At 39.5% G+C, this 72,089-nt stretch overlaps 4 protein-coding genes and 4 long non-coding RNA genes across 8 annotated transcripts; 7 read left to right on the top strand and 1 right to left on the bottom strand.

Moving 5' to 3' along the window:
* The first annotated feature begins 1,131 nt into the window (after positions 1–1,131).
* On the top strand, positions 1,132–2,079 carry LOC122991113. The gene is made up of 4 exons (XR_006405536.1): positions 1,132–1,388; positions 1,569–1,709; positions 1,808–1,863; positions 1,991–2,079. It is a non-coding gene; the product is annotated as an uncharacterized LOC122991113 (long non-coding RNA).
* A 9,506-nt stretch (positions 2,080–11,585) lies between these two features.
* Positions 11,586–12,345, top strand: LOC122989959. The gene is made up of 4 exons (XR_006405226.1): positions 11,586–11,703; positions 11,885–12,025; positions 12,124–12,179; positions 12,307–12,345. It is a non-coding gene; the product is annotated as an uncharacterized LOC122989959 (long non-coding RNA).
* Positions 12,346–16,163: 3,818 nt separating this feature from the next.
* On the top strand, positions 16,164–20,234 carry LOC122990106 (signal-regulatory protein beta-2-like). Its single transcript, XM_044363228.1, has 6 exons — positions 16,164–16,263; positions 17,908–18,234; positions 18,391–18,759; positions 18,949–19,056; positions 19,265–19,314; positions 19,414–20,234. Exons 1-6 carry the CDS (start codon positions 16,164–16,166, stop codon positions 19,546–19,548), a joined length of 1,089 nt encoding a protein of 362 aa, XP_044219163.1. The 3' UTR covers positions 19,549–20,234.
* Positions 20,235–23,886: 3,652 nt separating this feature from the next.
* LOC122990105 lies at positions 23,887–26,120 on the bottom strand. Its single transcript, XM_044363227.1, has 4 exons — positions 26,088–26,120; positions 24,478–24,856; positions 24,005–24,355; positions 23,887–23,891 (listed from the first exon to the last, which is right to left on the bottom strand). The coding sequence occupies exons 1-4, from the start codon at positions 26,118–26,120 to the stop codon at positions 23,887–23,889; spliced, it is 768 nt and encodes a 255-aa protein (XP_044219162.1).
* A 4,166-nt stretch (positions 26,121–30,286) lies between these two features.
* Positions 30,287–32,245, top strand: LOC122989904. Its single transcript, XM_044362933.1, has 6 exons — positions 30,287–30,329; positions 30,429–30,755; positions 31,118–31,474; positions 31,579–31,704; positions 31,904–31,965; positions 32,055–32,245. The coding sequence occupies exons 1-6, from the start codon at positions 30,287–30,289 to the stop codon at positions 32,172–32,174; spliced, it is 1,035 nt and encodes a 344-aa protein (XP_044218868.1). The 3' UTR covers positions 32,175–32,245.
* Positions 32,246–39,597: 7,352 nt separating this feature from the next.
* Positions 39,598–47,259, top strand: LOC122990104 (the record flags this gene model as incomplete). Its single annotated transcript, XM_044363225.1, has 4 exons — positions 39,598–39,946; positions 40,128–40,268; positions 40,367–40,422; positions 47,191–47,259. Coding segments are annotated over 4 exons (615 nt in total), but the record flags the coding sequence as incomplete, so codon positions are not given.
* Positions 47,260–47,437: 178 nt separating this feature from the next.
* On the top strand, positions 47,438–48,335 carry LOC122991069. The gene is made up of 4 exons (XR_006405523.1): positions 47,438–47,541; positions 47,718–47,858; positions 47,957–48,012; positions 48,140–48,335. It is a non-coding gene; the product is annotated as an uncharacterized LOC122991069 (long non-coding RNA).
* Positions 48,336–55,627: 7,292 nt separating this feature from the next.
* LOC122990729 lies at positions 55,628–70,317 on the top strand. Its single transcript, XR_006405466.1, has 4 exons — positions 55,628–55,745; positions 55,926–56,066; positions 69,600–69,655; positions 69,783–70,317. It is a non-coding gene; the product is annotated as an uncharacterized LOC122990729 (long non-coding RNA).
* The last annotated feature ends 1,772 nt before the right edge of the window (positions 70,318–72,089 follow it).

The raw sequence follows: 72,089 nt of genomic DNA, 5'->3' as shown, positions 1-72,089 counted from the left end.
GATACATGACCCCACAGGATAAAATGATATTTAAGTTGGGAGATATTTGTGTGTGGCTTCAACAGCTTGGATGGCATTTTCACACAAGCCTATCAGCAGAAAAGTCCATCTATATATTGACAGTGGGAGATTATTTCACATCAAGATCAAGTGAAATAAGAGCCATGATATTTAAAAAAAACGTTTTTTTGTTTTTGTACCTTATATTTACAGCAGAGATATTGTAAACAAAAGATCTGTCATGTTTACTGTAAGTGGCAGTTATAGAAACCCACAATGAGAATCAAATATGAGATGAGAGGGGTTCATGCTGGTTTTGTGTCACGTGTTTTGAAAGCTAGTCAAGATTATTTCCACTGTGGTACAGTGAAACACCAACGAGTGAGAGGCCAATCAGGTTGCTCTGAAATTGTTCCCTCCCACTTGATATGATTACATTAAGGCGAATCATCTTCTAATACAGTATGATTTAACTGCAGTCTCAAGTGGATTAACAGGAAAATGCTGATCATACTTTATTTACTGCTGATGCACAGAGTTGGGCGTAAGTATATGTAGAAAGGTCAGATTTACTCCAGATATACAGTATATTTAAAGTATTGTCATCCTCTTACAGTAACTTAGGAGACAGTGTATATGATTCTTGTTTAATGTCTTCTCAGGATGTGCAGACGATCGGATCTATGAGAAAAAGACTTTTCGTGTTGGAAATGATGTGACAATGACATGTCCCCGCAAGTCATCTGGAACCATATTTTGGTTCAAACTTGTTTCTGAAAATGTGCCTCAGGTCTTAGCAAGAACATATAGCTTTAAGGATGATCGTCGCATTCTGCATATTACAAAAGCAAAGCTTAGTGATACTGGAGTTTACTATTGTGTGACAACATCACAACAACAGTTGATATTTTTGAGAAGAACATATCTAAAAGTTGAAGGTAAATACATCAAAGCGTCTATCGTAATTTACATAAAATTTCCAGACTTGAACATATAAATTAATCTTTGAAGTTTTTATCCTTTTTTCAATTTCCAAGGATCAGGACCACATGCAGATATCACTACAGTCCCTCCATCTGATCCAGTGCGTCCAGGAGACTCTGTGACTCTCCAATGTTCAGTCCTCTCGGCAAACAAAACATGTCTAGAAGAACACAGTGTTTACTGGTTCAGTGCCAGTTTGGATAAATTTAACGCCAGTTTTATTTATACTCATGAAAACAGTAATGATCGAAGTGAGAAGAGTCTTGACATTCAGTCTTTACAGAAATGCGTCTACGACTTCTCCAGGAACAATGTCAGCAGCTCTGATACTGGGACTCACTACTGTGCTGTGACCACATGTGGGGAGACACTGAGTAGAAATGGAACAAAACTCAACACTGAAGGTAACTGCATCAAACAATATTTCTATCTAATGTGGTAATTACCCTATTTATGTCTAGTTTGTATCCTCAATGTACTTTAACATCTTATTATATGACATAAATAATAATTTTAAAAAATAATTAATTACACTTTTATTCATTCTAAACTTTCATTATTTGCACCTTTTCATACTGTTTCAGCAGTCAACATCTGTGATTTGCAGAAGGACAATACAGTTCTCTTTCTGCTGTGTGCTGCTCTGGCTCTCAGTCTGATTGTTATAGTCGTTCTCATTTATTCAATCAAGAAAATCAAGAAAAAATCTTGTGACTGTTGTAACGGTAAGAGAAGTCACTCATACATTGATTAATCAAACATATTTGGCAAAATTAGATTCAAATGATTCATATGAGTGTTGTGTTTTTATTTTATAATACAGCTGCAGTTGATCTGCACACAAATACTGCAGCCAGTGGTGTTCAGCAAAGTTGGCAGGTAAGGTATACAAGCATAAAATGTAGCTGGAAAGCTTATCAGTATGTTTTTCTCTCTAAATAAATTTTGACATCTTCTATTTCATTTTTGACACATATATTTCTTATATGTTTTATATTATACTCAGAGAGACGAGGACTCATTGGTTTATTCTGCACCAGTCTTCATAAGAAAATCTTGCAAATCCAGGACAAGGGATAGAAAAACTGCAGAGGAAGATATCATCTACACTGATGCCAGTGCTCTCAAGTTGAATTAACAGTCTAAACACAAATTTGATGCTGATATAATGTTTATATGGCACATTGTGTGGGAGATATACTGATGTACACATTTCAGCTCTTGAGTTGGTGAATTTTTTTTTTTTTTGAATAACCTGCAACATGTATTATATTTACTTTTGCCATTTCATTTATACATGTATATACTGTATATGTTTAAGGAAATGAGTTCTTGGTGATAGACCTATGGAGTAGGTGTCCCACATCTATGAATGTTTGTTTTATTGTGTGAGTTTTTATCAGAGTGTATATTTTGTATTTTTAAGTCTATTCATTTCCTCCATGACCCACATCTGTTTCAATGCCATGCCAAAGTATTGCATTAAAATGAATTGGTGGTTGTGTAGATGTGCTCTCTTCTTAATTAAGAAATATACATTATGACAACAGATACCAAACTAATGATTAAATTAAGAACACAACGTTTAACCTTTACTGCACTATTCTTTCCCAAACACTTTTTTACATCTTTTTTACATTCTCATCTATCTTAATTTTAGCCATGATGTGTTTATTTTAAAAATCACAATCAGTGTAGTTTGCCTCTAGTTTAATAAAGTTTGACTGACTGACTGAATGTCTTGTTTAATGATGAACTAGCGCAGTGTCTGTTCAGAACGGGCTGATTGCTTGGCTTCCAGCCACTAATTCAAAGCATAGAAAAATGAACACAGTTGACGTGAGGTGTGAATGAGTATATACACCAACAACATGAAAGAACTAACATTATATTATATACCGATGTTATAAATAATTAATACTCTGACAGTAAATAAATATTCTTTTTTCATTTCAAGTAAAATAAGGGCTGCATTTAAAAAATAAAACAATGTGCATCCGAAAATGAAGTGGATCAATCGTATTGGTCTCTTAAAATGTTTCTATTTTCTGTCTGGAAGGCATAGTGGGTATGTTTGCTCCAAAGATTTGTGCTTTGTCTGTCGGGGCGCTCCACAATCGCCACATTCTCGGATCATATGAGACAAACTGGTTTTGAACTGCCCGTTGGAAGTATTTACTTTGTTTTAGGCGCATAACTACAGTCATTATGTATTGTGTTCTGAGCGGTGACCTATACTCCACCATGTACCTGAACGCCTCCTGTGTAGACACAACAGTTGACTCACTGCTGCTACTGCTGCTAAATGTGCTGCTCACGCTGTGTTTGCTCAAAAGATTTGTACTTTGTCTGTAGAGGCACTTCACAATAGCCACGGTCTCGGAACATATGAGACAAACTGGTTTTGAACCGCCTGTGGAAGTATTTCCTTCGTTTTACGCGTGTAACAGTCATTGTGTATTAAGCAATTTAATGGTAATGATGATAATCCCTGATAATGTGAAGACCGCAAATATTTGGTTTCAATCACTGCTAAGTCTTATGGCTGTACCGGTTACTACCACTCCAAAATACTAAAAGCCTTGATTGCCAACAACAGGATCTGGGCCTCACTCGACTACGTGACCCTCTTCCTGTGTCGCTATTGATGCACTGAGTTCAGAGTTGGTTTCAGTTCATTTAGATTAACAAATAGACGCAGACAGAAACTAAACCAAAAGTTGCTTCAAACAGTAGCATGCTATTCTCATACGTCCATATCTCTACTCTCATCTCCTGGTGTCTGCTCTCTAATATGTGACAGACACATATTAGATAAGACCTGCCCTCTTGAAGCTTAGCAACCTATCACAAATGACAAATGGCAACCTGTGACCATGACATATGAATATGAAAATAGAGCTTATGACTAAATACAGGTAAAAGAAACTGCATTCCTGTAGGCGTTTGTTTGAGTTCAGGTGGTCAGAGTTCGGGGGTTCTTGGTAAATCTGACATTAACTGTACTGAAAAAAACACTGCAGGGTTAATGGTAAACAAGTAATAACCTTCACTAATCTTGTAAGCAGCCTGGATAGTTAGCATATTTTTTCCCTCTCTCTCTCTCTCTCTCTCTCTTTCTCTGTTGTTGCTGCTGCTGTTTTTCCTGCTTTGCCAGATTTGGTGTGAATGCGGCCTAACCCTGTGTCTAGACAGCAAGTGTGTCAGACATGTTTTTCATGCGCATGTAATCTATGAAGCTGTCTGCACCAGCATTCATTTAGGCTTCAAGTCTATTTTCCTCCATTTTACACGCATCACCTGAACGCCTCCAGTGCAGACAAAGATGGAGCACTCGCTGCTGCTGCTGCTCATGCTACGTTTACTGTGTAGACACAGGGTGAAGCTGGACCTCTGGTCTTTGGGGTTTTTGATAGGAACACCTTAGTGGGCTTGTGTCACAGTCCAGACTCAATGAGCTAGACAAAGACAGAGGAACAAAACACAGGATTATAAGTAATTTGACCCATATGTTTTTCATAACTAAAATAAATATAACTCAAAGTCCTCCTCCACTCAAAAATGTATTTTACTTATTGTTACAGTTGGATGTTTGAACTTCACTGTGCAAAATTATTTATGTGCAGAGTTTGATACTAGAAAGTTTGATACTAGAAAGTTTGATACTAGAAAGCTGTCAGAGGGAGAGTTTCTCTGTGATTAATTAAGAGGAAAGTTTCTCTGTGCTCACCGAAAAAAACTTTCCACTTTCAGTTGATGAATGTGAAAACAGCCACCGGTGAGTCAAACCAATCAGCATCCTATGAGGATTCTTGCATGATTTCATGATCTGGCAAATCCAGCTGCCTTGCAAGGTAAGACAGTTATAAGCAGTGATAGACAGATGGTTCATCCTATCAACTGCCAAGTATTTTTTCAAAGTGCCTGCCCTTTTCCAAACAGTTTCCAGGGACGACCTCTCAGATGGTTCTGTGTACAAACCATCTGGCATGCAAGGTTGTGTTCCTGTAGGTAAGGACATGCATGTCTGTTGATAGATTTGTATGTGAGTAACAAGACTTTGTAGTCAACCCTTAAGGAGACAGGGAGCCAGTATATATATATACATAATATATATATATATCTTCACACACGGTGAATTTGTGTGTGAATTTTGATATATACATATATATATATATATATATATATATATATATATATATATATATAGAGAGAGAGAGAGAGAGAGAGAGAGAGAGAGAGAGAGAGAGAGAGAGAGAGAGAGAGAGTAGACAGAGAGATTGGTGAATTTATCATGTGTACATATGGATTAACTCAACTCCCTTCCCTCCCCTTTCTGTTCCCTCCTTCCCTCTGCTGTCTATTGATCATGCATCACTTCCTTGTTTTTGGCTTGCACATTTATAGAGAACTATCCTCCCACTCAACTCATTACTGTAATACACTATAGGTGTGTAAGCTACTGCTGACAATGACCCTGATAAAGGTCGACCCTATGTGGGTCACAAAACATATCCCAGACTATATCCCACCCATGTATTTCCCAACTGCCTAACCTTTACCATGTCTTAAACCGTGTTGGGCAAGTTCCTGAAAAATAGTAATTAGTTACAGTTACTTCTCTCAAAAAGTAATTGAATTACTTTACCAATTACTGCATATAAAAAGTAATTAGTCACAAGGGAAGATATCTTTTGTGTTACTTTTAACGCAAAAGTGTAATGCGTCCCAAAATCTCAGATATCAATCCGCTTCGTTTTCACCACAGCCCCAAATCAGTTCAGTTCAATCCTATTTAATTTCACAAATACAAAAGAACGGCAACTCAAAAGTCCACTCTGGGTTTTACCGCAGATCCACAACTCAAATCAGGAATAGCAGCAGCAGTTCAGTGCCAGGTTTTATTTACAATATATAATGTTATAACTCCAGAGACAAGGCTTCTGTTTTATCACAAGTTGGCTACAATGACATGGACTTTACAACGCGGCTCTGAGACAAGGAAAGGTCAGATGATGTCGTGTTTGTGTTGTGTTTGTGTTTGTCTGCATTTGTCCGCAAAGTCTGCCCAGAACTTGGGTGTCATGATTGATGACCAACTAACCTTTAAGGTTCACGTGGCTTCAGTCACTCGATCGTGTCGATTTGCCCTATACAACATCAGGAAGATCAGATCCTACCTGTCTGAGCTTGCAGCACAACTCTTGGTACAGGCTCTTGTAATATCACGTATCGACTACTGAAACTCTTTACTGGCAGGCCTCCCTGCATGTACACTCAAACCTCTACAGATGATCTAGAATGCGGCAAGCTTTAATAGCAGGCTAAGTTTAGTTGAACAAATTGACTGTTTTAGTTGCTCATTAATGGGCTCATGTCTGAAAATGTGTATTTTATGTGTGTTTTCAATGATGCAACCATAGATGAAGTATACACTGAAGTATACTTCAGCAAGACAATCGTGTGATGCAGTCACATGACTGTATCAGTGCTTCAAGATGCTGGAAGAGGCCTTCTTCTAGCCAGAGAGGTGACGAGGTGTATCGTTGCAACACCATGGCAAGGAGGAGAGCACCGTCAGCACCATCAGCCACCTCCCAGACCACCTCAGCAGAGACACCGCAGCACTGGCCCTCCCGTAACCGTGGAGCGGCCCATGCCAGAACCAAAAAAAGCCGGCAGTCCCACGCAGAAGCCCTGCATGTAGGGAGAGCAGCAGCACTGAAGTGACTGTCAGTGGGAGAGAGCATCATATCAGCACAGGTTATGTTCAACAGTGCCCTCCTGAATGTGTCAGTGGAGTTCACTGGCCCCTCCCACCACTATTCATGTTCATGTGTTCTGCTGTGTTGAAAATGTTTTAATAAAACAAATGACATTTTCCATCAAAGAGCAAAATCCTCCACCCTTCCCTCTACCACCTCTCAGGCCCTCCATGTGATGATGGCGGCCCAGCCTGCTTCATTCAGCTGATCACAGAGGCTGTGTAAGAGTGCACAGCCTCTGAACGAGTGCAGAAAGCACTCGTTCAGCTGGCACCCCTGCCTCTCTTCCCACCATTAGGGAAGCAGATGGGGGGCGGCCTCATTCAACTACGTGCTATGCTAGCCGGGAAAAGCTCAGCGCCAAGACCATGCACGAGTGCTATGTTAGGCACGATGTTGTGAGAAAGAAACACATCCCACCCGACACAGTGACACAGAGAAGCAGATCTGTCTCTCACTGTGCTCCCTGGCATCATCTATTAGACCAGCTAGCACAGCTCATCTCTCCAGCTAATGGTGATGAGTCTAATGGTGATGCATCTAATGGTGATGCATCTAGCAATGTTACCTCTTCACTGAGGAATAAAGCTTTGTGCACACACATTGGGCGGGGAGAGGACACTACATGTCTACTTAGTGTCAACACTGTCTCCCGCTGATCTTGTCGTCATCCCTCATGGGACCAGCACACACAGCTTATTTCTCGGGTTAATGATGGCGTGGCCAGCAGCATTATCTCCCCCTTAAGGAGTAAAGCAACAGGCTCGCACACAAACCAAGAAGAGGAGACATCATGTCTGTTTCACTCAGGGGTGCCGACTTCACGTTAAGAGGCAGCCCTCGGGCAAACGAGTGGGGGCTGCACCCCGAGGTGGTGCAGCAGATTTGGAACCGGTTCAGGAGAGTGGATGTAGACCTGTTTTCCAGTCAAAACAACACCCACTGCCCGCTCTGGTTCTCCTCCAAGAGGATCCATCCCTGGGGGGGATGCATTTGCATGTGCGCCTTGGCCGGGAGGCTGCTTTACATCTTTATTCCTATTTGTCTCATTCCCCTCTGTTGGAAAGAGTGAGACAAGAGCAGCTGTCAGTCATCCTGATAGCCCTGGACTGCCATTCAGTGCTGTGGAAAGCAGAGATGACCCAGATGTTGGCAGCCCAGCCCTGGCCCATCCCTCAAGTTTGGGGGGCTCTGTCGCAGGAGGCCGGCTTGATAGGTGCGCTGCCCACATTGGGCCAATCTCTCGAGACTTGGCTCCTGAGAGGGACAGACAGATGGTGAAGACCAGTCCAGGCAGCGAGAGCAGGATCCACCATTGCTTGCTACAAGCAAAGTGATTGGGATTCAAATGCTGGTATGAGTAAAGGAGATTAGACCTCCTGACATGTGCAGTGAGAAAGGTTTTCTACAATATCTGGTTGAAAAGGGGCTGATTCATGCCACTGTTAAAGTATATGCAACAGCTGTTTCCTCCTGTCATGAGGGTTTTTGGGAGTTAGGAGACAACACTTGGTGATGACAGCCTTGCTGATTACGCTGACTTCGGCTCAGAGAGTTATTATGACCGTGTATTTTACCTTTTGGTTCCATGGTTTTATGAAGGGTAGGTGAAGTGGGGGTGCTTGATATTGAAAATGTGCCAGTAAGTGGGCATTCATACCGAAAACAGCCTTGCATTAAAAAAAGCAGGGGGTTAGTGCAGGTGTGTTGCTTTAGATAACAGAGAGATGATGAAATACAATCCTGGAGCTCATTTCACAAAGTGTGCGATATGCAAGCTGAAATTTGCAACATTCCCTCTCTTTTATTTGGACACATTTCACTTATCAAAACAGCGTCATACTTGCGACCCATGCGTGATAACTAAATGTATCTTCAATTTTGTAAGCAACAAGAATTTGTGTAATGTGATGCAATGATGAAGGATTTTACAGCCCTGGAAGGTTGAGCCAGGTTCAGCTTTTTTGCCAGACCACTTGCGTCAGCACCTTCACAATGGTCTCATTCAGAAGAATGATGGTCTCAGCCAGATCCTTGTGGCATCTTCTCACAGCAACTATCATTAAAAAGCAAAAACCCCTGTCTACTCCTGTAAATGGTTGTGATGATACAATCATGTAATGTTATTGCATTTGCCTTGATGAACAGGTCAAACAGTTGTGCTCAGTTGTGCTCAGACTTCAGACTGAGAGTGGGACAGGAAGAAGAGCCCCTTTTGAATTCACAACTTATTTTAACCACAATAATACTAAACTCCCCATACATTGTTCCAGTAAACAAACTGTAACTAAGTGTGTGTGTGTGTGTGTGTGTGTGTTTGTGTGTGTGCGCGTGCGCAAGGGTAAAGTATAAAGTACAAAGCAGGACACAAAGCACATAAAAGTATTCATCACAGGACTTTTGAATTGTGTGACTGTTACTTCTCCTCTGTGCACTCTCTCTGTATTTCACTGTGTATTTGTCTTATGCAGTGTCAGGGTGACTGTAAGGTCAAAGAGAGAGCAATGTGTGTTCCTGTTCTGACTAGGGTGTTCACCAGTGGGGTGGCCAAGGTTTTCTTTATGTTAATTAAGTTGGTATTTTTACTGTAAGTGAAAAGCTTTTAGTCTAGTCTCTCTGTCATAAACATGCTGCCTCACAGCAGCGAGGTCTTGAGTTCACATTTCGGCCCTGATTCTTTATTCACTGAATTGAATTGGGTTTTCTCTCAGGTTCACCTCCTTCTCTCAGATCAAAACATGCAGTTGCTTCACCTTAAGCATGTTGTAACCATGCTGTAAAAAATGGCATCGAAAATTTGAAATCATCATCATTAATCATAATCTTGGGTGTTTGTGAAAAGACTCAAAATCAAGACAATAAATTCAGACAATCTATTTCAGGGATTTTAGAAACCAGGTCACATCCCCCCATAAATATGGTAGTGCTACAGTGAATGACAGTGAGACAGAGCAAGATGTACAAAACAGTACAATGTACTGTATTGTGCTAAAAGAGTAATCCACTGATTTAGTATTGCACTCATAACATTATCAGACTCTCGACGGATAGTTAAAAGAAAGGATGACAATTGATGCAGTACAACCAGAGATATCGTATTTTTTATTCCATACATTTGTCGTCCTTGTCAAAACCTCATGCCTACATTACCCACAATGCAAATTGACTTGATTCACTTGACTGTGCAGATCAGGGTGCATTATGCAAGTAGTGGTTAATGTAGCCTTTAGCCACTAGGCTCAAGCAGAGATGAGCAGCTGGCTACAGAGGCCTGGTAAACTCACTTCTTTCTAACTCCACAGCCTGAGAATTTTATCATTTTCAAACCTAGTAGTCTTCAGCCCCAACTGATGCTGACTCAAGTGACATTACTTGAGGTAATTTATGAAACTCTGTGAAGCATCCCCTGCAGCCACAAAATGCTTTTTATACAAACTTTTTTCACTCATGAAGTAGTACTCCCCAACACATGTAAACAGACTTTGATGTGTAAAATTGGTGGAGTTCCCCTTTAAGGGAAATGGGGCACATATACTTGATACATGACCCTACAGGATAAAATCATATTTAACTTGGAGATATTTGTGTGTGGCTTCAACAGCTTGGATGGCATTTTCACACAAGCCTATCAGCAGAAAAGTCCATCTATATATTGACAGTGGGAGATTATTTCATATCAAGATCAAGTGAAATAAGAGCCATGATATTTAAAACAACTTTTCTTTGTTTTTGTACCTTATATTTACAGCAAAGATATTGTAAACAAAAGATCTGTCATGTTTACTGTAAGTGGCAGTTATAGAAACCCACAATGAGAATCAAATATGAGATGAGAGGGGTTCATGCTGGTTTTGTGTCACGTGTTTTGAAAGCTAGTCAAGATTATTTCCACTGTGGTACAGTGAAACATCAACGTAGTTAGAGGCCAATCAGGTTGCTCTGAAATTGTTCCCTCCCACTTGATATGATTACATTAAGGCGAATCCTCTTCTAATACAGTATGATTTAACTGCAGTCTCAAGTGGATTAACAGGAAAATGCTGATCATACTTTGTTTACTGCTGATGCACAGAGTTGGGCGTAAGTATATGTAGAAAGGTCAGATTTACTCCAGATATACAGTATATTTAAAGTATTGTCATCCTCTTACAGTAACTTAGGAGACAGTGTATATGATTCTTGTTTAATGTCTTCTCAGGATGTGCAGACGATTGGATCTATGAGACAAAGACTTTTCGTGTTGGAACTTATGTGACAATGACATGTCCCCGCAAGACAGCTGGAACCATATTTTGGTTCAAACTTGTGTCTGAAAATGTGCCTCAGGTCTTCGGAGGACCATATGGCTCTGAGGATGATCCTCGCATTACAGCCAAAGCAGAACCTGGAAAATTTGTTCTGCGTATTACAAAAGCAAAGCTTAGTGATACTGGATTTTACTATTGTGTGACAACATCACAACAACAGTTGATATTTTTGAGAGGAACACATCTAAAACTTCAAGGTAAATACAGCAAAGCGTCTATCGTAATTTACATAAAATTTCCAGACTTGAACATATAAATTAATCTTTGAAGTTTTTATCCTTTTTTCAATTTCCAAGGACGAAGACCACATACAGATATCACTACAGTCTCTCCATCTGATCCAGTGCGTCCAGGAGACTCTGTGACTCTCCAGTGTTCAGTCCTCTCGGCAAACAAAACATGTCTAGAAGAACACAGTGTTTACTGGTTCAGTGCCAGTTTGGATAAATTTAACGCCAGTTTTATTTATACTCATGAAAACAGTGATGATCGAAGTGAGAAGAGTCTTTACACTCAGTTTTTACAGAAATGCGTCTACGACTTCTCCAGGAACAATGTCAGCAGCTCTGATACTGGGACTCACTACTGTGCTGTGACCACATGTGGGGAGACACTGAGTAGAAATGGAACAAAACTCAACACTGAAGGTAACTGCATCAAACAATATTTCTGTCTAATGGGGGAATTACCCTATTTATGTCTAGTTTGTATCCTTAATGTACTTTAACATCTTATTAAATAACATAAATAATAATTTTAAAAAAATAAATAATTACACTTTTATTCATTCTAAACTTTCATTATTTGCACCTTTTCATACTGTTTCAGCAGTCAACATCTGTGATTCGCAGAAGGACAATACAGTTCTCTTTCTGCTGTGTGCTGCTCTGGCTCTCAGTCTGATTGTTATAGTCGTTCTCATTTATTCAATCAAGAAAATCAAGAAAAAATCTTGTGACTGTTGTAACGGTAAGAGAAGTCACTCATACATTGATTAATCAAACATATTTGACAAAATTAGATTCACATGATTCATATGAGTGTTGTGTTTTTATTTTATAATACAGCTGCAGTTGATCTGCACACAAATACTGCAGCCAGTGGTGTTCAGCAAAGTTGGCAGGTAAGGTATACAAGCATAAAATGTAGCTGGAAAGCTTATCAGTATGTTTTTCTCTCTAAATAAATTTTGACATCTTCTATTTCACTTTTGACACATATATTTCTTATATGTTTTATATTATACTCAGAGAGACGAGGACTCATTGGTTTATTCTGCAGCAACCTTCAAAAGCAAGAAATGGAAATCCAGGACAAGGCATAGAAAAACTGCAGAGGAAGATATCACCTACACTGATGCCAGTGCTCTCAGGTTGAATTAACAGTCTAAACACAAATTTGATGCTGATATAATGTTTATATGGCACATTGTGTGGGAGATATACTGATGTACACATTCAGCTCTTGAGTTGGTGAATTTTTTTTTTGTTGATAATCTGCAACATGTATTATATTTACTTTTGCCATTTCATTTATACATGTATATACTGTATATGTTTAAGGAAATGAGTTCTTGGTGATAGACCTATAGAGTAGGTGTCCCACCATGAATGTTTGTTTTATTGTGTGAGTTTTTATCAGAGTGTATATCATGTATTTTTAAGTCTATTAATTTCCTGCATGACCCACATCTGTTTCAATGCCATGCCAAAGTATTGCATTAAAATGAATTGGTGGTTGTGTAGCTGTGCTTTCTTCTTAATTAAGAAATATACATTATGACAACAGATACCAAACTAATGATTAAATTAAGAACACAACGTTTAACCTTTACTGCACTATTCTTTCCCAAACACTTTTTTACATCTTTTTTACATTCTCATCTATCTTAATTTTAGCCATGATGTGTTTATTTTAAAAATCACAATCAGTGTAGTTTGCCTCTAGTTTAATAAAGTTTGACTGACTGACTGAATGTCTTGTTTAATGATGAACTAGTGCAGTGTCTGTTCAGAACGGGCCGATTGCTTGGCTTCCAGCTGCTAATTCAAAGCATAGAAAAATGAACACAGTTGATGTGAGGTGTGAATGAGTATATACACCAACAACATGAAAGAACTAACATTATATTATATACAGATGTTATAAATAATTAATACTCTGACAGTATCAGAGTATTATATATCGCTACATTCTTGGATCATATGAGACAAACTGGTTTTGAACTGCCCGTTGGAAGTATTTACTTTGTTTTAGGCACATAACTACAGTCATTATGTATTGTGTTCTGAGCGCTTCCAAAATGCAGGTGACCTACACTCCAATTATTATTATTATAATATAACTAACATTATATTATATACAGATGCTATAAATAATTAATACTCTGACAGTAAATAGATATTTTTTTCTCATTTCAAGTAAAATAAGGGCTGCATTTAAAAAATAAAACAATGTGCATCCGAAAATGAAGTGGATCAATCGTATTGGTCTCTTAAAATGTTTCTATTTTCTGTCTGGAAGGCATAGTGGGTATGTTTGCTCCAAAGATTTGTGCTTTGTCTGTCGGGGCGCTCCACAATCGCCACATTCTCGGATCATATGAGACAAACTGGTTTTGAACTGCCCGTTGGAAGTATTTACTTTGTTTTAGGCGCATAACTACAGTCATTATGTATTGTGTTCTGAGCGCTTCCAAAACGCGGGTGACCTACACTCCACCATGTACCTGAACGCCTCCTGTGTTGACTACTGTTTACAACAGTTGACTCACTGCTGCTACTGCTGCTGCTAAATGTGCTGCTCACACTGTGTTTGCGCAAAAGATTTGTACTTTGTCTGTAGAGGCACTTCACAATAGCCACGGTCTTGGAACATATGAGACAAACTGGTTTTGAACTGCCTGTGGAAGTATTTCCTTTGTTTTACGCGTGTAACAGTCATTGTGTATTAAGCAATTTAATGGTAATGATGATAATCCCTGATAATGTGAAGACCGCAAATATTTGGTTTCAATCACTGCTAAGTCTTATGGCTGTACCGGTTACTACCACTCCAAAATACTAAAATTGCCAACAACAGGATCTGGGCCTCACTCGGCTACGTGACCCTCTTCCTGTGTCGCTATTGATGCACTGAGTTCAGTGTTGGTTTCAGTTCATTTAGATTAACAAATAGATGCAGACAGAAACTAAACCAAAAGTTGCTTCAAACAGTAGCATGCTATTCTCATACGTCCATATCTCTACTCTCATCTCCTGGTGTCTGCTCTCTAATATGTGACAGACTTCACTAATCTTTTAAGCAGCCTGGATAGTTAGCATATCTGGATAGATAGCATCACAAACTTCTTTAACACATTATGACAGAATAATTAAAGTTATATGTTAACAGTAACCTGCTACATTGATGGTCAGTTGTACATGTTGAAACATCCCAGCTCATACTGTTGATACTTGTCATAGGCCTATGTAGATTTGGTTGTTGTTCAGGTGTGGGCGTGTTTATTTGTGCTTTAGAACTCACGGCTTTGTTCTTGTTACTGCCGCCCCCCTCTTCTCTAGCTCCCTCGACCACTGCTGCTCTCTCTTGCTCCCTCCCTCACTCTCTCTCTCTCTCTCTCTCTTTCTCTGTTGTTGCTGCTGCTGTTTTTCCTGCTTTGCCAGATTTGGTGTGAATGCGGCCTAACCCCGTGTCTAGACAGCAAGTGTGTCAGACATGTTTTTCATGCGCATGTAATCTATGCAGCTGTCTGCACCAGCATTCATTTATGCTTCAAGTCTATTTTCCTCCATTTTACACGCATCACCTGAACGCCTCCATTGCACTCGCTGCTTCTGCTGCTCATGCTACGTTTACTGTGTAGACACAGGGTGAAGCTGGACCTCTGGTCTTTGGGGTTTTTGATAGGAACACCAGGTTGTGTCACAGTCCAGACTCAATGAGCTAGACAAAGACAGAGGAACAAAACACAGGATTATAAGTAATTTGACCCGTATGTTTTTCATAACTAAAATAGTCCTCCTCCACTCAAAAATGTATTTTACTTATTGTTACAGTTGGATGTTTGAACTTCACTGTGCAAAATTATTTATGTGCAGAATTTGATACTAGAAAGTTTGATACTAGAAAGTTTGATACTAGAAAGCTGTCAGAGGGAGAGTTTCTCTGTGATTAATTAAGAGGAAAGTTTCTCTGTGATTAATTAAGAGGAAAGTTTCTCTATGCTCACCGAAAAAAACTTTCCACTTTCAGTTGATGAATGTGAAAACAGCCACCAGTGAGTCAAACCAATCAGCATCCTATGAGGATTCTTGCATGATTTCATGATCTGGCAAATCCAGCTGCCTTGCAAGGTAAGACAGTTATAAGCAGTGATAGACAGATGGTTCATCCTATCAACTGCCAAGTATTTTTTCAAAGTGCCTGCCCTTTTCCAAACAGTTTCCAGGGACGATGGTTCTGTGTACAAACCATCTGGCACGCAAGGTTATCTTCCTGTAAGTAGGGAGATGCATGTCTGTTGATTTGTATGTGAGTAACAGGACTTTGTAGTCAACCCTTAAGGAGACAGGGAGCCAGTGCGGTGAAAAAAGAATTGGTGTTATATGTTCGTGTATTCGCACTCTCATCTGGCAGCACTGTTCTGAATGTACTGGAGCCTCTGGATGCTCCTGCCAGGGATCCCTGTTAAGAGTGCAATGCTGTAGTGCAGTCTTGAGGAGATAAAGGTCAGGACAAGTTTCTCTGCATCTTACGGGGTTAGAGAGGGGCAGAGTTTAGAGAGATTTCTGAGATGGTAGAAATAAGTTTTGCACAGACGTCTTAAATGGTCATCAAAAGTGAGCTGAGGGTCAGACCTAACACCCAGATTAGTGACTGAGGAGGAAAGGGGGAAGTCCTGGCTGTCAGGTGAGATGATGTATGGGGGATGACTGAATCTGGTGTGGAGAGCCAATAAGGAGAGCTGCAGTTTTGCTGCTTTTTAACTGGAGGAAATTTCTGCTCATCCAGTCTTTATCTCCTTAAGACAGGTGCTGAGGCATTACATGGCTGCAGAAGGACTTGGGGCTGTTTTGATGTACAGCTGGGTATCATCAGCATAGCAATGGAAAGACATCCTGTGTCTGATCATGAGACGTCCAAGGGGGAGCATGTAGAGAGTAAACAGGATGGGGCCGAGAACCGATCTTTGTGGAACACCACAGGTGACAGGGAGCGGTCTAGACCTGCATCCTCCCAGTGAAACATACTCAGTCCTACCAGAAAGGTGACCAAACAAGTGTTGACAAGATATCTATCTTCTCCCTAAATGCCCTTGTTTGAGCGTTGTCTGTAGGTACTCTATTCATTATATGGTGATTTTGTGATTTGGTTTTTCTACGATTAGTTTACTGCTAACCAAGCTACCCATTACACTAGCTGGAATATTTAAATGTGGGAGTTGTAATCATCGTGATAATGTTGTGAAAACCAATCATTTTTAAGATGGGAGTGCATCTTACACATATCAAATGAGACGCTTTGCCAATTGCAACACTACACATGTTGTTTATTGACTGGAGTGCCCCTGTGGTTGTTTCTATGTAGGATGAACATAAAGAGGACTAAAAGACAGAATTGCTGAACAGAAAAATGCAGAAAATAAGCACAAAAAATGTTGATTATGCTATGGCTTCACATTATGTGTGAACGCGACATGGCAACCCCAATACACTGAGAGTCATGGTGTTAGAAGTCATTGAAAAAGACACTATAGGAGGCAACCCACCTAAAATACTACTCCAACACAAGACGTTTTGCACTGTACACCTGAAAGCATCACTGGTCTCAATGATTTTTCTCATTTTTTGTGAATGTTACTTCAGAATATATATATATATATATATATATATATATATATATATATATATATATATATATAAATTCACACTCACACACACACAGTGAATTTGTGTGTGAATTTTACATATATATATATATATATATATATACAGAGAGAGAGAGAGAGAGAGAGAGAGAGAGAGACAGAGAGATTGGTGAATTTATCATGTGTACATATGGATTAAGTCAACTTTGACTTGGTAGCCACGTTATATCTTCTTTTTAACATTTAGGTTTACCCTCCCACCCCACCCCTCTCCTCTCTCTCCCTCCTTCCCTTCCTTTCATCTCCCTTCCCTCCCCTTTCTGTTCCCTCCTTCCCTCTGCTGTCTATTGATCATGCATCACTTCCTTGTTTTTGGCTTGCACATTTATAGAGAACTATCCTCCCACTCAACTCATTACTGTAATACACTATAGGTGTGTAAGCTACTGCTGACAATGACCCTGATAAAGGTCGACCCTATGTGGGTCACAAAACATATCCCAGACTATATCCCACCCATGTAATGAGCTCTTCACAAGATGGAATAAGCACAGTACACCTGAAGTATCCAAAGAGTACCTGTATGTGACCACCACAAAGACCCAGCAGAGCTTCTACTCCATTGTCTTCATGTGACAGGAAGTGCAATTTGAATCTAGATTCTGTGTTAACCAATCACATGCATTTCTCAATGTGACATTCAGTGTCGTGGCCAAGTTACATCACCTCCTTTACTCAGTGAAATACCAGAAAGGTTCCTAACAAGAGACAATGTGAAGATGATCGTGTTATGGGCAACACTGCTTGTTCTTCATCAAGGATGTAAGTGCCATCTAATTCTGTGCATTCTCTATACCATTAAGAATTCGCAGTTTGACAAGATGTTTGGAGGTTCATATATTGTCTTTTTGCATAATACATTGTGCACATTATACAGTAACTGTTATTTACAATGTGTATTCTATATTTTCATTTAATTCAGATACGCTGATTCCGGTGATCACGGTTCAACTTGGTGAACCTGCAAACTTGACATGTGCTATATCTCATGAGGATTTCAGCTTTAAAAATCTCTACTGGTACAAGCAGAGTGCCGGTGATACTCTGAAATTAATTGTGAAAGTGTTTAAATCTACAAAACCTGAGTATGGACCACATTTTTCTCACTCAAGAGTGGAGGTACATAAAGATAAGAATTTTAAAAGCCTGACCATTCTGAAGACAACCCGAGAAGACGAGGGAATGTACCATTGTGCAGTCATGGAGTGGACTAATGTTGAATGGAGTGGGACATATTTGTTAGTAAAAGGTAATAATGTGATTTATCTTATTTTAACTTTAAATTGTCACCAAACTTCACAATTTCATTACAATACTTAAATTTATATTTGAGATATACTTCAATACCAGTTTTCAAAATGTGTGTGGGGGTCTCAAGTTTTTAACATAGTTTTGCATTGCATAGGAAACACTGAAAGGACATCAAACTATACTGTTGTTCAGTGGCCGACAGTATCTGATCCAGTCCGTCCAGGAGACTCTGTGACTCTCCAGTGTTCAGTCCTCCCTGAATACGAGAACAAGACGTGTCCAGGAGTACACAGTGTTTACTGGTTCAGAGCCGGATCAGATGCATCTCATCCAGACCTCATCTACACTGATGGAAGTAGCCGTGATGAATGTAGAAAGAAAACTGGCATTCACTCGTCTCCAAAGAGCTGTGTCTATCGCTTCTCTAAAAACATCAGCTCCTCTGATGCTGGGACTTATTACTGTGCTGTGGCCACATGTGGAGAGATATTATTTGGAAATGGAACTAAACTCATCATTGAAGGTAAATTAATTTCTGTTTAATGATGAAATCATCATATATGTGTGTGTTTTATCAGGAGTCAAGTATAATCCCTTTAGATCAACTAACAAAAACATTTGTTCTTCATGAAACATCATCTTATCATAATACCAACATTATAATTACTACTTCTTAATGTTAAATAATTTCCTTCTTTTCATATTGCTTCAGTTGTCAGCTGGTGGGATTTACAGAAGGCCAACACACTTATCTTTCTGCTGTGTGCTGCTTTGGCTATAAGTCTGGTTGTTAAGAAAAAATCTTGTGATTGTTGCAACGGTAAGTTAAGGAAACTACTCAAATATCAGTCTGTCAAGCAGTATTTGGTAAAAACTGTAAAATCTTTAGATTCATATTAGAGTTGTGTATAAGTCAGATTACTGGACCATTTATCGCTGGTAAAGTAAAACCAATGAAGCCTGTGTTGCTGATCATTATTTATCATTATTTTCCGTTTTTAATTATTATTATTATATTCATAATAAAGCTGCCGCTGCTCTGCAAACACATGCTGAAACAACCAGTGGTGGTCAGCAGGTAAGGAATTTAAACAGAATATGTCACGAGAAAAGTTATCAGCATGTTTTTTTTCTGTTTGCACCTTTTTATATTGACATGCATGATTTATTTCCTCAGATATATGAGGACTATTTGGTTTATTCTGCACTGACCAAGAAGACAACTGGCAAAGCAAGGAAAAGGAATGCAAAAACAAGGGAGGAAAATTGTGTCTACACCAATATCTTTTATTTACTTCAAAAACAGGAATGAATCATCATGAAAGTATCCACATTTAATAGTTAAACATTTTGGGATAATCTTTAACATACCGTATCTTTTACATTTTGTTTAATGTTTGTGGATTTTTTTTTATTCAATTCCTCAAAGAAGCTTGTGATGACACCCAAACTGTAACTTGAAACATTCATCTTAAAATGATTCATGAGGATGATTTCCTATTTGCCTCCTTTATCTGATCTACATTTTTAAGGTTTGAACAATCCCCCTTCACCCACATCTACTATCAATGCCATGTTAAGGTATTATACTAAAAGACATCAGTCTTTGTATATATGTTCTGCTTTTGTTTTACATAAACAAATGTGCATCATGAAATTTGAATTTTGTGAAGAATTTCAAGAAGACTGATGTTCAACTTCCTCCTGTCACTGTCCGTGCACATAATATACTGTACACCCTAAAACGAGCTAAGCTACAGACCTCTGCAGAGAGTTGGGGAGCAGTGTAAAGGTCATACTCTGCCTATAGAGAGGAGTGTTTCTGGGTGTGGTAATCTGATCTAACAACAGAGTAAACACACTGTGTGTTCTCTCTCCTCATTTTACTCCCTCTTTTCACTTTCATCGTGGAGAAATCCAGCGCTGTATAGTTTACTGCCTTTGCTTCACCATCCTGCAAAAAATATATTTGTGTGTTATTAAATAATTAAGAGATCATGACTGTTACATCATTAACTGAACAATGAGGTTACTTTCTTACGTGACTTATTTAGTCAGTGTCATTAGCCTAAATGTCTTATTGATTATTCATTCCTCTATCGTGAAAGCAGCAGATGTGTTGTATTATTGAATAGAACTGCTTTTAAAAAAGCAATTTAACATTCTTTTATGTCATTTCTAATGTCACTATACTATTTTAAAATACTCCTATGATATTTCTCAGTGATCTGTTTTGTATTCATACCACTTGATTTTATTCATGTTTATCATATAGCAAAAACATTATGTTACTTAACAGTGAATTTATTTTATTTTACTTTGTAACTTCTTGATCTGACCAAAGAAAAAAGGAAAAAGTTGGCAAAATATTCATTACACTCCTACATCAAGATCACTAGACCTAGCCAGTGCAAACAGGGCAACACACCGTCACATATTTACCAGAAGCATAATTACCGGGTCATTTGATTGATCCACTGTTGACTTGTCATGTCTAAGATTATGAGAAGCTCCTGTTGTTCCTGTTAATAAAAGCAAATCCTTCAGTGTGTTTACTGCTGTTGTATCAGTGTGATTTGTGTCTCATTAAAAGACAGAAATAAACAAAGCAAATCTTTGTTCACATTAGTTACACAGTTGTCTCTGCAGTTCACTTCAGACCCTTGGCTGCCCCTTGACCAAGTCTACCAGAGGACTGAGCAGTTAGAGGTGAAGTGTTTTGCTCATGGGAAACTACAGTTTGTAATGCCATATAACACCTGAAATTAAATGCTCAATATACAAAAAGGACACAATCATTATTCACATGATGAAAGAACATTCATCGACCAGTAGAAGTTACTTCTACTTAGGGAAATTAAAATAATTAAAAAAAAACAAAAAAACATACAGGATAGTGAAGTCATAAAATTGTTCACTCCTTAAGGTTTACAATATTTTATCACTATAAAAATGTATTTTTTACACTTTTGACACTGAAACAACGAAAAGAAGTGATTGCTGTTAATAGTCTTTGGAACTGTTTCTAAACAAACTACTGTGCCCATACTCTTCATAATGAATAAACATGTTACCCAGTGCAGCGGTGTGGTTCCCTGACAAAAATTTGGATAACTATAGAGGTCTGCATCACAGGGGAATAGGATGTATCTGACTTTGGATACACACAAATAGGATCAATTCATGGTTGGTTTGGCTCTGCACCTGAGATTTGTTGACAATAAGAAAAATATAGAAAATCAACTTAAAACAGCCTTTAAAGATTTAACGTTGGCAGAGAGAAATTTTCCCTGTGCTAATGAAAACAATGTTTGAGAGTCAAACATGTACATACAATACATCATTCTGCACAGTGAAGGTCCAACATCCAAGTGAAGTAACAATACGTTGAGTTGAGGGGACTTTAACTGAAACAGAAAGCAAAATACAGTGAACATACCTTTGCAATGTTCACAAACTCTCCTCATGTTAATGTAGAAAATAAGAACAGCAATCACAGTCACACAGCAGACCAACAGTGCTCCAAGTACAAGGACAACTGGATCCAATCCTGAGCCCGGAACCAGAAAACAATCCAAAGATATTAAATAATTGACTGTCAACATTTGCTACTATAAATACATTTAAAAAACCACAGTAATTACGTTTTGTCAGCAGGCAAAATTGGTACATTGATGTTGGTTTCAGTTTAACATTCTGCTGCTAATAACAACCACTACTGGCCCAACTCTATTGTAGGTGCCGCTTAAAGCCGGGCTCAGTCTACAGGAGTTTTAAAATCCTAACCAATTTTGAAATCGGGTTGCATCACGCACATAAGGAAAAACTTCATAGATGTTCTTCTCTCTAATCTAGATAATGTCAAACATGGACACACTACAAGATTTGAAAGTAATGGTGCATCACACACGACAAGATATTTGTTCACACACTTGAACACTGTCAAGTAAAGCCTGTGCAAGATGGTCAAAAAAACTTCACAGATGTTCTAAATATGCACACACTACAAGATTTGAAAATAATGGTGCATCACACACTACAGGATACATGTTCACACACTCTCACTCTCTCAACCCAACCGGTCAAAGCAGATGGCCGCCCACCAAGAGCCGGGTTCTGCTTGAGGTTTCTACCCGTTACAGGGGAGTTTTTCCTTACCGCTATCACCAAGTGCTTGCTCATGGGGGAATTGTTGGGTCTCTGCAAATTAAAGAGTAGGGTCTAGACCTGCTCTATGTGAAAAGTGCCCTGAGATGACCTTTGTTGTGATTTGGCACTATATAAATAAAAATTGATTGATTGATTGATTGACTTGAACACTGTCAAAGAAAGGCTGTGCAAGATGGTTGAAAAACTTGACTTGACTAACCCTAATCCTACCATCGCTTTCTCTGACCAAATTGATAAAAAAAAAAAGGATACAGCAATTGGATTGAAGCTTACATCCACAATGTTGAAGGTAAGACCGGAGCCTGCCCGGCCCACATTGTAAACACTGTAATGTTAGGATAGCAAACCTGAAGTCTGCAATTAACATTAATGTCAATGTTAGCGCCATTAAAGCAGTCAGATGACAAATGAATCCATTGGCTTATGTAAATGTTAAAAAGTCAATAATATTACAACTGTGGGTCTGTGTAACTCTTATCAGATCAATTTTACATATAAAAAATGAAGTTCACACAACCATCTCGCCATTCTCACACAAGCTTCACATGACAGGTTCCCACCCTGAGTGTGACGTCAGGAAAATGGCCACCGTGTGAATATGATGCATGTGCATCCAGCCTTTTATCAGATTTGTGACTAAGCAAAGACATCTTTTATCTCTTAAATGCCCTTGTTGGAGTAGTGTCCTCAGCTTACTGCTAACAAAGCTAGCCACTTCACTAGTTATCTGGAGCTAATGACTGTGTCCGAAATTACTGCCTGTTTACAATATAGTGCACTACATTTACCTTAGGCCATTTCATTTGAGTGTCCAAATGCAGAGTGTGTTAAATATATATCCGCTATGTAGTGCCCTCAAAAATTCCACAATGGAATTAAAACAGTAGTGTTCATAGCATGTTGGCCTACACTACTTTCTGCAAACAATCCCACAAAGCAATGCTCCACATTTTATAGATGTGAAAATACTGTGGCACAACTTATAGCTGATGTTGATGACACCAAATGACAATGATTAGTGAATATCTCAAATCTTGATATACTGCTCACTATTGAGTAAACTATTAAGTGTCTATTACATAGGGAGTAGTGAATATGGTGAGTGATTTTGAACACAGCCCTTGTTTGTTGCTAATGAAATATAGAATACTGAAACTGTTAAATTACTGTTGGGATGGCCTAACTGTTGAGTATTTTACCTGTTTTACTTTCACTTTTTATGTGTATGTTTACTAGAGTAATTATGATGTTTAAATATAATGTTTAATTGAGTTTTGGGTGAAATATTCCACATAGATGGAGTGAGGCACATATGTTTGTACGCTTCTCCTAAAAAACAATGTATTTATTACCACTGAATTAATTCCTTTTTCAATATTTCTGGATATTAAATGTTTAAGGTATTAAAGTTTACACAATGGGATAAAGATTTTGTTGATAACTATTGGCATCATGTTTTTATCACCACCAAGTTACTGTCTTAAACTTAGAATAAAACAACAGTTTAATAAAAAAAACTATAAGTTTAATATATTTTAAGTTGTCTAAATCCATATGCGAAATCTCTTTATGATTTAAATACAACTGTAAATACATACTTGTGTCCACTTTAGTTCCTTCACCAAACAGGATCTCTCCACATGTAACCACAGCACAGTAGTAAGTCCCAGTATCAGAGGAGTCCTGTATAGTTTTGGACAGACTGTAGACACAGCTCCTCTCCACAGGTTTATCACTCCTGTTTCTGTGAGTGTAAACAACGCCTGGATGAAATCCTCCTGATCCAGGATACCTGAACCAGTACACACTGCGTACACCTGGACACCGATCTGTGTTTTCTGTTGTGTTCTTGGAGAGCAGTGAACATTGGAGAGTCAGTACGTCTCCCAGCTGGACTGATGCTGTCTCCGGACTTTGTTTCACATAGACTGATTTGCGCTGATTGTTGTCTGCGTGATTTAGAAAAATAACATTAAAAATGCAACAAAAAAGAATTCACAATCTACATTATTTGAATGACTTAAAAACTAAAATGATCATTGACATAAGATACATTTAAGATTATTTTTACCGTTCACAGCCAAGAATGTGCCATTGACGAAAGTCTGTGAATATGATGCTCCATTTTGACAGAAATATGTCGCTTCATCCTCTTTGCTTACATTTCTGATGATGAGAGAATACTGAGCATCCTCTCTTGTGAATGTGAAACGTGACTCTCTAAATTGTTCACTGACTGTTATTTTGCCAACAAGTCCAGAGGCGACTGCTTGGCCCATATGTCCAAGAGGCTGCTTATACCAGTGAAAGAATTTGTCCTTCTCAAAGACTGGACAGTGAAAAGTAACATTGTCACCAGGTTCAACCAAAGTCTGTGAGATCAGGTGAGGAACCTCTGCAGTCTGAATCAGAGCTGAAGAAAAACAGAAGAGACTTACTAGAAAACAGCACTAAAATAATGAAAAATGTAGAATTTGTCAAGATTTTTACAGTGCTTTGTCTCATATGCATTGTTATTACAGACTGTTCAGTATAGACAATGGTTTCCTACACATGATAAGAATTGTACTTACACACTGCAGTAAGAAGAATCAAATCAGCCAGTCGTCGGATCATTGTGGTATAGCACTCTTGTCTTCTACAACTGATATCCTCCCACCCAGATGGAAAATTTGGTCGTAAGGTGATAAAGGTTTATGGAGGGGAAATCATAGTGATTGGCTAAAATGTAGAACATGAACTTCCCCCTAGATTTAACAAACCAGTGATCCATTTCCCGTTGATAAGAGATATACATGCACTGTCCACTTCATTAGGTACACCTGTGCAATCTAATGCAATCTGATACAACAGCTCTGCCATAAATTCTACATTTATGAAGCTTATACATTTTCAGTTTTTTGTTGACATTGTCAGAAAGGTGATAATTCTACTTTATGTTTATTATTGAGGTCGTAGTTGGTGGTGGTGGTGTACTGGAGTACATTATATTGAATGGTGTTCCTAATATTTTGTCCACTCTATTAATCTTCATGAGGGGGACAAAATATTAGACACACTTTTCAATATAATGCATTCCAGTACACCAACACCACCCACTACGTTCTCAATAATAAACATAAAGTAGAATTATCATCTTTCTGATAATGTCAACAAAAACTGAAAACATAAAAGCTTTGTATAAGTAGAATTTATTGCAGAGCTGTTGTACTGGATTGCATTAGATTGCACAGGTGTTCCTAATAAAGTGGCCGGTGAGTGTACATGCGTGTGGCAAGAGACATAGCACTGCTACACAAAGAAGATCATAGCTAGCTAGCAAATAAGGCTGTAAACAATGTAGATTTCAATTTTTTAAGTAAAGGAAAGAGTTACAGTATGCCTCAAAGGAGCAAGCAACGTGTTCTGGTGAGAAACAATGAAAATATAACCCACACACAAAGGTGTTTTCAATCCATTTGGCTGGTTAGATGTCTGTTGAGGTTGAATGTGGGCAAAGCTATGGCAGAGTGTAGGCTACATGACGTCACTTGATTATTTGAAATAGTTACAATGATAAAGGTGAAACAGATGCAATAAAGCTTACAATAGAGTCACATAGATTTCAGTCAAACAGCCTGTAGACACCCACACACATCTGAGAATAAACCAGAATAAGTGAAATCACCTGTGTGGGTGTACCATGGGTGTGCAGGGCTTTTCATAGGAAGTCATCCTACGCATTGGAGCTATTTCCTAAACCACGACAACTGGGCCTGCAGACAACAAAAACATCCTGTCCTCACAGTAAAGACAAAACCCCAATGATGTTTCTGGAAGCACTGGTATACAGTTCGCTAGCTAACAAGACACTGTAAACCAGACACTGTTGGAGCTGAAAGGTGTATTTCTTGTCTCTCTGTATACACTATCTGTTTTGCTTTCTGTATTTGTGCTAAGCTAGGCTAAACTCATCCTGGACCTGTAGTTTGTGTTGTTTTGTTTGTGAAATAGCCTGATTAGAACTTCACTATGACAACAACCTAAGAAGAGGAAAAGAGACTTCTGAAATGACATTAACTACAGAGTAGGTGGTAGCCTGCAGTTTTGAGGGGCAGTTGCAGGGGAAAGCCAGAGGAAATGTGGCTAAAACCACACAGGAAGTCAAGTGATGTGGAGAACTTGCTGTTAAGTTGATGTTCCTTTCTTTAAGAACATTACTAAAATATGCGGTATAAAATGTAAGGGGACAGCTGCAAAAAATTAACACCTCCATTTTTCTTGTCTCACAGCACTTTGCAAATGCATACTGCATGTCTGTCTTGAGAACAACTGAGCAAAGCCACATGCAACAGCTACACTGTTAGACAAAAGCTGTGGTGGGCCATTTCTCCACCCTTTGACCAACCACTGAGACTGTTTACTCAGAATAGATGTGACTGTGGGCTTAACAAGTTTAAAGCGGGAGAGAAAAGCTGCATGAGGCTTCAGCAGACCATTTTTTATTGAACAGGTTGAAATGATTGTTTGAAATGCTCATTTTAAGAACAAATAATGTCTCTAAATTGTGTTTTTAAAGGTGCAACCATAGACACCTACAGTCATATCTGCAATACACAGTCTTTATATAAGTTCATATTTTATTATAATTTTATGTAAAGGTATTGATTCATTCACCATTCATTTGGACATACTACAAGTCCATCACTACGCCAAGTGATGCATGTTGGAACACACTTTAGCAAGGTTGTCAAACCTATTTGCAGATAATCGGGCAAACTGAACTTAAGATCATGGTTCAAACAGACTGGAGTGGGACCAGTGAATGAGTAGTACTCCCAATGAAAAGCACTGAATCACAGAAAAGTGTAATAGTCATGATATAGGGTAACTCTAAAGTTGTGTCTCCCCAGCCCTTTTGCACCCTAACACTGTAAGATGTTGTGATGTTAACAATAATCATGACAATAATTTAATGTTATTCAACTAGCCTTTAAAAGAGGTGAAAGAGCAGTGCAAGCCCAGCTTCCTGTTGCTTAAGTAGAAAGGAAGAAAAGCCTCTTTGAATTCACACCTTACATTGAAGGCGCAAACACAATAATGACTAACTTTCCGTGCAACATTTTTTGGCCAGTGTTGACTGTAAATGCGTGTTTATCTGTGTCTGTTTGTGTATCGATTACTAGGAGTGGAAAAAAAGCAGAAAGTACAAAACAGGACAAAAGTACATGAAAGTAACTCCAGAAGAAACTCCATAAACACATAGTGTTTGTGTGCCACAAATATGTACATCTATACATCTTGCAAGTAGGAGAAGAAAGTAGAGCTGTGTCAGAAACTTCTACTTCTTTTTGATATCAGAGCCTATAGTGTTGCACTTGACTGCATTATAGTGTCAGCTGGCTCTGTCTTGTTATTGTGAATGTGTCCACCACTGTTCATGGGGTAGCAAGGTGGTATTTTTACTGTTTTACTGCATGTGAAAAAACTTCCCTTTACTACAAAAAACACCCTTTTGTCTCTCAGTGATTAATATGCTGCCTCACAACAACAAAGCCTTGGGTTCAAATCTCAGCTGGGTTATTTTATTTGTGATTTTCTCCCCTTTTCACACAAGTCCCCTTCCTCAGATCAAAACATGCAGGTTAGTTGAGTTAGAAATTCTAAACTACCTGCAGCTGAATTAGTTTCTGTGATAGCGCTGTGACAGAGTTGTGCTCTGCTCTCCTTTCACCAGCCCCCTGACTAGAGTCATCAGCTCTTCCTGCTGATGTGACTGACAGGCACAGTGGGCGGGTCATCATTGATGATGTGGAACATCTGGATTGGCTGCCTCCCACAATATTCAAGACAGCCCCTCTATCTTTGTGTGTCAGTGTGGCAAATGGCTGGATGCATTTTTTAAAATTGTACACAATTTCTGATGCTACAGACATTGTTGCAGGATTTTACACCAGACCAGGAGACATTATATTTACAATATGTGCAGTATTTTATGTGCTATATATATTTAAAGGCTAAGAGGCATCAGTACCTCCTTAAAAAATGTACATTTAGTTAGTCAGAAGTTTATTGTAAATCTTATCCTCTGTTTGTTGAGTCATCTGACTTTCACTAAAAGACTGCAGTGATGTACAGAAAGAGCAAATTACATATATTTTGATCAAATCCAACCGAACCCCATCCCTTGACATGTTAGTGCCATGCTGTAGCACAAAACTATTGGATCGCCTAATTAAAAGGCAATATTGTCATTTTTATATGAATCCTACCATTCTAAAATGCACATTTTAGTATATAGTCATATAGGTATTATGTAGACATTTCTGCAGTATGTGCTGACATAAATATCCAGTGCTAATGTTCAGTTCCAGTGCAGGAAGTAGTTTGCTGTTCATGAAGTAAAATCTCCACAATTAAACATAATCTTGGGTTTGCAGAATTACTCAACATCAAAATGTTGTTTGGAAAGATGTCTCTGAACATATTTTGGTTTGAGTTTGAGTTTGAAAGGGTTAGTATAGATCAAACAGTGAGCTAAATTGTGATGGAAATGGACAATATATCATCCCATCAATCTCCCCCACTGCACGTCAGGGGGTCCGGTTCTTTCCTCTTCTTTCCTCACACAAGCATAGGAATCACAACTACTTTGCTTTGTAGCAAACAATGGTGGATCCTGCTCTCGCTGCCTGGATGGTCTGTACCACCTGTGCAGACAGTTCAGCCCACATGAGTCTGTCCTTCTCAGGAGACAAGCCTGGAGAGGCTGGCCCAACGTAGGCAGTGCGCCTATCAAGCTCGCCTCCTGGGACAGGGCCCCCCAAACTTGAGGGGTGGACCAGAGCTGGGCCACCAACATGCAGGCCATCTCTGTGTACTACAGCGCTGAGCAGTGGTCCAGGGCTATCAGGATGACCACCTCGTTGTGCAGACCACTCATTTGCCAGAGGGCCTCTTAATGTGACGTCAGCACCCCTGTTATCTGGACCCAGAATGTGGAGGGCTCTCAGAGACAGGAGGTGTTCTGAAGCCCACAACAACAGGTTCTCCGCCATCTTCAACAGGGCTGTGGATCGGACTCCACCCTGCCTGTTGATTTGGTCAACCGTGGTGCAGATGTCTGTTCTTACCGACACATGACTTCCCCGAACCCGCATCAGGCAGTCTTGGAGAACCAAGAGCACAGCCTGAAGTTCGAGGAGGTTGATATGTCAGTTTTACCCTGAAGGCCTCCCACTACCTATCACTCTCTACAGGCAGGTGCCCCTTCACCCTGTCAGGGGTGCATCTGTGAACATTACTATGAAGGAGGTCACATCCGGTGGGGGCTGTTAAACATAGGATGGACTGCCATGACATTTGGTACACACACTCATGTCTCCCTCAGGATGAAATGTAATAACTTAGGTCATCCCCTGACCTTTCCTCTGGGGCCATTATCAGGTCAAAACTTAATTTTGTCCAATACTTTGCTTTGTGACCAATTACCTGCAAAGCTAATGGCATTTCCATCAGCCTCACAGAGCTGATGGCATGGCTGTAGACATGTCTTGTTTTCTTTTTTAAGCCAGTGGAGCTGATGAATGATTTAGGCATAATATCAGTTGGATATATTAGCAAGAACTGAAAATGTTGAATTAAAAAATGAAAACCACTCCAAGTTGAGAATAAATCTTTAAAGAGTTAATGAAATTCAGATAAACATGAATCTTTAGTAAAAACCAGTCACTTAAGTGAATGGATAAGAATGAGAGATACGACCAGTGTGGCAGGAAATGCACTTTGATTGTATATTCTGTGATAACCAATCAGATGTATTTGACGGTCTGACTTATCACGACCATCTCACCTCTTTCACTTAAATACCAACAAGTTTCCTAATAACAGGCAATGTCAAGATGATCCTGTTGTGCGTTACATTGCTTCTCCTTCATCAAGGATGTAAGTGTTATCAAATAACAAATTATCAAGATTTTTTACATCATACACCGATTGTCCTTTATTTTTGTTGCATATATTGTATATTTTCCTTTAATCTAGATACACTGATACCAGTGATCACTGTTCAACTTGGTGAACCTGTGACCTTTACATGTGTTTTGCCTGATGAAGATTATGGCATTAAAGAAATCTACTGGTACAAGCAGAATGTCGGAGATACTCTGAAATTAATTGTGAAACTGTTGAAAAATGTAAAACCTAAATATGCACCAGGGTTTGTTGCCTCTAGATTAGAGTTAAATAATTATAAGAATATTAGCAATCTCACTATTTTAAGGACGATTCAAGAAGACGAGGGAATGTATCACTGTGCAGTCACGGATTGGTTGCAGAATACTTGGAGTGGGACCTATTTGTCATTAAAAGGTAATTATGTGATTTTTTTTGCAATGTTTTGGAATTGCTTTAAATACTTCATACTGCACTATGTAAATGATTTGTCTTACTGTATGTCATCAACCATTTTTTGAAAGAATCTCAATTTCATTATATGGTGTAACTTAAAATATCAAATTGTAATTTTCTTCCACATTGAGGTTTCACCCAGTTCTTATTTTACCTCTGGGACACATGTAATGAATATTACAAATCCTAATTTGACATTATTTCGGAGTACTATGTCAAATCATTCTATGTTATGCTTATTTTACTTTTGAACTTTGAACTACTTTTAAGATATCTAAAAGTGCTTGGAGATTCCAAACTTCTAATAGTTTTGTATTTCATAGGAAACACTGAAAGAACATCAAACTATACTGTTGTTCAGTGGCCGACAGTATCTGATCCAGTCCATTCAGGAGACTCTGTGACTTTGCAGTGTTCAGTCCTCTCTGACTCTGAGAACAAGACGTGTCCTGGAGGACACAGTGTTTACTGGTTCAGAGCCAGATCAGATGGATCTCATCCAGACATCATCTACACTGATGGAAATAGACCTGATGAATGTGACAAGAGACCTGACAGTTTAAAGACCTGTGTTCATCGCTTCTCTAAAAACGTCAGCCCCTCTGACGCTGGGACTTATCACTGTGCTGTGGCCACATGTGGAGTGATATTATTTGGAAATGGAACTAAATTGCAAATCGGTATGATTTTTGTGTTCAATACTGGGGGTAATATGTTAACGTCATGACTGATAAGACTTTTCTTACAGAGGCATTGATATATCTTTTTTTTCTTTCTCATCTAGAGCAAACAACAAGTTATGAATTTACTGGACTGGTGATAGCAATAGTCTGCTTGGCCATTTCTTTGATAGGAAATATTGTTTTCATCTGTTACCGAACTCCAAGAGCAGTGTTTGCACAGTTTAAAGGTAAGTGTTGTTGACTGGATCAAACTGATGAGATATACTAGATATCAGCTGAAGTCTGTAATTTTGCCTTGTGTCAATTAATTAATAGTGTGGCAGCAAATATTTTTTACCAATAATCTGCAGCCAATGTGTATAATTAAACTTTCACTTTACAGTAAACAATGAGGAACATAATATTCATGTTTTTATTCATCATTAGGAATAGAAAGCACCTCTTCACAAGCAAGAAATGACAACTTGAGACAACCAGTACATGAGATTGTAAGTAATGACACCAAGTCACTTGTGCTATTTCATTACTGCACTATATAACAACGTGACTTTATAATGAGCTTTCATTTTCTGCACAGACTGAAGGTGGAGATGATCTGAACTATGCTGGGTTGCATTTCTCTAAAACAAAAGCTACAAGGGGTTGGAAGAAAAAAGAGTTGACTGATGAAAGTGTTTACGCTCAAGTTAAATGCTGACAACTTGAGGTTTGGTTAACAGGACTGACCTTTGACAGTCTATGTAAATAAATGTACTGGATTTCCTTCTAACTTTGTTGAGAGTGAGCATACATATATATGCCTTTATGCATGTATACATATAGGCACATATCTTCATTTAGATGCCTATACATATATGCATATACATATCTAAATGTATACATGCTCACATAATTGCTCTTTATGTTCTATGTTGTGTATTTACATTGTGGGGTGTTGTCCTAGAAATATTTACTCCATGTCCATTGTTTTATGAAAGAATAAATGTACATATTTGTTGATTTTTGAAACTTGTTGAGGCTGATTACAGCCTACAATGTTTTTGTTTCACATTATTGCATTCTACTTTCTATATTAATTATATACATATAATTTGCAGCATATAGGATGCAACACAAAAAACAGACACAATATTTAAGGCAGAGGTTGTCACTTCAGCTTTAAAATGCTTCATCTATGTTGCAAGTTGTTTATTTGTTCAGGTTTGGAGGCAGTAACTACAGTAACTTATAGTGCAATAAAATGGGATATAAAATGGCATAAGTATGTAGAAAGGTCAGATTTACTCCAGATATATATTTAAAGTATTGTCATCCTTTTACAACAGAGGGCGAGACAGAAAGAGAGAGAGAAAGAGAGAGATAGCATTAGAAGGTGTATATGTTTCTTGTTTAATGTCTTCTCAGGGAGCAATCATTTGTGTAACATGATATGATGAAGGATTTTACTGCTCAGGAAGGTTGAGCTAGATTCGTCTTTTTTGCCAGAGCACTTGCATCAGCACCCTCACAATGGTCCCATTCAAAAGAATAATGGTCACTGGTCTCACTCAGATCCACCTTCTCTTAGCAACTATCAATAAAAAGCAAATACCTCTGTCTACTTCTGTAAATGGTTGTGATGATACAATCGTGTATTGTTACTGCACTTGCTTTGGTGAACATGTAAAACAGTTGTGCTCAAGCCCAGCTTCCTGAGACTTCAGACTGAGAGTGACACAGGAAGAAGGGCCCCTTTTGAATTCACACCTTATTTTTAAAGCCCAACCACAACAATGCTAAACTTTCCATACATCATTTCTTTCAGTAAACAGATTGTTACTAAGTGTATGTGTGTGTGCATGTGTGTGCGTGTGTGTCCGTGCGCGAAGAGAAAGTATAAAGTACATAGCAGGACACAAAGCACATAGTACAAGTACAAAGTATTCATCACAGGGCTTTTGAATTTTGTAACTGTTACTTTTCCTCTGTGCACTCTCTGTATATTTCACTGTGTATTTGTCTTATGCAGTGTCCGGGAATCCTTAATTTGACTGTAAGGTCATTTTTTGATGCCAGAGCTCTTTGTGTTGTTGTACTGGAGAACATTGTGTGTTCCTGTTTCTGTTCTAAGTAGGGTGCTATGTTAAGTTATTAAGTTGGTATTTTTACTGCAAGTGAAAAGCTTCTTTTTTGTCGTAGTCTCTCTGTCATAAACATGCTGCCTCACAGCAGCAAGGTCTTGAGTTCACATTTCAGCCCTGATTCTTTATTCGCAGAATTTAATTGTGATTTCTCCCAGGTTCTCTGCCCTCCCTTAGATCAAAACATGCAGTTGCCTAACCTTTACCATGTCTTAAACCGTGTTGGGCAAGTTATAGTTAAAGTAATTAGTTAAAGTTACTTCTCTCAAAAAGTAATTGAATTACTTTACCAATTATTGCATATAAAAAGCAATTAGTTACAAGGGAACATATCTTTTGTGTTATTTTTAACGCAAAAGTGTAATGCGTCCCAAAATCTCAGATTTCAATCCGCTTTGTTTTCACCACAGCCCCAAATCAGTTCAGTCCAATCCTATTTAATTTCACAAATACAAAAGAATGGCAACTCAAAAGTCCACTCTGGGTTTTACCGCAGATCCACAACTCAAATCAGGAATAGCAGCAGCAGTTCAGTGCCAGGTTTTATTTACAGTATATAATGTTATAACTCCAGAGACAAGGCTTCTGTTTTATCACAAGTTGGCTACAATGACATGGACTTTACAACCCAGCTCTGAGACAAGGAAAGGTCAGATGATGTCGTGTTTGTGTTGTGTGTGTGTTTGTCTGCATTTGTCCACAAAGTCTGCCCAGAACTTGGGTGTCATGATTGATGACCAACTAACCTTTAAGGTTCACGTGGCTTCAGTCACTCGATCGTGTCGATTTGCCCTGTACAACATCAGGAAGATCAGACCCTACCTGTCTGAGCTTGCAGCACAACTCTTGTAATATCACGTATCGACTACTGCAACTCCTTACTGGCAGGCCTCCCTGCATGTACACTCAAACCTCTACAGATGATCTAGAATGCGGCAAGCTTTAATAGCAGGCTAAGTTTAGTCGAACAAATTGACTGTTTTAGTTGCTTGTTAATAGGCTCGTGTCTGAAAATGTGTATTTTATGTGTGTTTTCAATGATGCAACCATAGATGAAGTATACACTGAAGTATACTTCAGCAAGACAATCATGTGATGCAGACACATGACTGTATCAGTGCTTCAAGAGGCTGGAAGAGGCCTTCTTCTAGCCAGAGAGGTGACGAGGTGTATCGCCGCAACACCATGGCAAGGAGGAGAGCACCGTCAGCACCAACAGCCACCTCCCAGACCACCTCAACAGAGACACCGCAGCACTGGCTCTCCCGTAACCGTGGAGCGGCCCATGCCAGAACGAAAAACGCCGGCAGTCCCACGCAGAAGCCCTGCATGTAGGGAGAGCAGCAGCACTGAAGTGACTGTTAGTGGGAGAGAGCATCATATCAGCACGGGTTATGTTCAACAGCGCCCCCCTGAATGTGTCAGTGGAGTTCACTGGCCCCTCCCACCAATGAAAATGTTTTAATAAAACAAATGACATTTTCCATCAAAGAGCAAAATCCTCCACCCTTCCCTCTACCACCTCTCAGGCCCTCCATGACACTGTGATGATAGCGGCCCAGCCTGCTTCATCCAGCTGATCAAGGAGGCTGTGTAAGAGTGCACAGCCTCTGAACGAGTGCAGAAAGCATTCGTTCAGCTGGCACCCCTGCCTCTCTTCCCACCGGTAGGAAAGCAGATGGGGGGCGGCCTCATTCAACTACGTGCTATGCTAGCTGGGAAAAGCTCAGCGCCAAGACCATGCACGAGTGCTATGTTAGGCACGATGTTGTGAGAAAGAAACACATCCCACCCAATGCAATGACACAGAGAAGCAGATCTGTCTCTCGCTGTGCTCCCTGGCATCATCTATTAGACCAGCTAGCACAGCTCATCTCTCCAGCTAATGGTGATGAGTCTAACGGTGATGCATCTAATGGTGATGCATCTAGCAATGTTACCTCTTCACTGAGGAATAAAGCTTTGTGCACACACATTGGGCGGGGAGAGGACACTACATGTCTACTTAGTGTCAACACTGTCTCCCGCTGATCTTGTCGTCATCCCTCATGGGACCAGCACACACAGCTTATTTCTCGGGTTAATGATGGCGTGGCCAGCAGCATTATCTCCCCCTGAAGGAGTAAAGCAACAGGCTCGCACACAAACCAAGGAGAGGAGACATCATGTCTGTTTCACTCAAGGGTGCCGACTTCACGTTAAGAGGCAGCCCTCTGGCAAACGAGTGGGGGCTGCACCCCGAGGTGATGCAGAAGATTTGGAACCGGTTCAGGAGAGTGGATGTGGACCTGTTTTCCAGTCCAAACAACACCCACTGCCCGCTCTGTTTCTCCTCCAGGAGGATCCATCCCTGGGGGGGGGATACATTTGCATGTGCGCCTTGGCCGGGAGGCTGCTTTACATCTTTACTCCTCTTTGTCTCATTCCCCCTCTGTTGGAAAGAGTGAGACAAGAGCAGCTGTCAGTCATCCTGATAGCCCTGGACTGCCATTCAGTGCTGTGGTAAGCAGAGCTGACCCAGATGTTGGCAGCCCAGCCCTGGTCCATCCCTCAAGTTTGGGGGGCTCTGTCGCAGGAGGCCGGCTTGATAGGTGCGCTGCCCACATTGGGCCAATCTCTCGAGACTTGGCTCCTGAGAGGGACAGACTGACTGACAGATGGTGAAGACCAGTCCAGGCAGCGAGAGCAGGATCCACCATTGCTTGCTACAAGCAAAGTGATTGGGATTCAAACGCTGGTATGAGCAAAGGAGATTAGACCTCCTGACATGTGCAGTGAGAAAGGTTTTCTACAATATCTGGTTGAAAAGGGGCTGATTCATGCCACTGTTAAAGTATATGCAACAGCTGTTTCCTCCTGTCATGAGGGTTTTTGGGAGTTAGGAGACAACACTTGGTGATGACAGCTTTGCTGATTACGCTGACTTCAGCTCAGAGAGTTATTATGACCGTGTATTTTACCTTTTGGTTCCATGGTTTTATGAAGGGTAGGTGAAGTGGAGGTGCTTGATATTGAAGATGTGCCAGTAAGTGGGCATTCATACCGAAAACAGCCTTGCATTAAAAAAAGCAGGGGGTTAGTGCAGGTGTGTTGCTTTAGATAACAGAGAGATGATGAAATACAGTCCTGGAGCTCATTTCACAAAGTGTGCAATATGCAAGCTGAAATTTGCAACATTCCCTCTCTTTTATTTGGACACATTTCACTTATCAAAACAGCGTCATACTTGCAACCCATGCGTGATAACTAAATGTATCTCAAATTTTGTAAGCAACAAGAATTTTTGTAATGTGATGCAATGATGAAGGATTTTACAGCCCTGGAAGGTTGAGCCAGGTTCAGCTTTTTTGCCAGACCACTTGCGTCAGCACCTTCACAATGATCTCATTCAGAAGAATGATGGTCTCACCCAGATCCTTGTGGCATCTTCTCTCAGCAACTATCATTAAAAAGCAAAAACCCCTGTCTACTCCTGTAAATGGTTGTGATGATACAATCATGTAATGTTATTGCATTTGCCTTGATGAACAGGTCAAACAGTTGTGCTCAGTTGTGCTCAGACTTCAGACTGAGAGTGGGACAGGAAGAAGAGCCCCTTTTGAATTCACACCTTATTTTAAAAGCCGAACCACAATAATACTAAACTTTCCATACATTGTTTGTTCCAGTAAACAAACTGTAACTAAGTGTGTGTGTGTGTGTGTGTGTGTGTGTGTGTGTATGTGGTTGTGCATGCGTGTGCAAGGGTAAAGTATAAAGTACAAAGCAGGACACAAAGCACATAAAAGTATTCATCACAGCACTTTTGAATTTTGTAACTGTTACTTCTCCTCTGTGCACTCTCTCTGTATTTCACTGTGTATTTGTCTTATGCAGTGTCAGGGTGACTGTAAGGTCAAAGACAGAGCAATGTGTGTTCCTGTTCTGACCAGGGTGTTCACCAGTGGGGTAGCCAAGGTTTTCTTTATGTTAATTAAGTTGGTATTTTTACTGTAAGTGAAAAGCTTCTAGTCTAGTCTCTCTGTCATAAACATGCTGCCTCACAGCAGCAAGGTCTTGAGTTCACATTTCGGCCCTGATTCTTTATTCACTGAATTGAATTGGGTTTTCTCCCAGGTTCACCTCCCTCTCTCAGATCAAAACATGCAGTTGCTTCACCTTAACCATGTCTTAACTATGCTGTAAAAAATGGCATCGAACATTTGAAGTCAACATTGTCTTCATCATTGATGTAATCTTGGGTGTTTGTGAAAAGACTCAAAATCAAGACAATAAATTCAGACAATCTATTTCAGGGATTTTAGAAACCAGGTCACATCCCCCCATAAATATGGTAGTGCTACAGTGAATGACAGTGAGACAGAGCAAGATGTACAAAACAGTACAATGTACTGTATTGTGCTAAAAGAGTAATCCACTGATTTAGTATTGCACTCATAACATTATCAGACTCTCAATGGATAGTTAAAAAAAGGATGACAATTGATGCAGCACAACCAGAGATATCGTATTTTTTATTCCATACATTTGTCATCCTTGTCAAAACCTCATGCCTACATTACCCACAATGCAAATTGACTTGATTCACTTGACTGTGCAGATCAGGGTGCATTATGCAAGTAGTGGTTAATGTAGCCTTTAGCCGCTAGGCTCAAGCAGAGATGAGCAGCTGGCTACAGAGGCCTGGTAAACTCACTTCTTTCTAACTCCACAGCCTGAGAATTTTTTCATTTTCAAACCTAGTAGTCTTCAGCCCCAACTGATGCTGACTCAAGTGACATTACTTGAGGTAATTTATGAAACTCTGTGAAGCATCCCCTGCAGCCACAAAATGCTTTTTATACAAACTTTTTTCACACATGAAGTAGTACTCCCCAACACATGTAAACAGACTTTGATGTGTAAAATTGGTGGAGTTCCCCTTTAAGGGAAATGGGGCACATATACTTGATACATGACCCCACAGGATAAAATGATATTTAAGTTGGAGATATTTGTGTGTGGCTTCAACAGCTTGGATGGCATTTTCACACAAGCCTATCAGCAGAAAAGTCCATCTATATATTGACAGTGGGAGATTATTTCACATTAAGATCAAGTGAAATAAGAGCCATGATATTTAAAAAAAACTTTTTTTGTATATTTACAGCAGAGATATTGTAAACAAAAGATCTGTCATGTTTACTGTAAGTGGCAGTTATAGAAACCCACAATGAGAATCAAATATGAGATGAGAGGGGTTCATGCTGGTTTTGTGTCATGTGTTTGGAAAGGTAGTCAAGATTATTTCCACTGTGGTACAGTGAAACATCAACGTAGTTAGAGGCCAATCAGGTTGCTCTGAAATTGTTCCCTCCCACTTGATATGATTACATTAAGGTGAATCCTCTTCTAATACAGTATGATTTAACTGCAGTCTCAAGTGGATTTACCGGAAAATGCTGATCATACTTTATTTACTGCTGATGCGCAGAGTTGGGCGTAAGTATATGTAGAAAGGTCAGATTTACTCCAGATATACAGTATATTTAAAGTATTGTCATCCTCTTACAGTAACTTAGGAGACAGTGTATATGATTCTTGTTTAATGTCTTCTCAGGATGTGCAGACGATTGGATCTATGAGACACAGACTGTTCATGTTGGAAATGATGTGACAATGACATGTCCCCGCAAGTCAGCTGGAACCATATTTTGGTTCAAACTTGTTTCTGGAAATGTGCCTCAGGTCTTAGCAAGAACGAATGACTTTAAGGTTGATCGTCGCATTACAGCCATAGAAGAACCTGGAATATTTGCTCTGCGTATTACAAAAGCAGAGCTTAGTGATACTGGAGTTTACTATTGTGTGAGAACACCACAACAGCAGTTGATATTCTTGAAAGGAACACATCTAAAAGTTGAAGGTAAATACATCAAAGCGTCTATCGTAATTTACATAAAATTTCCAGACTTGAACATATAAATTAATCTTTGAAGTTTTTATCCTTTTTTCAATTTCCAAGGATCAGGACCACATACAGATATCACTACAGTCCCTCCATCTGATCCAGTGCGTCCAGGAGACTCTGTGACTCTCCAGTGTTCAGTCCTCTCGGCAAACAAAACATGTCTAGAAGAACACAATGTTTACTGGTTCAGTGCCAGTTTGGATAAATTTAACGCCAGTTTTATTTTTACTCATGGAAACAGTAGTGATCGAACAAGTCTTGACATTCAGTCTTTACAGAAATGCGTCTACGACTTCTCCAGGAACAATGTCAGCAGCTCTGATGCTGGGACTTACTACTGTGCTGTGACCACATGTGGGGAGACACTGAGTAGAAATGGAACAAAACTCAACACTGAAGGTAACTGCATCAAACAATATTTCTATCTAATGTGGGAATTACCCTATTTATGTCTAGTTTGTATCCTTAATGTACTTTAACATATTATTAAATAACATAAATAATAATTAAAAATAAATAAATAATTACACTTTTATTCAATCTAAACTTTCATTATTTGCACCTTTTCATACTGTTTCAGCAGTCAACATCTGTGATTTGCAGAAGGACAATACAGTTCTCTTTCTGCTGTGTGCTGCTCTGGCTCTCAGTCTGATTGTTATAGTCGTTCTCATTTATTCAATCAAGAAAATCAAGAAAAAATCTTGTGACTGTTGTAACGGTAAGAGAAGTCACTCATACATTGATTAATCAAACATATTTGGCAAAATTAGATTCACATGATTCATATGAGTGTTGTGTTTTTATTTTATAATACAGCTGCAGTTGATCTGCACACAAATACTGCAGCCAGTGGTGTTCAGCAAAGTTGGCAGGTAAGGTATACAAGCATAAAATGTAGCTGGAAAGCTTATCAGTATGTTTTTCTTTCTAAATAAATTTTGACATCTTCTATTTCACTTTTGACACATATATTTTTTATATGTTTTATATTATACTCAGAGAGATGAGGACTCATTGGTTTATTCTGCACCAGCCTTCACAAGCAAGAAATGCAAATCCAGGACAAGGGATAGAAAAACTGCAGAGGAAGATATTATCTACACTGATGCCAGTGCTCTCAGGTTGAATTAACAGTCTAAACACAAATTTGATGCTGATATAATGTTTGTATGGCACATTGTGTGGGAGATATACTGATGTACACATTCAGCTCTTGAGTTGGTGAATTTTTTTTTTTTTTGAATAACCTGCAACATGTATTATATTTACTTTTGCCATTTTATTTATCCATGTATATACTGTATATGTTTAAGGAAATGAGTTCTTGGTGATAGACCTATAGAGTAGGAGTCCCACATCTATGAATGCTTGTTTTATTGTGTGAGTTTTTATCAGAGTGTATATTTTGTATTTTTAAGTCTATTAATTTCCTCCATGACCCTCATCTGTTTCAATGCCATGCCAAAGTATTGCATTAAAATGAATTGGTGGTTGTGTAGATGTGCTTTCTTCTTAATTAAGAAATATACATTATGACAACAGATACCAAACTAATGATTAAATTAAGAACACAACGTTTAACCTTTACTGCACTATTCTTTCCCTAACACTTTTTTACATCTTTTTTACATTCTCATCTATCTTAATTTTAGCCATGATGTGTTTATTTTAAAAATCACAATCAGTGTAGTTTGCCTCTAGTTTAATAAAGTTTGACTGACTGAGTGAATGTCTTGTTTAATGATGAACTAGCGCAGTGTCTGTTCAGAACGGGCCGATTGCTTGGCTTCCAGCCGCTAATTCAAAGCATAGAAAAATGAACACAGTTGATGTGAGGTGTGAATGAGTATATACACCAACAACATGAAAGAACTAACATTATATTATATACAGATGCTATAAATAATTAATACTCTGACAGTAAATAAATATTCTTTTCTCATTTCAAGTAAAATAAGGGCTGCATTTAAAAAATAAAACAATGTGCATCCTAAAATGAAGTGAATCAATCGTATTGGTCTCTTAAAATGTTTCTATTTTCTGTCTGGAGGGCATAGTGGGTATGTTTGCTCCAAAGATTTGTGCTTTGTCTGTTGGGGCGCTCCACAATGGCCACATTCTCGGATCATATGAGACAAACTGGTTTTGAACTGCCCGTTGGAAGTATTTACTTTGTTTTAGGCGCATAACTACAGTCATTATGTATTGTGTTCTGAGCGCTTCCAAAACGCGGGTGACCTACACTCCACCATGTACCTGAACGCCTCCTGTGTAGACACAACAGTTGACTCACTGCTGCTATTGCTGCTGCTAAATGTGCTGCTCACACTGTGTTTGCTCAAAAGATTTGTACTTTGTCTGAAGAGGCACTTCACAATAGCCACGGTCTCGGAACATATGAGACAAACTGGTTTTGAACTGCCTGTGGAAGTATTTCCTTCGTTTTACGCGCGTAACAGTCATTGTGTATTAAGCAATTCAATGGTAATGATGATAATCCCTGATAATGTGAAGACCGCAAATATTTGGTTTCAATCACTGCTAAGTCTTATGGCTGTACCGGTTACTACCACTCCAAAATACTAAAAGCCTTGATTGCCAACAACAGGATCTGGGCCTCACTCGACTACGTGACCCTCTTCCTGTGTCGCTATTGATGCACTGAGTTCAGTGTTGGTTTCAGTTCATTTAGATTAACAAATAGACGCAGACAGAAACTAAACCAAAAGTTGCTTCAAACAGTAGCATGCTATTCTCATACGTCCATATCTCTACTCTCATCTCCCGGTGTCTGCTCTCTAATATGTGACAGACACATATTAGATAAGACCTGCCCTCTTGAAGCGTAGCAACCTATCACAAATGACAAATGGCAACCTGTGACCATGACATATGAATATGAAAATAGAGCTTATAACTAAATACAGGTAAAAGAAACTGCATTCCTGTAGGCGTTTGTTTGAGTTCAGGTGGTCAAAGTTCGGGGGTTCTTGGTAAATCTGATATTAACTGTACTGAAAAAAACACTGCAGGGTTAATGGTAAACAAGTAATAACCTTCACTAATCTTGTGGATAGGAGCCTGGATAGTTAGCATATCTGGATAGATAGCATCACAAACTTCTTTAACACATTATGACAGAATAATTAAAGTTATATGTTAACAGTAACCTGCTACATTGATGGTCAGTTGTCCATGTTGAAACATCCCAGCTCATACTGTTGATACTTGTCATAGGCCTATGTATATTTGGTTGTTGTTTAGGACCACTGAAAAGTGTCATTAGTTTTTGTCTTTGTAAGGCTGCATTCACACCAAATGTATATGTATATATATATATATATATATATATATATAAATTCACACACACACACACACACACACACACACACACACACACAGTGAATTTGTGCGTGAATTTTGATATATACATATATATATATAAATATATATATATATATATATATATATATATAGAGAGAGAGAGAGAGAGAGAGAGTAGACAGAGAGATTGGTGAATTATCATGTGTACATATGGATTAAGTCAACTTTGACTTGGTAGCCACTCCTTCCCTGCCTTTCATCTCCCTTCTCTCCCCTTTCTGTTCCCTCCTTCCCTCTGCTGTCCATAACCATGGAGCGGCCCATGCCAGAACGAAAAACGCCGGCAGTCCCACGCAGAGGCCCTGCATGTAGGGAGAGCAGCAGCACTGAAGTGACTGTTAGTGGGAGAGAGCATCATATCAGCACGGGTTATGTTCAACAGCGCCCCACCTGAATGTGTCAGTGGAGTTCACTGGCCCCTCCCACCACTGTTCATGTTCATGTGTTCCGCTGTGTTGAAAATGTTTTAATAAAGCAAATGACATTTTCCATCAAAGAGCAAAATCCTCCACCCTTCCCTCAACCACCTCTCAGGCCCTCCATGACACTGTGATGATAGCGGCCCAGCCTGCTTCATCCAGCTGATCAAGGAGGCTGTGTAAGAGTGCACAGCCTCTGAACGAGTGCAGAAAGCACTCAGCTGGCACCCCTGCCTCTCTTCCCACCGTTAGGAAAGCAGATGGGGGGCGGCCTCATTCAACTACGTGCTATGCTAGCCGAGAAAAGCTCAGCGCCAAGACCATGCACGAGTGCCATGTTAGGCACGATGTTGTGAGAAAGAAACACATCCCACCCGACACAGTGACACAGAGAAGCAGATCTGTCTCTCACTGTGCTCCCTGGCACCACCGATTAGACCAGCTAGCACAGCTCATCTCTCCAGCTAATGGTGATGAGTCTAACGGTGATGCATCTAATGGTGATGCATCTAGCGATGTTACCTCTTCACTGAGGAATAAAGCTTTGTGCACACACATTGGGCGGGGAGAGGACACTACATGTCTACTTAGTGTCAACATTGTCTCCCGCTGATCTTGTCGTCATCCCTCATGGGACCAGCACACACAGCTTATTTCTCGGGTTAATGATGGCGTGGCCAGCAGCATTATCTCCCCCTTAAGGAGTAAAGCAACAGGCTCACACACAAACCAAGGAGAGGAGACGTCATGTCTGTTTCACTCAGGGGTGCCGACTTCACGTTAAGAGGCAGCCCTCTGGCAAACGAGTGGGGGCTGCACCCCGAGGTGGTGCAGCAGATTTGGAACCGGTTCAGGAGAGTGGATGTGGACCTGTTTTCCAGTCAAAACAACACTCACTGCCCGCTCTGGTTCTCCTCCAAGAGGATCCATCCCTGGATGGATGATGATGATGAAATACAGTCCTGGAGTTCATTTCACAAAGTGTGCAATATGCAAGCTGAAATTTGCAACATTCCCTCTCTTTTATTTGAACACATTTCACTTATCAAAACAGCGTCATACTTGCAACCCATGCGTGATAACTAAATGTATCTCAAATTTTGTAAGCAACAAGAATTTTTGTAATGTGATGCAATGATGAAGGATTTTACAGCCCTGGAAGGTTGAGCCAGGTTCAGCTTTTTTGCCAGACCACTTGCGTCAGCACTTTCACAATTGTCTCATTCAAAAGAATGATGGTCTTATCCAGATCCTTGTGGCATCTTCTCACAGCAACTATCATTAAAAAGCAAAAACCCCTGTCTACTCCTGTAAATGGTTGTCATGATACAATCATGTAATGTTATTGCATTTGCCTTGATGAACAGGTCAAACAGTTGTGCTCAGTTGTGCTCAGACTTCAGACTGAGAGTGGGACAGGAAGAAGAGCCCCTTTTGAATTCACAACTTATTTTAAAAGAGGAACCACAATAATACTAAACTCCTCATACATTGTTCCAGTAAACAAACTGTAACTAAGCGTGTGTGTTTGTGTGTTTGTGTGTGTGTATGTGTGTGTGCGCGTGCGCAAGGGTAAAGTATAAAGTACAAAGCAGGACACAAAGCACATAAAAGTATTCATCACAGGACTTTTGAATTTTGTAACTGTTACTTCTCCTCTGTGCACTCTCTCTGTATTTCACTGTGTATTTGTCTTATGCAGTGTCAGGGTGACTGTAAGGTCGAAGAGAGAGCAATGTGTGTTCCTGTTCTGACCAGGGTGTTCACCAGTGAGTTAGCCAAGGTTTTCTTTATGTTAATTAAGTTGGTATTTTTACTCTAAGTGAAAAGCTTCTAGTCTAGTCTCTCTGTCATAAACATGCTGCCTCACAGCAGCAAGGTCTTGAGTTCACATTTCGGCCCTGATTCTTTATTCGCTGAATTTAATTGGGCTTTCTCCCAGATTCACCTCCCTCTCTCAGATCAAAACATGCAGTTGCTTCACCTTAACCATGTCTTAACTATGCTGTAAAAAATGGCATCGAACATTTGAAGTCAACATTGTCTTCATCATTGATGTAATCTTGGGTGTTTGTGAAAAGACTCAAAATCAAGACAATAAATTCAGACAATCTATTTCAGGGATTTTAGAAACCAGGTCACATCCCCCCATAAATATGGTAGTGCTACAGTGAATGACAGTGAGACAGAGCAAGATGTACAAAACAGTACAATGTACTGTATTGTGCTAAAAGAGTAATCCATTGATTTAGTATTGCACTCATAACATTATCAGACTCTCGACGGATAGTTAAAAAAAAGGATGACAATTGATGCAGCACAACCAGAGATATCGTATTTTTTATTCCATACATTTGTCGTCCTTGTCAAAACCTCATGCCTACATTACCCACAATGCAAATTGACTTGATTCACTTGACTGTGCAGATCAGGGTGCATTATGCAAGTAGTGGTTAATGTAGCCTTTAGCCACTAGGCTCAAGCAGAGATGAGCAGCTGGCTACAGAGGCCTGGTAAACTCACTTCTTTCTAACTCCACAGCCTGAGAATTTTTTCATTTTCAAACCTAGTAGTCTTCAGCCCCAACTGATGCTGACTTAAGTGACATTACTTGAGGTAATTTATGAAACTCTGTGAAGCATCCCCTGCAGCCACAAAACGCTTTTTATACAAACTTTTTTCACACATGAAGTATTACTCCCCAACACATGTAAACAGACTTTGATGTGTAAAATTGGTGGAGTTCCCCTTTAAGGCAAATGGGGCACATATACTTGATACATGACCCTACAGGATAAAATTATATTTAAGTTGGAAATATTTGTGTGTGGCTTCAACAGCCTGGATGGCATTTTCACACAAGCCTATCAGCAGAAAAGTCCATCTATATATTGACAGTGGGAGATTATTTCACATCAAGATCAAGTGAAATAAGAGCCATGATATTTAAAAAAAACTTTCTTTTGTTTTTGTACCTTATATTTACAGCAGAGATATTGTAAACAAAAGATCTGTCATGTTTACTGTAAGCGGCAGTTATAGAAACCCACAATGAGAATCAAATATGAGATGAGAGGGGTTCATGCTGGTTTTGTGTCACGTGTTTTGAAAGGTAGTCAAGATTATTTCCACTGTGGTACAGTGAAACATCAATGTGGTGAGAGGCCAATCAGGTTGCTCTGAAATTGTTCCCTCCCACTTGATATGATTACATTAAGGTGAATCCTCTTCTAATACAGTATGATTTAACTGCAGTCTCAAGTGGATTAACAGGAAAATGCTGATCATACTTTATTTACTGCTGATGCACAGAGTTGGGCGTAAGTATATGTAGAAAGGTCAGATTTACTCCAGATATACAGTATATTTAAAGTATTGTCATCCTCTTACAGTAACTTAGGAGACAGTGTATATGATTCTTGTTTAATGTCTTCCTAGGATGTGCAGACGATTGGATCTATGAGACACAGACTGTTGGTGTTGGAAGTTATGTGACAATGACATGTCCCCGCAAGATAGCTGAATCCTTGCTTTGGATCAAACTTGTTTCTGAAAATGTGCCTCAGGTCTTAGCAAGAACGAATAGCTTTGATCATCTATATACATCCAAAGAAGGATATGGAAAATTTGCCCTGCGTATTACAAAAGCAGAGCTTAGTGATACTGGAGTTTACTATTGTGTGAGAACACCACAACAACAGTTGATATTTTTGAAAAGAACATATCTAAAAGTTGAAGGTAAATACATCAAAGCGTCTATCGTAATTTACATAAAATTTCCAGACTTGAACATATAAATTAATCTTTAAAGTTTTTATCCTTTTTTCAATTTCCAAGGACCAAGACCACATGCAGATATCACTACAGTCCCTCCATCTGATCCAGTGCATCCAGGAGACTCTGTGACTCTCCAGTGTTCAGTCCTCTCGGCAAACAAAACATGTCTAGAAGAACACAGTGTTTACTGGTTCAGTGCCAGTTTGGATAAATTTAACGCCAGTTTTATTTATACTCATGAAAACAGTAATGATCGAAGTGAGAAGAGTCTTGACATTCAGTCTTTACAGAAATGCGTCCACGACTTCTCCAGGAACAATGTCAGCAGCTCTGATACTGGGACTCACTACTGTGCTGTGACCACATGTGGGGAGACACTGAGTAGAAATGGAACAAAACTCAACACTGAAGGTAACTGCATCAAACAATATTTCTATCTAATGTGGGAATTACCCTATTTATGTCTAGTTTGTATCCTTTACTTTAACATCTTATTAAATAACATAAATAATAATTTAAAAAAATAATTAATTACACTTTTATTCGTTCTAAACTTTCATTATTTGCACCTTTTCATACTGTTTCAGCAGTCAACATCTGTGATTTGCAGAAGGACAATACAGTTCTCTTTCTGCTGTGTGCTGCTCTGGCTCTCAGTCTGATTGTTATAGTCGTTCTCATTTATTCAATCAAGAAAATCAAGAAAAAATCTTGTGACTGTTGTAACGGTAAGAGAAGTCACTCATACATTGATTAATCAAACATATTTGGCAAAATTAGATTCAAATGATTCATATGAGTGTTGTGTTTTTATTTTATAATACAGCTGCAGTTGATCTGCACACAAATACTGCAGCCAGTGGTGTTCAGCAAAGTTGGCAGGTAAGGTATACAAGCATAAAATGTAGCTGGAAAGCTTATCAGTATGTTTTTCTTTCTAAATAAATTTTGACATCTTCTATTTCACTTTTGACACATATATTTTTTATATGTTTTATATTATACTCAGAGAGACGAGGACTCATTGGTTTATTCTACAGCAACCTTCACAAGACAGAAATGCAAACTGCAGAGGAAGATATCATCTACACTGATGCCAGTGCTCTCAGGTTGAATTAACAGTCTAAACACAAATATGATGCTGATATAATGTTTGTATGGCACATTGTGTGGGAGATATACTGATGTACACATTTCAGCTGTTGAGTTGGTGAATTTTTTTTTTATTGATAATCTGCAACATGTATTATATTTACTTTTGCCATTTCATTTATACATGTATATACTGTACATGTTTAAGGAAATGAGTTCTTGGTGATAGACCTATAGAGTAGAAGTCCCACATCTATGAATGTTTGTTTTATTGTGTGAGTTTTTATCAGAGTGTATATTTTGTATTTTTAAGTCTATTAATTTCCTGCATGACCCACATCTGTTTCAATGCCATGCCAAAGTATTGCATTAAAATGAATTGGTGGTTGTGTAGATGTGCTTTTTTCTTAATTAAGAAATATACATTATGACAACAGATACCAAACTAATGATTAAATTAAGAACACAACGTTTAACCTTTACTGCACTATTCTTTCCCAATGTTCAACACTTTTTTACATCTTTTTTACATTCTCATCTATCTTAATTTTAGCCATGATGTGTTTATTTTAAAAATCACAATCAGTGTAGTTTGCCTATAGTTTAATAAAGTTTGACTGACTGACTGAATGTCTTGTTTAATGATGAACTAGTGCAGTGTCTGTTCAGAACGGGCCGATTGCTTGGCTTCCAGCCGCTAATTCAAAGCATAGAAAAATGAACACAGTTGATGTGAGGTGTGAATGAGTATATACACCAACAACATGAAAGAACTAACATTATATTATATACAGATGCTATAAATAATTAATACTCTGACAGTAAATAGATATTCTTTTCTCATATCAAGTAAAATAAGGGCTGCATTTAAAAAATAAAACAATGTGCATCCTAAAATGAAGTGAATCAATCGTATTGGTCTCTTAAAATGTTTCTATTGTCTGTCTGGAAGGCATAGTGGGTATGTTTGCTCCAAAGATTTGTGCTTTGTCTGTCATGGCGCTCCACAATCGCCACATTCTCGGATCATATGAGACAAACTGGTTTTGAACTGCCCGTTGGAAGTATTTACTTTGTTTTAGGCGCATATCTACAGTCATTATGTATTGTGTTCTGAGCGCTTCCAAAACGCGGGTGACCTACACTCCACCATGTACCTGAACGCCTCCTGTGTAGACACAACAGTTGACTCACTTCTGCTGCTACTGCTGCTAAATGTGCTGCTCACGCTGTGTTTGCTCAAAAGATTTGTACTTTGTCTGTAGAGGCACTTCACAATAGCCACGGTCTCGGAACATATGAGACAAACTGGTTTTGAACTGCCTGTGGAAGTATTTCCTTCGTTTTACGCGCGTAACAGTCATTGTGTATTAAGCAATTCAATGGTAATGATGATAATCCCTGATAATGTGAAGACCGCAAATATTTGGTTTCAATCACTGCTAAGTCTTATGGCTGTACCAGTTACTACCACTCCAAAATACTAAAAGCCTTGATTGCCAACAACAGGATCTGGGCCTCACTCGGCTACGTGACCCTCTTCCTGTGTCGCTATTGATGCACTGAGTTCAGTGTTGGTTTCAGTTCATTTAGATTAACAAATAGACGCAGACAGAAACTAAACCAAAAGTTGCTTCAAACAGTAGCATGCCATTCTCATACGTCCATATCTCTACTCTCATCTCCTGGTGTCTGCTCTCTAATATGTGACAGACACATATTAGGTAAGACGTGCCCTTTTGAAGCTTAGCAACCTATCACAAATGACAAATGGCAACCTGTGACCATGACATATGAATATGAAAATAGAGCTTATGACTAAATACAGGTAAAAGAAACTGCATTCCTGTAGGCGTTTGTTTGAGTTCAGGTGGTCAGAGTTCGGGGGTTCTTGGTAAATCTGATATTAACTGTACTGAAAAAAACACTGCAGGGTTAATGGTAAACAAGTAATAACCTTCACTAATCTTGTGGATAGGCGCCTGGATAGTTAGCATATCTGGATAGATAGCATCACAAACTTCTTTAACACATTATGACATAATAATCAAAGTTATATGTTAACAGTAACCTGCTACATTGATGGTCAGTTGTCCATGTTGAAACATCCCAGCTCATACTGTTGATACTTGTCATAGGCCTATGTGTATTTGGTTGTTGTTCAGGACCACTGAAAAATGTCATTAGTTTTTGTCTTTGTAAGGCTGCATTCACACCAAATGTATATATATATATATATATATATACATAAACTCACACACACACACACACAGTGAATTTGTGTGTGAATTTTGATATATACATGTATATATATATATATATATATAGAGAGAGAGAGAGAGAGAGAGAGAGAGAGAGAGAGGGAGAAAGAGAGAGAGTAGACAGAGAGATTGGTGAATTATCATGTGTACATATGGATTAAGTCAACTTTGACTTGGTAGCCACTCCTTCCCTTCCTTTCATCTCCCTTCCCTCCCCTTTCTGTTCCCTCCTTCCCTCTGCTGTCCGTAACCGTGGAGCGGCCCATGCCAGAATGAAAAATGCCGGCAGTCCCACACAGAAGCCCTGCATGTAGGGAGAGCAGCAGCACTGAAGTGACTGTTAGTGGGAGAGAGCATCATATCAGCACGGGTTATGTTCAACAGCGCCCCACCTGAATGTGTCAGTGGAGATCACTGGCCCCTCCCACCACTGTTCATGTTCATGTGTTCTGCTGTGTTGAAAATGTTTTAATAAAACAAATGACATTTTCCATCAAAGAGCAAAATCCTCCACCCTTCCCTCTACCACCTCTCAGGCCCTCCATGACACTGTGATGATAGCGGCCCAGCCTGCTTCATCCAGCTGATCACAGAGGCTGTGTAAGAGTTCACAGCCTCACTCGTTCAGCTGGCACTTCTGCCTCTCTGCAGATGGGGAGCGGCCTCATTCAACTACGTGCTATGCTAGCCGGGAAAAGCTCAGCGCCAAGACCATGCACGAGTGCTATGTTAGGCACAATGTTGTGAGAAAGAAACACATCCCACCCGACACAGTGACACAGAGAAGCAGATCTGTCTCTCACTGTGCTCCCTGGCATCATCTATTAGACCAGCTAGCACAGCTCATCTCTCCAGCTAATGGTGATGAGTCTAACGGTGATGCATCTAATGATGATGCATCTAGCAATGTTACCTCTTCACTGAGGAATAAAGCTTTGTGCACACACATTGGGCGGGGAGAGGACACTACATGTCTACTTAGTGTCAACACTGTCTCCCGCTGATCTTGTCGTCATCCCTCATGGGACCAGCACACACAGCTTATTTCTCGGGTTAATGATGGCGTGGCCAGCAGCATTATCTCCCCCTTAAGGAGTAAAGCAACAGGCTCGCACACAAACCAAGGAGAGGAGACATCATGTCTGTTTCACTCAGGGGTGCCGACTTCACGTTAAGAGGCAGCCCTCTGGCAAACGAGTGGGGGCTGCACTCCGAGGTTGTGCAGCAGATTTGGAACCGGTTCAGGAGAGTGGATGTGGACCTGTTTTCCAGTCAAAACAACACCCACTGCCCGCTCTGGTTCTCCTCCAAGAGGATCCATCCCTGGGGGGGGATGCGTTTGCATGTGCCCCTTGGCCGGGAGGCTGCTTTACAGCTTTACTCCTCTTTGTCTCATTCCCCCTCTGTTGGAAAGAGTGAGACAAGAGCAGCTGTCAGTCATCCTGATAGCCCTGGACTGCCATTCAGTGCTGTGGTAAGCAGAGATGACCCAGATGTTGGCAGCCCAGCCCTGGTCCGTCCCTCAAGTTTGGGGGGCTCTGTCGCAGGAGGCCAGCTTGATAGGTGCGCTGCCCACATTGGGCCAATCTCTCGAGACTTGGCTCCTGAGAGGGACAGGCTGACAGACAGATGGTGAAGACCAGTCCAGGCAGCGAGAGCAGGATCCACCATTGCTTGCTACAAGCAAAGTGATTGGGATTCAAACGCTGGTATGAGTAAAGGAGATTAGACCTCCTGACATGTGCAGTGAGAAAGGTTTTCTACAATATCTGGTTGAAAAGGGGCTGATTCATGCCACTGTTAAAGTATATGCAACAGCTGTTTCCTCCTGTCATGAGGGTTTTTGGGAGTTAGGAGACAACACTTGGTGATGACAGCCTTGCTGATTACGCTGACTTCAGCTCAGAGAGTTATTATGACCGTGTATTTTACCTTTTGGTTCCATGGTTTCATGAAGGGTAGGTGAAGTGGAGGTGCTTGATATTGAAGATGTGCCAGTAAGTGGGCATTCATACCGAAAACAGCCTTGCATTAAAAAAAGCAGGGGGTTAGTGCAGGTGTGTTGCTTATGATAACAGAGAGATGATGAAATACAATCCTGGAGCTCATTTCACAAAGTGTGCAATATGCAAGCTGAAATTTTCAACATTCCCTCTCTTTTATTTGGACACATTTCACTTATCAAAACAGCGTCATACTTGCGACCCATGCGTGATAACTAAATGTATCTTCAATTTTGTAAGCAACAAGAATTTGTGTAATGTGATGCAATGAATACTTTTTTGCCAGACCACTTGCGTCAGCACCTTCACAATGGTCTCATTCAAAAGAATGATGGTCACTGGTCTCACCCAGATCCTTGTGGCATCTTCTCACAGCAACTATCATTAAAAAGCAAAAACCCCTGTCTACTCCTGTAAATGGTTGTGATGATACAATCATGTAATGTTATTGCATTTGCCTTGATGAACAGGTCAAACAGTTGTGCTCAGTTGTGCTCAGACTTCAGACTGAGAGTGGGACAGGAAGAAGAGCCCCTTTTGAATTCACAACTTATTTTAAAAGCTCAACCACAATAATACTAAACTTTCCATACATTGTTTGTTCCAGTAAACAAACTGTAACTAAGTGTGTGTGTGTGTGTGTGTGTGTGTGTGTGTTTGTGTATGTTTGTGTGCATGTGTGCGCAAAGGTAAAGTATAAAGTACAAAGCAGGACAGAAAGCACATAAAAGTATTCATCACAGGACTTTTGAATTTTGTAAGTGTTACTTCTCCTCTGTACACTCTCTCTGTATTTCACTGTGTATTTGTCTTATGCAGTGTCAGGGTGACTGTAAGGTCAAAGAGAGAGCAATGTGTGTTCCTGTTCTGACTAGGGTGTTCACCAGTGGGGTAGCCAAGGTTTTCTTTATGTTAATTAAGTTGGTATTTTTACTGTAAGTGAAAAGCTTCTAGTCTAGTCTCTCTGTCATAAACATGCTGCCTCACAGCAGCAAGGTCTTGAGTTCACATTTCGGCCCTGATTCTTTGTTCGCTGAATTTAATTGGGCTTTCTCCCAGGTTCACCTCCCTCTCTCAGATCACAACATGCAGTTGCTTCACCTTAACCATGTCTTAACTATGCTGTAAAAAATGGCATCGAACATTTGAAGTCAACATTGTCTTCATCATTGATGTAATCTTGGGTGTTTGTGAAAAGACTCGAAATCAAGACAATAAGTTCAGACAATCTATTTCAGGGATTTTAGAAACCAGGTCACATCCCCCCATAAATATGGTAGTGCTACAGTGAATGACAGTGAGACAGAGCAAGATGTACAAAACAGTACAATGTACTGTATTGTGCTAAAAGAGTAATTCACTGATTTAGTATTGCACTCATAACATTATCAGACTCTCGATGGATAGTTAAAAAAAAAGGATGACAATTGATGCAGCACGACCAGAGATATCGTATTTTTTATTCCATACATTTGTCGTCCTTGTCAAAACCTCATGCCTACATTACCCACAATGCAAATTGACTTGATTCACTTGACCGTGCAGATCAGGGTGCATTATGCAAGTAGTGCTTAATGTAGCCTTTAGCCACTAGGCTCAAGCAGAGATGAGCAGCTGGCTACAGAGGCCTGGTAAACTCACTTCTTTCTAACTCCACAGCCTGAGAATTTTATCATTTTCAAACCTAGTAGTCTTCAGTCCCAACTGATGCTGACTCAAGTGACATTACTTGAGGTAATTTATGAAACTCTGGGAAGCATCCCCAACACATGTAAAACAGACTTTGATGTGTATAATTGGTGGAATTCCCCTTTAAGGGAAATGGGGCACATATACTTGATACAGGACCCCACAGGATAAAATCATATTTAAGTTGGAGATATTTGTGTGTGGCTTCAACAACTTGGATGGCATTTTCACACAAGCCTATCAGCAGAAAAGTAAATCTATATATTGACAGTGGGAGATTATTTCACATCAAGATCAAGTGAAATAAGAGCCATGATATTTGAAAAAAACTTTTTTTTGTTTTTGTACCTTATATTTACAGCAGAGATATTGTAAACAAAAGATCTGTCATGTTTACTGTAAGTGGCAGTTATAGAAACCCACAATGAGAATCAAATATGAGATGAGAGGGGTTCATGCTGGTTTTGTGTCACATGTTTGGAAAGGTAGTCAAGATTATTTCCACTGTGGTACAGTGAAACACCAACGTAGTGAGAGGCCAATCAGGTTGCTCTGAAATTGTTCCCTCCCACTTGATATGATTACATTAAGGCGAATCCTCTTCTAATATAGTATGATTTAACTGCAGTCTCAAGTGGATTAACAGGAAAATGCTGATCATACTTTATTTACTGCTGATGCACAGAGTTGGGCGTAAGTATATGTAGAAAGGTCAGATTTACTCCAGATATACAGTATATTTAAAGTATTGTCATCCTCTTACAGTAACTTAGGAGACAGTGTATATGATTCTTGTTTAATGTCTTCTCAGGATGTGCAGACGATTGGATATATGAGACAAAGACTGTTCGTGTTGGAAATGATGTGACAATGATATGTCCCCGCAAGATAGCTGGAACCTTGCTTTGGATCAAACTTGTTTCTGAAAATGTGCCTCAGGTCATCGGAAGAACAAATGGCTTTAAGGATGATCGTCGCATTACAGCCATAGAAGAATCTGGAATATTTGCTCTGCGTATTACAAAAGCAGAGCTTAGTGATACTGGAGTTTACCTGCTTTGTGTGAAACTATCACAACAAAAGTTGATATTCTTGAAAGGAACACATCTAAAAGTTGAAGGTAAATACATCAAAGCGTCTATCGTAATTTACATAAAATTTCCAGACTTGAACATATAAATTAATCTTTGAAGTTTTTATCCTTTTTTCAATTTCCAAGGATCAGGACCATATACAGATATCACTACAGTCCCTCCATCTGATCCAGTGCGTCCAGGAGACTCTGTGACTCTCCAATGTTCAGTCCTCTCGGCAAACAAAACATGTCTAGAAGAACACAATGTTTACTGGTTCAGTGCCAGTTTGGATAAATTTAACGCCAGTTTTATTTATACTCATGAAAACAGTGATGATCAAAGTGAGAAGAGTCTTGACATTGAGTCTTTACAGAAATGCGTCTACGACTTCTCAGGGAACAATGTCAGCAGCTCTGATACTGGGACTCACTACTGTGCTGTGACCACATGTGGGGAGACACTGAGTAGAAATGGAACAAAACTCAACACTGAAGGTAACTGCATCAAACAATATTTCTATCTAATGTGGTAATTACCCTATTTATGTCTAGTTTGTATCCTTAATGTACTTTAACATCTTATTAAATAACATGAATAATAATTTTAAAAAATAATTAATTACACTTTTATTCGTTCTAAACTTTCATTATTTGCACCTTTTCATACTGTTTCAGCAGTCAACATCTGTGATTTGCAGAAGGACAAAACAGTTCTCTTTCTGCTGTGTGCTGCTCTGGCTCTCAGTCTGATTGTTATAGTCGTTCTCATTTATTCAATCAAGAAAATCAAGAAAAAATCTTGTGACTGTTGTAACAGTAAGAGAAGTCACTCATACACTGATTAATCAAACATATTTGACAAAATTAGATTCAAATGATTCATATGAGTGTTGTGTTTTTATTTTATAATACAGCTGCAGTTGATCTGCACACAAATACTGCAGCCAGTGGTGTTCAGCAAAGTTGGCAGGTAAGGTATACAAGCATAAAATGTAGCTGGAAAGCTTATCAGTATGTTTTTCTCTCTAAATAAATTTTGACATCTTCTATTTCACTTTTCACACATATATTTCTTATATGTTTTATATTATATTCAGAGAGACGAGGACTCATTGGTTTATTCTGCACCAACCTTCATAAGCAAATCTCGCAAATCCAGGACAAGGGATAGAAAAACTGCAGAGGAAGATATCATCTACACTGATGCCAGTGCTCTCAGGTTGAATTAACAGTCTAAACACAAATTTGATGCTGATATAATGTTTGTATGGCACATTGTGTGGGAGATATACTGATGTACACATTTCAGCTGTTGAGTTGGTGAATTTTTTTTTTTTTTTTGAATAACCTGCAACATGTATTATATTTACTTTTGCCATTTCATTTATATATGTATATACTGTATATGTTTAAGGAAATGAGTTCTTGGTGATAGACCTATAGAGTAGAAGTCCCACATCTATGAATGTTTGTTTTATTGTGTGAGTTTTTATCAGAGTGTATATTTTGTATTTTTAAGTCTATTAATTTCCTGCATGACCCACATCTGTTTCAATGCCATGCCAAAGTATTGCATTAAAATGAATTGGTGGTTGTGTAGATGTGCTTTTTTCTTAATTAAGAAATATACATTATGACAACAGATACCAAACTAATGATTAAATTAAGAACACAACGTTTAACCTTTACTGCACTATTCTTTCCCAAACACTTTTTTAAATCTTTTTTACATTCTCATCTATCTTAATTTTAGCCATGATGTGTTTATTTTAAAAATCACAATCAGTGTAGTTTGCCTCTAGTTTAATAAAGTTTGACTGACTGACTGAATGTCTTGTTTAATGATGAACTAGTGCAGTGTCTGTTCAGAACGGGCCGATTGCTTGGCTTCCAGCCGCTAATTCAAAGCATAGAAAAATGAACACAGTTGATGTGAGGTGTGAATGAGTATATACACCAACAACATGAAAGAACTAACATTATATTATATACAGATGTTATAAATAATTAATACTCTGATAGTAAATAAATATTCTTTTCTCATTTCAAGTAAAATAAGGGCTGCATTTAAAAAATAAAACAATGTGCATCCTAAAATGAAGTGGATCAATCGTATTGGTCTCTTAAAATGTTTCTATTTTCTGTCTGGAAGGCATAGTGGTTATGTTTGCTCCAAAGATTTGTGCTTTGTCTGTCGGGGCGCTCCACAATGGCCACATTCTCGGAGCATATGAGACAAACTGGTTTTGAACTGCCCGTTGGAAGTATTTACTTTGTTTTAGGCGCATAACTACAGTCATTATGTATTGTGTTCTGAGCGCTTCCAAAACGCGCGTGACCTACACTCCACCATGTACCTGAACGCCTCCTGTGTAGACACAACAGTTGATTCACTGCTGCTACTACTGCTGCTAAATGTGCTGCTCACGCTGTGTTTGCTCAAAAGATTTGTACTTTGTCTGTAGAGGCACTTCACAATAGCCACGGTCTTGGAACATATGAGACAAACTGGTTTTGAACTGCCTGTGGAAGTATTTCCTTCATTTTATGCGCGTAACAGTCATTGTGTATTATGCAATTCAATGGTAATGATGATAATCCCTGATAATGTGAAGACCGAAAATATTTGGTTTCAATCACTGCTAAGTCTTATGGCTGTACCGGTTACTACCACTCCAAAATACTAAAAGCCTTGATTGCCAACAACAGGATCTGGGCCTCACTCGACTACGTGACCCTCTTCCTGTGTCGCTATTGATGCACTGAGTTCAGAGTTGGTTTCAGTTCATTTAGATTAACAAATAGACGCAGACAGAAACTAAACCAAAAGTTGCTTCAAACAGTAGCATGCTATTCTCATACGTCCATATCTCTACTCTCATCTCCTGGTGTCTGCTCTCTAATATGTGACAGACACATATTAGATAAGACCTGCCCTCTTGAAGCTTAGCAACCTATCACAAATGACAAATGGCAACCTGTGACCATGACATATGAATATGAAAATAGAGCTTATAACTAAATACAGGTAAAAGAAACTGCATTCCTGTAGGCGTTTGTTTGAGTTCAGGTGGTCAAAGTTCGGGGGTTCTTGGTAAATCTGATATTAACTGTACTGAAAAAAACACTGCAGGGTTAATGGTAAACAAGTAATAACCTTCACTAATCTTGTAAGCAGCCTGGATAGTTAGCATATCTGGATAGATAGCATCACAAACTTCTTTAACACATTATGACAGAATAATTAAAGTTATATGTTAACAGTAACCTGCTACATTGATGGTCAGTTGTACATGTTGAAACATCCCAGCTCATACTGTTGATACTTGTCATAGGCCTATGTAGATTTGGTTGTTGTTCAGGTGTGGGCGTGTTTATTTGTGCTTTAGAACTCACGGCTTTGTTCTTGTTACTGCCGCCCCCCTCTTCTCTAGCTCCCTCGACCACTGCTGCTCTCTCTTGCTCCCTCCCTCCCTCACTCTCTCTCTCTCTCTCTCTCTCTTTCTCTGTTGTTGCTGCTGCTGTTTTTCCTGCTTTGCCAGATTTGGTGTGAATGCGGCCTAACCCCGTGTCTAGACAGCAAGTGTGTCAGACATGTTTTTCATGCGCATGTAATCTATGCAGCTGTCTGCACCAGCGTTCATTTATGCTTCAAGTCTATTTTCCTCCATTTTACACACATCACCTGAACGCCTCCAGTGTAGACACAGATGGAGCACTCGCTGCTTCTGCTGCTCATGCTACGTTTACTGTGTAGACACAGGGTGAAGCTGGACCTCTGGTCTTTGGGGTTTTTGATAGGAACACCTTAGTGGGCTTGTGTCACAGTCCAGACTCAATGAGCTAGACAAAGACAGAGGAACAAAACACAGAATTATAAGTAATTTGACCCATATGTTTTTCATAACTAAAATAAACTCACTCAAAGTCCTCCTCCACTCAAAAATGTATTTTACTTATTGTTACAGTTGGATGTTTGAACTTTACTGTGCAAAATTATTTATGTGCAGAATTTGATACTAGAAAGTTTGATACTAGAAAGCCGTCAGAGGGAGAGTTTCTCTGTGATTAATTAAGAAAGTTTCTCTGTGCTCACCGCAAGGTTATGTTCCTGTAGGTAAGGAGATGCATGTCTGTTGATAGATTTGTATGTGAGTAACAGGACTTTGTAGTCAACCCTTAAGGAGACAGGGAGCCAGTGCGGTGAAAAAAGAACTGGTGTTATATGTTCGTGTATTCGCACTCTCATCTGGCAGCACTGTTCTGAATGTACTGGAGCCTCTGGATGCTCCTGCCAGGGATCCCTGTTAAGAGTGCAATGCCGTAGTGCAGTCTTGAGGAGATAAAGTTCAGAACAAGTTTTTCTGCATCTTACAGGGTTAGAGAGGGGCAGAGTTTAGAGAGATTTCTGAGAGGGTAGAAAGAAGTTTTGCACAGACGTCTTAAATGGTCATCAAAAGTGAGCTGAGGGTCAGACCTAACACCCAGATTAGTGACTGAGGAGGAAAGGGGGATGTCCTGGCTGTCAGGTGAGATGATGTATGGGGGATGACTGAATCTGGTGTGGAGAGCCAATAAGGAGAGCTGAAGTTTTGCTGCTTTTTAACTGGAGGAAATTTCTGCTCATCCAGTCTTTATCTCCTTAAGACAGGCGCTGAGGCATTACATGGCTGCAGAAGGGCTTGGGGCAGTTTTGATGTACAGCTGGGTATCATCAGCATAGCAATGGAAAGACATCCCATGTCTGATCATGAGACGTCCAAGGGGGAGCATGTAGAGAGTAAACAGGATGGGGCCAAGAACCGATCTTTGCGGAACACCACAGGTGACAGGGAGCGGTCCAAACCTGCATCCTCCCAGTGAAACATACTCAGTCCTACCAGAAAGGTGACCAAACAAGTATTGACAAGATATCTATCTTCTCCCTAAATGCCCTTGTTTGAGCGTCATCTGTAGGTACTCTATTCATTATATGGTGATTTTGTGATTTGGTTTTTCTACGATTGGTTTACTGTTAAGCAAGCTACCCATTACACTAGCTGGAATTTTTAAATGTGGGAGTTGTAATCATCATGATAATGTTGTGAAAACCAATCATTTTTAAGATGGGAGTACATCTTACACATATCAAATGAGACACTTTGCCAATTGCAACACTACACATGTTGTTTATTGACTGGAGTGCCCCTGTGATTGTTTCTATGTAGGATGAACATAAAGAGGACTAAAAGACAGAATTGCTGAACAGAAAAATGCAGAAAATAAGCACAAAAAATGTTGATTATGCTATGGCTTCACATTATGTGCGAACGCGACATGGCAACCCCAATACACTGAGAGTCATGGTGTTAGAAGTCATTGAAAAAGACACTATAGGAGGCAACCCACATAAAATATTACTCCAACACAAGACGTTTTGCACTGTACACCTGAAAGCAACTAAATACACCGGTCCCAATGCTTACTTCAGGAATATATATACACATATATATATATAAATTCACACACACACACACACACAGTGAATTTGTGTGTGAATTTTGATATATACATATATATATATATATATATATAGAGAGAGAGAGAGAGAGAGAGAGAGAGAGAGAAAGAGAGAGAGTAGACAGAGAGATTGGTGAATTTATCATGTGTACATATGGATTAAGTCAACTTTGACTTGGTAGCCACTCCTTCCCTTCCTTTCATCTCCCTCCCTCCCCTTTCTGTTCCCTCCTTCCCTCTGCTGTCTATTGATCATGCATCACTTCCTTGTTTTTGGCTTGCACATTTATAGAGAACTATCCTCCCACTCAACTCATTACTGTAATACACTATAGGTGTGTAAGCTAATGCTGACAATGACCCTGATAAAGGTCGACCCTATGTGGGTCACAAAACATATCCCAGACTATATCCCACCCATGTATTTCCCAACTGCACTATATAACAACCTGACTTTATAATGAGCTTTCATTTTCTGCACAGACTGAAGGTGGAGATGATCTGAACTATGCTGGGTTGCATTTCTCTAAAACAAAAGCTACAAGAGGTCGGAAGAAAAAAGAGTTGACTGATGAAAGTGTTTACGCTCAAGTTAAACGCTGACAACTTGAGGTTTGGTTAACAGGACTGACCTTTGACAGTCTATGTAAATAAATGTATTGGATTTCCTTCTAACTTTGTTGAGAGTGAGCATACATATATAAGTGCCCATATTCCTTTATGCATGTATACATATAGGCACATATCTTCATTTAGATGCCTATACATATATGCAATACATATCTAAATGTATACATGCTCACATAATTGCTCTTTATGTTCTATGTTGTGTATTTACATTGTGGGGTGTTGTCCTAGAAATATTTACTCCATGTCCATTGTTTTATGAAAGAATAAATGTACATATTTGTTGATTTTTGAAACTTGTTGAGGCTGATTACAGCCTACAATGTTTTTGTTTCACATTATTGCATTCTACTTTCTATATTAATTATACACATATAATTTGCAGCATATAGGATGCAACACTAAAAAGAGACACAATATTTACACTTCAGCTTTAAAATGCTTCATCTATGTTGCAAGTTGTTTATTTGTTCAGGTTTGGAGGCAGTAACTACAGTAACTTATAGTGCAATAAAATGGGATATAAAATGGCATAAGTATGTAGAAAGGTCAGATTTACTCCAGATATGTATTTAAAGTATTGTCATCCTTTTACAACAGAGGGCGAGACAGAGAGAGAGAGGGAAAGAGAGAGATAGCATTAGAAGGTGTATATGTTTCTTGTTTAATGTCTTCTCAGGGAGCAATCATTTGTGTAACATGATATGATGAAGGATTAACTGCTCAGGAAAGTTGAGCTAGATTCGTCTTTTTTGCCAGAGCACTTGCATCAGCACCCTCACAATGGTCCCATTCAAAAGAATAATGATCACTGGTCTCACTCAGATCCGCCTTCTCTTAGCAACTATCAATAAAAAGCAAATACCTCTGTCTACTTCTGTAAATGGTTGTGATGATACAATTGTGTATTGTTACTGCACTTGCTTTGGTGAACATGTAAAACAGTTGTGCTCAAGCCCAGCTTCCTGAGACTTCAGACTGAGAGTGACACAGGAAGAAGGGCCCCTTTTGAATTCACACCTTATTTTTAAAGCCCAACCACAACAATGCTAAACTTTCCATACATCATTTCTTTCAGTAAACAGATTGTTACTAAGTGTATGAGTGTGTGTGTGTGTGTGTGTGTGTGTGTGTGTGTGTGTGTGTGTGTGTGTGTGTGTGTGTGTGTGCGTGTGTGTCCGTGCGCGAAGAGAAAGTATAAAGTACATAGCAGGACACAAAGCACATAGTACAAGTACAAAGTATTCATCACAGGGCTTTTGAATTTTGTAACTGTTACTTCTCCTCTGTGCACTCTCTGTATATTTCACTGTGTATTTGTCTTATGCAGTGTCCGGGAATCCTTAATTTGACTGTAAGGTCATTTTTTGATGCCAGAGCTCTTTGTGTTGTTGTGCTGGAGAGCAATGTGTGTTCCTGTTTCTGTTCTAAGTAGGGTGCTATGTTAATTAAGTTGGTATTTTTACTGCAAGTGAAACGCTTATTTTTTGTCGTAGTTTTGTCATAAACATGCTGCCTCACAGCAGCAAGGTCTTGAGTTCACATTTCGGCCCTGATTCTATATTTGCAGAATTTAATTGTGATTTCTCCCAGGTTCTCTGCCCTCCCTTAGATCAAAACATGCAGTTGCCTAACTTTTACCATGTCGTAAACCGTGTTGGGCAAGTTACTGAAAAATAGTAATTAGTTACACTTACTTCTCTCAAAAAGTAATTGAATTACTTTACCAATTACTGCATATGAAAAGTAATTAGTTACAAGGGAACATATCTTTTGTGTTACTTTTAACGCAAAAGTGTAATGCGTCCCAAAATCTCAGATATCAATCCGCTTCGTTTTCACCACAGCCCCAAATCAGTTCAGTTCAATCCCATTTAATTTCACAAATACAAAAGAACGGCAACTCAAAAGTCCACTCTGGGTTTTACCGCAGATCCACAACTCAAATCAGGAATAGCAGCAGCAGTTCAGTGCCAGGTTTTATTTACAATATATAATGTTATAACTCCAGAGACAAGGCTTCTGTTTTATCACAAGTTGGCTACAATGACATGGACTTTACAACGCGGCTCTGAGACAAGGAAAGGTCAGATGATGTCGTGTTTGTGTTGTGTGTGTGTTTGTCTGCATTTGTCCACAAAGTCTGCCCGGAACTTGGGTGTCATGATTGATGACCAACTAACCTTTAAGGTTCACGTGGCTTCAGTCACACAATCGTGTCGATTTGCCCTGTACAACATCAGGAAGATCAGACCCTACCTGTCTGAGCTTGCAGCACAACTCTTGTAATATCACGTATCGACTACTGCAACTCCTTACTGGCAGGCCTCCCTGCATGTACACTCAAACCTCTACAGATGATCTAGAATGCGGCAAGCTTTAATAGCAGGCTAAGTTTAGTTGAACAAATTGACTGTTTTAGTTGCTTGTTAATGGGCTCATGTCTGAAAATGTGTATTTTATGTGTGTTTTCAATGATGCAATCATAGATGAAGTATACACTGAAGTATACTTCAGCAAGACAATCGTGTGATGCAGTCACATGACTGTATCAGTGCTTCAAGAGGCTGGAAGAGGCCTTCTTCTAGCCAAAGAGGTGACGAGGTGTATCGTCGCAACATCATGGCAAGGAGGAGAGCACCGTCAACACCATCAGCCACCTCCCAGACCACCTCAGCAGAGACACCGCAGCACTGGCCCTCCCGTAACCATGGAGCGGTCCATGCCAGAATGAAAAATGCCGGCAGTCCCACGCAGAAGCCCTGCATGTAGGGAGAGCAGCAGCACTGAAGTGACTGTCAGTGGGAGACAGCATCATATCAGCACAGGTTATGTTCAACAGCGCCCCCCTGAATGTTTCAGTGGAGTTCGCTGGCCCCTCCCACCACTGTTCATGTTCATGTGTTCTGCTGTGTTGAGAATGTTTTAATAAAACAAATGACATCTTCCATCAAAGAGCAAAATCCTCCACCCTTCCCTCTACCACCTCTCAGGCCCTCCATGACACTGTGATGATAGCGGCCCAGCCTGCTTCATTCAGCTCATCACAGAGGCTGTGTAAGAGTGCACAGCCTCTGAACGAGTGCAGAAAGCACTCGTTCAGCTGGCACTCCTGCCTCTCTTCCCATCGTTAGGGAAGCAGATGAGGGGCTGCCTCATTCAACTACATGCTATGCTAGCCGGGAAAAGCTCAGCGCCAAGACCATGCACGAGTGCTATGTTAGGCACGATGTTGTGAGAAAGAAACACATCCCACCCGACACAGTGACACAGAGAAGCAGATCTGTCTCTCACTGCGCTCCCTGGCACCACCGATTAGACCAGCTAGCACAGCTCATCTCTCCAGCTAATGGTGATGAGTCTAACGGTGATGCATCTAATGGTGATGCATCTAGCGATGTTACATCTTCACTGAGGAATAAAGCTTTGTGCACACACATTGGGCGGGGAGAGGACACTACATGTCTACTTAGTGTCAACACTGTCTCCCGCTGATCTTGTCGTCATCCCTCATGGGACCAGCACACACAGCTTATTTCTCGGGTTAATGATGGCGTGGCCAGCAGCATTATCTCCCCCTTAAGGAGTAAAGCAACAGGCTCACACACAAACCAAGGAGAGGAGACATCATGTCTGTTTCACTCAGGGGTGCCGACTTCACGTTAAGAGGCAGCCCTCTGGCAAACGAGTGGGGGCAGATTTGGAACTGGTTCAGGAGAGTGGATGTGGACCTGTTTTCCAGTCGAAACAAGACCCACTGCCCACTCTGGTTCTCTTCCAAGAGGATCCATCCCTGGGGGGGGGGATGCGTTTGCATGTGCACCTTGGCCGGGAGGCTGCTTTACATCTTTACTCCTCTTTGTCTCATTCCCCCTCTGTTGGACAGAGTGAGACAAGAGCAGCTGTCAGTCATCCTGATAGCCCTGGACTGCCATTCAGTGCTGTGGTAAGCAGAGATGACCCAGATGTTGGCAGCCCAGCCCTGGTCCATCCCTCAATTTTGGGGGGCTCTGTCGCAGGAGGCCGGCTTGATAGGTGCGTTGCCTACATTGGCCAATCTCTCGAGACTTGGCTCCTGAGAGGGACAGACTGACAGACAGATGGTGAAGACCAGTCCAGGCAGCGAGAGCAGGATCCACCATTGCTTGCTACAAGCAAAGTGATTGAGATTCAAATGCTGGTATGAGTAAAGGAGATTAGACCTCCTGACATGTGCAGTGACAAAGGTTTTCTACAATATCTGGTTGAAAAGGGGCTGATTCATGCCACTGTTAAAGTATATGCAACAGCTGTTTCCTCCTGTCATGAGGGTTTTTGGGAGTTAGGAGACAACACTTGGTGATGACAGCCTTGCTGATTACGCTGACTTCAGCTAAGAGAGTTATTATGACTGTGTATTTTACCTTTTGGTTCCATGGTTTTATGAAGGGTAGGTGAAGTGGAGGTGCTTGATATTGAAGATGTGCCAGTAAGTGGGCATTCATACCGAAAACAGCCTTGCATTAAAAAAAGCAGGGGGTTAGTGCAGGTGTGTTGCTTTAGATAACAGTGAGATGATGAAATACAATCCTGGAGCTCATTTCACAAAGTGTGCAATATGCAAGCTGAAATTTGCAACATTCCCTCTTTCTTTAATTTGGACACATTTCACTTATCAAAACACCATCATACTTGCGACCCATGCGTGATAACTAAATGTATCTTCAATTTTGTAAGCAACAAGAATTTGTGTAATGTGATGCAATGATGAAGGATTTTACAGCCCTGGAAGGTTGAGCCAGGTTCAGCTTTTTTACCAGACCACTTGCATCAGCACCTTCACAATGGTCACATTCAACAGAATGATGGTCTCAACCAGATCCTTGTGGCATCTTCTCACACCAACTACCACTAAAAAGCAAAAACCCCTGTCTACTCCTGTAAATGGTTGTGATGATACAACCATGTAATGTTAATGCATTTGCCTTGATGAACAGGTCAAACAGTTGTGCTCAGTTGTGCTCAGACTTCAGACTGAGAGTGGGACAGGAAGAAGAGCCCCTTTTGAATTCACAACTTATTTTAAAAGCGGAACCACAATAATACTAAACTTTCCATACATTGTTCCAGTAAACAAACTGTAACTAAGTGTGTGTGTTTGTGTGTGTTTGTGTGTGTGTATGTGGTTGTGCATGCGTGCGCAAGGGTAAAGTATAAAGTACAAAGCAGGACACAAAGCACATAAAAGTATTCATCACAGGACTTTTGAATTTTGTGACTGTTACTTCTCCTCTGTGCACTCTCTCTGTATTTCACTGTGTATTTGTCTTATGCAGCGTCAGGGTGACTGTAAGGTCAAAGAGAGAGCAATGTGTGTTCCTGTTCTGACTAGGGTGTTCACCAGTGGGGTAGCCAAGGTTTTCTTTATGTTAATTAAGTTGGTATTTTTACTGTAAGTGAAAAGCTTCTAGTCTAGTCTCTCTGTCATAAACATGCTGCCTCACAGCAGCAAGGTCTTGAGTTCACATTTCGGCCCTGATTCTTTATTCGCTGAATTTAATTGGGCTTTCTCCCAGGTTCACCTCCCTCTCTCAGATCAAAACATGCAATTGCTTCACCTTAACCATGTCTTAACTATGCTGTAAAAAATGGCATCGAACATTTGAAGTCAACACTGTCTTCATCATTGATGTAATCTTGGGTGTTTGTGAAAAGACTCAAAATCAAGACAATAAATTCAGACAATCTATTTCAGGGATTTTAGAAACCAGGTCACATCCCCCCATAAATATGGTAGTGCTACAGTGAATGACAGTGAGACAGAGCAAGTTGTACAAAACAGTACAATGTACTGTATTGTGCTAAAAGAGTAATCCACTGATTTAGTATTGCACTCATAACATTATCAGACTCTCGACGGATAGTTAAAAGAAAGGATGACAATTGATGCAGTACAACCACAGATATCGTATTTTTTATTCCATACATTTGTCGTCCTTGTCAAAACCTCATGCCTACATTACCCACAATGCAAATTGACTTGATTCACTTGACTGTGCAGATCAGGGTGCATTATGCAAGTAGTGGTTAATGTAGCCTTTAGCCGCTAGGCTCAAGCAGAGATGAGCAGCTGGCTACAGAGGCCTGGTAAACTCACTTCTTTCTAACTCCACAGCCTGAGAATTTTTTCATTTTCAAACCTAGTAGTCTTGAGCCCCAACTGATGCTGACTCAAGTAACATTACTTGAGGTAATTTATGAAACTCTGTGAAGCATCCCCTGCAGCCACAAAACGCTTTTTATACAAACTTTTTTCACACATGAAGTATTACTCCCCAACACATGTAAACAGACTTTGATGTGTAAAATTGGTGGAGTTCCCCTTTAAGGGAAATGGGGCACATATACTTGATACATGACCCCACAGGATAAAATGATATTTAAGTTGGAGATATTTGTGTGTGGCTTCAACAGCTTGGATGGCATTTTCACACAAGCCTATCAGCAGAAAAGTCCATCTATATATTGACAGTGGGAGATTATTTCACATCAAGATCAAGTGAAATAAGAGCCATGATATTTAAAAAAAACTTTTTTTTGTTTTTGTACCTTATATTTACAGCAAAGATATTGTAAACAAAAGATCAGTCATGTTTACTGTAAGTGGCAGTTATAGAAACCCACAATGAGAATCAAATATGAGATGAGAGGGGTTCATGCTGGTTTTGTGTCACGTGTTTGGAAAGCTAGTCAAGATTATTTCCACTGTGGTACAGTGAAACATCAACGTAGTGAGAGGCCAATCAGGTTGCTCTGAAATTGTTCCCTCCCACTTGATATGATTACATTAAGGCGAATCCTCTTCTAATACAGTATGATTTAACTGCAGTCTCAAGTGGATTAACAGGAAAATGCTGATCATACTTTATTTACTGCTGATGCACAGAGTTGGGCGTAAGTATATGTAGAAAGGTCAGATTTACTCCAGATATACAGTATATTTAAAGTATTGTCATCCTCTTACAATAGGAGACAGTGTATATGATTCTTGTTTAATGTCTTCTCAGGATGTGCAGACGATTGGATCTATGAGACAAAGACTTTTCGTGTTGGAAATTATTTAAAAATGACATGTCCCCGCAAGTTAGCTGAAACCTTGTTTTGGATCAAACTTGTTTCTGAAAATGTGCCTCAGGTCTTCGGAAGAGTATATGGCTCTGAGGATGATCTTCGCATTAGAGCCATAGAAGAACCTGGAAAATTTGCTCTGCGTATTAAAAAAGCAAAGCTTAGTGATACTGGAGTTTACTATTGTGTGAAACTATCACAACAAGAGTTGATATTTTTGAGAGGAACACATCTAAAAGTTGAAGGTAAATACATCAAAGCGTCTATCGTAATTTACATAAAATTTCCAGACTTGAACATATAAATTAATCTTTGAAGTTTTTATCCTTTTTTCAATTTCCAAGGACGAAGACCACATACAGATATCACTACAGTCCCTCCATCTGATCCAGTGCGTCCAGGAGACTCTGTGACTCTCCAGTGTTCAGTCCTCTCGGCAAACAAAACATGTCTAGAAGAACACAGTGTTTACTGGTTCAGTGCCAGTTTGGATAAATTTAACGCCAGTTTTATTTATACTCATGAAAACAGTGATGATCGAAGTGAGAAGAGTCTTGACACTCAGTTTTTACAGAAATGCGTCTACGACTTCTCCAGGAACAATGTCAGCAGCTCTGATACTGGGACTCACTACTGTGCTGTGACCACATGTGGGGAGACACTGAGTAGAAATGGAACAAAACTCAACACTGAAGGTAACTGCATCAAACAATATTTCTATCTAATGGGGGAATTACCCTATTTATGTCTAGTTTGTATCCTTAATGTACTTTAACATCTTATTAAGTAACATAAATAATAATTAAAAAAAAAAAAAATAATTACACTTTTATTCATTCTAAACTTTCATTATTTGCACCTTTTCATACTGTTTCAGCAGTCAACATCTGTGATTTGCAGAAGGACAATACAGTTCTCTTTCTGCTGTGTGCTGCTCTGGCTCTCAGTCTGATTGTTATAGTCGTTCTCATTTATTCAATCAAGAAAATCAAGAAAAAGTCTTGCGACTATTGTAACGGTAAGAGAAGTCACTCATACATTGATTAATCAAACATATTTGGCAAAATTAGATTCACATGATTCATATGAGTGTTGTGTTTTTATTTTATAATACAGCTGCAGTTGATCTGCACACAAATGTTGCCGCTAGCAGTGTTCAGCAAACTTGGCAGGTAAGGTATACAAGCATAAAATGTAGCTGGAAAGCTTATCAGTATGTTTTTCTCTCTAAATAAATTTTGACATCTTCTATTTCACTTTTGACACATATGTTTTTTATATGTTTTATATTATACTCAGAGAGACGAGGACTCATTGGTTTATTCTACAGCAACATTCACAAGAAAGAAATGCAAACTGCAGAGGAAGATATCATCTACACTGATGCCAGTGCTCTCAGGTTGAATTAACAGTCTAAACACAAATATGATGCTGATATAATGTTTGTATGGCACATTGTATGGGAGATATACTGATGTACACATTTCAGCTCTTGAGTTGGTGAATTTTTTTTTTTGTTGATAATCTGCAACATGTATTATATTTACTTTTGCCATTTTATTTATACATGTATATACTGTATATGTTTAAGGAAATGAGTTCTTGGTGATAGACCTATAGAGTAGGTGTCCCACATCTATGAATGCTTGTTTTATTGTGTGAGTTTTTATCAGAGTGTATATCATGTATTTTTAAGTCTATTAATTTCCTCCATGACCCACATCTGTTTCAATGCCATGCCAAAGTATTGCATTAAAATGAATTGGTGGTTGTGTAGCTGTGCTTTCTTCTTAATTAAGAAATATACATTATGACAACAGATACCAAACTAATGATTAAATTAAGAACACAACGTTTAATCTTTACTGCACTTTTCTTTCCTGATATTCAACATTTTTTTACATCTTTTTTACATTCTCATCTATCTCTATATCTTTGCTCCAAAGATTTGTGCTTTGTCTGTCGTGGTGCTCCACTATCACCACATTCTCGGATCATATGAGACAAACTGGTTTTGAACTGCCCGTTGGAAGTATTTACTTTGTTTTAGGCGCATAACTACAGTTGTTATGGATATTCCATAACTGACCAGGACAACAGAATGTCAAGCTGTACTCTTCTGTTCTCTCAAACAGAAGATAACACATGTTGTTTAATAAACCAGGAGCCTCACAGGCGAACCAAGGCCAGAATGCAGGTCATCATCAGACGCAAGAAGACAAACCAAAGATACAGATTTAGGTCATAGGTTTATGATTCGGAACTGACGAACTAGTTTCTATGATTGGCTTAAAGGCTGGTTTTGGACTGTGAGGGTCAGACGAGTTTGGGGACACCGTACGAACAGGAGGTGTCCCTTGAGTCGCTCTCCCTTGCAAGGTTCTTCATTAAAGTTTTCCCAGAATCATCATACGAAGTTTGGTTTGGTCTTCTCTTCTTCAAACTGACAACTGCCAGTGCATCAGCTCCGAAAATCCACAACAACAGTCATTATGTATTGTGTTCTGAGCGCTTCCAAAACGCGCGTGACCTACACTCCACCATGTACCTGAACGCCTCCTGTGTAGACACAACAGTTGACTCACTTCTGCTGCTACTGCTGCTAAATGTGCTGCTCACGCTGTGTTTGCTCAAAAGATTTGTACTTTGTCTGTAGAGGCACTTCACAATAGCCACGGTCTCGGAACATATGAGACAAACTGGTTTTGAACTGCCTGTGGAAGTATTTCCTTCATTTTACGCACGTAACAGTCATTGTGTATTAAGCAATTCAATGGTAATGATGATAATCCCTGATAATGTGAAGACCGCAAATATTTGGTTTCAATCATTGCTAAGTCTTATGGTTGTACCGGTTACTACCACTCCAAAATACTAAAAGCCTTGATTGCCAACAACAGGATCTGGGCCTCACTCGGCTACGTGACCCTCTTCCTGTGTCGCTATTGATGCACTGAGTTCAGTGTTGGTTTCAGTTCATTTAGATTAACAAATAGACACAGACAGAAACTAAACCAAAAGTTGCTTCAAACAGTGGCATGCCATTCTCATACGTCCATATCTCTACTCTCATCTCCTGGTGTCTGCTCTCTAATATGTGACAGACACATATTAGATAAGACGTGCCCTTTTGAAGCTTAGCAAGCTATCACAAATGACAAATGGCAACCTGTGACCATGACATATGAATATGAAAATAAAGCTTATAACTAAATACAGGTAAAAGAAACTGCATTCCTGTAGGCGTTTGTTTGAGTTCAGGTGGTCAAAGTTCGGGGGTTCTTGGTAAATCTGATATTAACTGTACTGCAAAAAACACTGCAGGGTTAATGGTAAACAAGTAATAACCTTCACTAATCTTGTGGATAGGCGCCTGGATAGTTAGCATATCTGGATAGATAGCATCACAAACTTCTTTAACACATTATGACATAATAATTAAAGTTATATGTTAACAGTAACCTGCTACATTGATGGTCAGTTGTCCGTGTTGAAACATCCCAGCTCATACTGTTGATACTTGTCATAGGCCTATGTGTATTTGGTTGTTGTTCAGGACCACTGAAAAGTGTCATTAGTTTTTGTCTTTGTAAGGCTGCATTCACA

This window comes from Thunnus albacares, chromosome 10 (assembly GCF_914725855.1).
Source record: "Thunnus albacares chromosome 10, fThuAlb1.1, whole genome shotgun sequence".
Lineage (NCBI taxonomy): Eukaryota > Metazoa > Chordata > Actinopteri > Scombriformes > Scombridae > Thunnus > Thunnus albacares.
Note: the sequence above shows the minus strand (reverse complement) of the source record. Positions and strands in the feature narration are given on the sequence as shown.

What these genes read in the sequence shown, in the direction of transcription:
- LOC122990106 (XM_044363228.1), top strand. Translation starts at nt 16,164, where the DNA reads ATGGAAAGACATCCTGTGTCTGATCATGAGACGTCCAAGGGGGAGCAT. An exon ending in ATCTTTGTGGAACACCACAG is followed by an intron (nt 16,264 to 17,907) that starts GTGACAGGGAGC and finishes CATTTAATTCAG; the next exon opens with ATACGCTGATTCCGGTGATC. An exon ending in GACATATTTGTTAGTAAAAG is followed by an intron (nt 18,235 to 18,390) that starts GTAATAATGTGA and finishes TGCATTGCATAG; the next exon opens with GAAACACTGAAAGGACATCA.
- LOC122990105 (XM_044363227.1), bottom strand. Translation starts at nt 26,120, where the DNA reads ATGACTTCCTATGAAAAGCCCTGCACACCCATG. An exon ending in AAAAGCCCTGCACACCCATG is followed by an intron (nt 24,857 to 26,087) that starts GTACACCCACAC and finishes TCATTATTTTAG; the next exon opens with TGCTGTTTTCTAGTAAGTCT. An exon ending in CACATTCTTGGCTGTGAACG is followed by an intron (nt 24,356 to 24,477) that starts GTAAAAATAATC and finishes TAAATCACGCAG; the next exon opens with ACAACAATCAGCGCAAATCA.
- LOC122989904 (XM_044362933.1), top strand. Translation starts at nt 30,287, where the DNA reads ATGATCCTGTTGTGCGTTACATTGCTTCTCCTTCATCAAGGAT. An exon ending in GCTTCTCCTTCATCAAGGAT is followed by an intron (nt 30,330 to 30,428) that starts GTAAGTGTTATC and finishes CCTTTAATCTAG; the next exon opens with ATACACTGATACCAGTGATC. An exon ending in GACCTATTTGTCATTAAAAG is followed by an intron (nt 30,756 to 31,117) that starts GTAATTATGTGA and finishes TGTATTTCATAG; the next exon opens with GAAACACTGAAAGAACATCA.